This window comes from Glycine soja, chromosome 10 (assembly GCF_004193775.1).
Source record: "Glycine soja cultivar W05 chromosome 10, ASM419377v2, whole genome shotgun sequence".
Lineage (NCBI taxonomy): Eukaryota > Viridiplantae > Streptophyta > Magnoliopsida > Fabales > Fabaceae > Glycine > Glycine soja.
Window position 1 is genome coordinate 40,235,804 of NC_041011.1, and position 72,089 is coordinate 40,307,892.

A 72,089-nucleotide genomic window follows, 5' to 3' on the forward strand; every position below is an offset into this window, starting at 1 on the left:
TCATTCTCTTTCATAATGTTAAAATTTATTTATTTTATTGTATTTTTTCAAAGATGATCAACATAATGCTATATATGTTATGAATAACTGATATATATATATATATATATATATATATATATAAAATAAAAATATTATATATTTATCTATTATATAATATAAAAACATTATTTTATTTGTGAATTCTTAATTTCTGCTTCATCCATCTTTTAATTTGAGTCCTAAGTGAAACAATTAAGAATGAAAAAAAAAACATGTATTGAAATTTATTATGAATTAAAATAGATACTTTAATAAATATTTTGTAAGGGTAAAATAAATCAATTTTTAAGCTTACGGGTACCTGCAACTTGGCATTATTTAAATAACTTTAATTATATATAAATTAGGTTGCTCTAATATAATTTTAGTGTAAACATAACAATTCAAAAATATTTATTTTTAGTGTAAACACATGTTTTAAAAGTATGCTTTTAGTATATTAATAATATGCTTCAAATTTATTTGTTTTTAATTTAATTTAATTTATTTTTTGTTTTAATTTTTTAACAACTATCTATAAATATATTTGCGAGCATCAACACACTCATGCACACATACCATATATACGTACACAAACAAATAGACATATATATATATATTACTGTAAAATACTTCATGGGAGGGAAAACTTAAGATGTGAGTTTTTATTTTAAACTATTATTTTAATTTTAATTTTATCATTAACATGATTGTATTGTACAGTTAAATATCTTTTTCATATGATGAAATTTTTAATAATTTTTTTAAAATATAAAAATGTATTTTACACTTAAAATTTATAATAATGAAATGTTTTTAACATCATTTATATTTTGAATTTATTATATATAATATATATATTATTAAAAAAATAAACATTTACATAATAATAAAAGAAAAAAAAATTTAAATAGTTGATAAATATATATTTTTTACTAGCTGTGAAAATAATATATAAAATGCATCTTTCAAAGAAAGTGTAAATTGAAAGTAGGAAAAGAGTGAGATCTCACTTTTCATGTTGTGAATTCTAATTTATAATATAGAAGTAAATATAAAAGCTTTTTATACAAATTGTTATTTTAAAAATAATAATTTTAATAAATTGTTATTTCATCTGTTTAAAACTTTATATTTTAAATCCTATAACGAACATAAAAACCTCACATTCCGTACTTTACTATAACACGAATGACTTTCCAAACTTCAACACATTCTAGGAGTGAAAAGAAGGAACAACAAAATGAAGAAGACTTATCCAAATTTTGCAAGTTCTTTGGAGAATTGCAGAACTTAAAAGAATGTTCCCCTTCCCTCTCCTTTCCCTATCTCTCTATCACAATACCTCCACTTCTTTTTAATGAACCAAACATTCTCAGTTATGGCTATATAATCGCCAAGTCTCGGGACAGGGACCCTAGAATCAAATTCCTAACTCCGTTCTTTCTCCGAACGTCAAAGTTTAACTAATATTATAAGATATTGTCTAATCCTATTCCGATAACTACGAACTGACAAAAAATGCTAGCAAATGTATGAAGCAACTAGCACTATAAGTAATCCATTCCAACACAAAAAAATATATTCACTCTGCCACAGGCATGTTATGGTGTTAACATTTCAATGTAGTGTTTTATTTTAAGAATGAATAGAGTACAGTACAAGTCCAATTGCAAATTTTGCTATAATCATATCAGGTATGACTAGCTAGTACTAGGATCCCTCGGTATATATAAAGAATTCATCATGGTACTTTGGTTGCGTTCTACTTATTGTCCAAAATTTCTTTTGAAGCCTTTGCTCCTGCATTACGATCATAATATTCTACTAGTGCAGCTCCGGCTAATGCTCCCAGCGTAAGAGCCTGTGCATGCAACCTGAAATAAAATAGCTCAGAAACATTAGCAAGAAGAATAAGCTTGGGAAATTATGGAGGGTGTCCCAAAGTAGGTTCAAAATTATTCATAAAAAAAAAACTCAATACACACATTGTGCAGTGAATTTTGCAACAAGGGGGGAAATGTAGGAATTAAACCCAACATATCACATAGAACAATCCCAATCTAGTTATTCATATTTCCAGATATGCAGACATCTGTATATTACTTGAAATAAGACACCAGATCAACCCATATCCTCTGGGAATTCAAATATGGTGTCATCTTTTCATGTCCCTCTAATTGAGGGATGACAATTCAAACAATAACAACAACAGTCAAATCACTAAGTAGCTTCTGTTGTCATCTTTTCAGCTTTTGTTTATTCCTTTACTTCGGTACACTTTCAACCTTGGAGAAGATAAACAACTTCTGTCGTAGAATTTTCTGACAAATCCAAATCAATTCTCTGCAATCCTAGTCTCATCTCTTAATCTATGCAATCACTTTTCCAATAGTTTCATAGTACATCTTATAAGTGTTATTCATCTATAATTTACACAATTTTAAATATCTTTCATGCTTTTATGTATAAGAACCAAAGTGATTCTCCTCTACGTATGTGGCGTCTTCTTAAATCTCATTAAATACTTTAGTGAGCCAAAAGATATATTGTCCTCCTACACATATCCAAACTTCAATAGGAATACCATCACGACCAACAATTTTACCATTATCCATCCTCTCCAACTCAAATTTTGCAGCAGTATCTACGTTGAAGGTTTTTTTATGCTGAATTGTTAAACATTATTTAATTGAAGAGACAAACATGAGAGACAGTAGAGTAATTGCAAATGAAAAAGCTCATCTTTATACCACAAAAACCATGAGAAAAAGAAAACAAAAACCAAAGCCCATTATACCAACAAACATTACAGTATTGTTCATCAAAACTCCAATAAATTATTGTTGTAAATGCCAACCAATAATTAACTTTTCCAATTGCCATATAGAGGTCGAAATAAATGGATCTGCATTTCAATTTCCTAGGTGATTGCCAATATTAACTTCGTGGAGAAGTGAAATTGGGATCACATCACAATGAAAGGCCTCGATGAAACAAACCGTAGTAGCAAATCATAAACAAAACATCAAAGCAACAGGGATTGCAGAAATCCAGATAATTAAATTAGGTCAAAAACAGTATTCGAAAAGATAAGAAATTATAAGAAACAAACCTTGCGTGAATGATCTTAACACTAGTTTTCATGTTGGGTCGAGACCAATTGTAAGCGATTGAACCCGAAATACCACTGAGCCACAGACACCCTGATCCAAATAAAAATCGCAAAAACCGCAAAAAGATCGAAATTAACAAAATCAAACACCCATGAATGAGGAAACACAAAAGAACGAATGAAGTGGGGGATTGAGAAATTTTACCAACAGTACGGAGCTTGTGCTCGACGACCCACTTCCTTATGGATTCAATTTGGGTCTTAGCTTCCGACATTGTAGCGTTGGAGAGAGAAACGAAATTTCAGAACGAAGAGAAAAGAAACAATGAAAGGAATAGAAAGCGCACACACACACACACGATGGTGGTATATGACAGCCACAAGGCTTTGCTTTATATATGCTATTGGAAAAAATAAATAAGAGAAAGAAGAAGCGAATAAAAACTTGTAATTGTAAACCTACGACTGCGAATTCGAACACCCAGAATAGCGCGTTGAAAATAAAATGCTGACGCACGTGACCATCGCCCACTGTATTCACAATACCATCTTTTCTGGTTCAACGAACGGAGCCACAAAAAACATAGCATTACCTAAAATAAAAAAAAAGGTGACATCTTTGAAGAGGTTTCAACTTTCAACAGGTGATTTTTTTTTCTTTTTTGGAGATGACAATTCTGTTTTGTACAGGTTAAAATATATAAATTAATATTCATTATTTTTATTGATTAATGTATATTTGAACTGATTTTAAAAATTAGAATATTAAATTACTAATATTTGTTGAGATAAATATTATTTTTTTATCATTTACACTAAAAATAAAGTATTTATGTCTAAATTTTGAATTTAGTTTTAATTTTAAGAAGATAATGTATTAAGAATCAATCTTATTAATTGATGAAAAATTCAATCTGAATATAAAATTGAATGAAAAAAATTTATATGCGAGTGACACATGACCCTGGATGCCTCCGAAGTTTGACCAATGACCACAGGAGGGAGATAGTGATACATGACTGTGGTCAGAATTTTATATAGCAGTTTTAAAATATTAGTCTTTTGTGTTGGCTGAATGGAAACATTTTTTTTTGAAGGGGATAAAATACATTTTATTGATCTGTACATTTTGACATTAGTTGAGACATTATTTTTATTTTTTAGATTATGTGTATTTTTGCATGTGAGATAATTATGTTATAAGATTATTATAGATGATAAAGTGAATCATTTAAATATTTAACACACAAAAAATATCAACAACTATATATATATATATATATATATAAATTATGTTTAAATTAAATTACTTCACAAGTTTACGTCTTAGATCGTTTTTTGTGATTTAATTTTTTTAATAATGTTTTATACTTTTCAAAATTTGTAAAATAAGTCATTTTTATCTTAGCTAAGTTTTCAATAACATTTCTAATAACTATAAGACGAAATATATCAAATACAGAATAACTTGCATCTAACAATAAGCCTCGTCAAAGTTCAAACCTTGTTTGTTAAAAAATAAAAATCACAAGGTTTATTTAAAATTTCAGTAAAAAAATATAAAAAGATGCAATTATTTAGTATATGTCCAAAGTCCTATCCTGTACCAATCCAAGATAGAGAGTACTTTGATAAGGGAAATTTAAAATCTCTTCGAGTTTATTTGGATCGAGAATTTTAACTGAGTAAAGTAATTTATTAGAGAATTTAAATTTTTGTAATTTAAAATTTATTGTTTGGATGCTTTTTATGAAGAATTTAAAATTTTAGAATTTTAAAACAAAATTTTAAACAACTAAAATTTTGGAATTTCAAATTCCTTCTAAAAGGTGAGAAATTGAAAGTCTTCTTCAAGAAACAAGTCTGAACTCCTAAAATATCGATGGAGTGTGAGGATAGAGGAACACTATAACTAGCACACCAACCATATTTTCTCTTTTTTTTCATTCATCTTTTTCATCCTTATAATTTTAATTTTTTTTATTCAAACACAAAATTTTAAAAATAAAAAATTTCAATTGAAGTATTTAAAATTTTTAAAATTTAAAATTTTTCAAAATTTAAAATTTCTCTGTCTAAACACTTCAATATATGATTGAGTCATCGGAATAGTCACTTGATTGATTGAGTTCAGTAACATTAGACTAGCGTGTTTGTTTTATTCGTGTATTTTGAAGTTTGCTATTATTATTTTTTTCAGTCAAAAAAACTTAATTATTTTTTTAAAAGTAAATATTTATCTGACAATGAATGTTTGGAATATATATAATAGTACTTTTACCTTTTGACGATAAGTACTTGGTATTAAAATATTTGTTTTCTTTAGAAATTTTTATTCAAAATTTATGAAAAATTCCAGTGCTTGGAATAAATTGGTCAAAAGTGAATCTCTGTAATGTAATGACAAATTTGCAATGCAATAGTTTATTTGGATTAGACTTTTATGTTGCAGTTAAAAATATATATATTTAATTATTTTTAAAAAAAAAACACCATATAAACACTTGAATTCGGTAAATAACCTTGAAAACGCTGCACTTACTATTTCATGGCACCAGAATTAGTTATGGAGACGATTTTGTGCTTTTATAATTTTATTTCAGAATTTCGACCATATCCCCATACAAAATGGAGATTTTCATTAGCGAACATGCATCAATGAAAATAGACGAACTATTCTCCCATTTTTCTATAATTGTGAACCTGCTTTTGATCATGGGAAGTAGCTTCTCCATCTGCTACTGTACTCCCTGAATTTACTCGAGCCAAACTAGATTATGATGGGCTCCTTGGACTTTGGCTAGGACTCTGGTGAGGTCGAGGCTGCAATCCACAAACGATATCAAAGCACAAGATTATGCAAATGACAAGAAAAGCTAAATGCAACTGTTCTCCACTCCTCCCTTCTTAATAATGTTAAGCAATTCATCAAGTCAGATAACACTTACCAATGAATTTGGAGATCTGGATCTTGACTGGGATCTGCAAAAAAATTTAATAAACAAAACTCAATTCAATATCCACAATCCACCCAAAACGAAGAAATTAATCCACCACAAATCTTGAGCAGCATCCAAGTGGAAAAGCAATTGAACCCAGTATCACACGTCTAGTCTCAGTAAGTGCTACAAATTCTATTGTCAGCAGCACATGATATCTTGTACCAATATAGAACAATAAGAATTCCTATAGAGAAGGAATGGATCAAGTGATCAACCAGAACACAGCACAGGTTATGCTGTAGTTTATTGAATTGTAACACTGCTGATTGCAATGGTTGGTACCAATGGCATTTAGTTCACGGTGATCCAGCTTTTAGATTTCAAATCATCTATCTACTGTCATCCAGTCTACAACAATCGCAGACCATGTCTTTAATCAATATATCATTACCGTCATCATTAGTTACAACATTAAGGTGTTTCCCATGTGCTCATCAACAAAACATGCCATCAAGATCCTAACATGCAGTTCCCAGGTCGCTGCAAAAGGCCACATCTAAAAAAAAGAGTCAACCCTAATGAACATTCTATATTTAGTGGCCAAGCTGACGATCCACTTCAACATTGTACCCTCCACCTTTCTACATATGACGAGTTATGCTGATAAGTCTATGTTACAGCATTAGGCTTTATGAGGAGAACAAAGTGTAAGGCATACAATAAAAAGTTCAAACAGTCCCCTCCAACTTGTACAAAAAAGAAAAAAGAGAAGCTCAAAAAATTTGAGACAACTAGGAATATCATAATATTCTAGAAAAGCAAAACCAGAAAGTTCAATCCAAGCACAAAAGAAACTGAATGCAATATCATATGGATCCAGAAAATCACATGAAATCAAAATTTAAGGCCATTGTTAATTAAAAGTGAAATAAAGGGATGTCCATTATATACTTGTAACAACAGATGTTCCAATGAATTTTCATTTCATCAAGATATAACGTGATAAAAAACTTAACAAGCAGAAATCCTACTGAAACATGAGAATGGTGGAACGACAAGAGCAATTGCATAGAAGTCACCTATCACCTATATTCAGATGTGGAAGGAAGATATAAGCTATAAAAGTAGAGACTTGATTGAAGCTCAAAGAAAAAAAGGGGTGAAATAACTAAATATAAAATCATCCAATTGTTATCATAGTCACCAGCTCATCTCAGTAACTTCTACATCAACTGAGCCTCTATGGTGGGTAGTAATGAAGATGACAGAATTCACCCAAATAAATCGTATTATTCCTGCTGGTGCCAGCCTTCTTGCACCAGAATACATTCGTGTTTTTTTTTTCCTGTTGGTGCATGACAACTGCAGCTACATAATATCCCACCCACCCCCGTAATTTTTTGGATTTGTCTTGTTGGAATCATCAAGTTGAACCCAAATAATACCAGACAGGAAGGACAAAAGTTTTGCCCCTATGATTTTTACGCAGAATTATCAAGCGTTTAATTTTGATCCAAGCATTTAAAATGAACCACATGATACTACCTATTGGGAAAGGTGATAGAAATATATACTCCAAGAGAAACGCCCTAGCTACAGTAACGGAGTAATACACATACGCTAATGACATTAACCAAACTCTAGTTTTACCTATTATGAAGAAGCATAAAAACTAAACTTTTAAGATTTCAACATTCAAAGCACAAAACACAAAACTGCATATGTATCAGACTTGATAGAAACTGACCTTGAAAGAGATATAGAACGTCGGGAGTGTTTTGGTTTTGGAGACAAACTGCAAAAATTAACACTTAGCCAATTCTTCGAAGCTACCAAAAGTATATACTGAATCATACTTCACCAATGCAACCAAAGTGAACCTTCTGCTCCTGTCACTATAGCTATGACTTCTGCTGCGGCTGCAGCTGCGGCTTCGTGAGATATATGGACTGCAGCTGAGGCTTCTAGAATAGCTCCTCCTTGAATAACGACTAGGACTTCTAGAATAACCTCGATCATATTCCCTCACCTGGACCAATCAGAGATGTACATTAACAAAAATAATTAGAAAAAAATTGAAAGCAGAATGTAGCCAAATATAATATCCACCCACCCGTATCTATGCCCGAGAAAAGGCATTGCAGAATTCTGAGTCATCAAGTTTCCTGATCTGTAAGAGAATACAAAGCTAAGGAAGTAGAACAAATGTACTAGTTAAAAAGACACCAAGGCAAGTAAAACACAGAACCTATAACCATTACAATTTACAAGATACAACATATTTCATATCATCATAATTGGTATAATCAACTATCCTAGTCATGCCTGCATACAAATTATACCAAAGTTTAGAATTATGTTGTGAAACTTTTAACAAAAATTAGTTCAAAAATCCCATGAACACACGAAATTATAGGGAGCAGAAACAAAAATATATTTGTCATAATTTCCTAGACTTGTTGCTTCCAAAATAAGTCCTGCATCTGCATCAATAAGTCATATTTGGATTAGCTTATTTTGTGATTAAAAAAGAGCTTATCATTAAAATACTGCATAGAGAACATTTGGATATAAACTCTCTTAACTTTAATTTAAACTAAGCATGTGCTTTGTCTGAATGATAGATTCTTATCACTATAAAGCCCTTAGGAGTGCCCATCCATACATAAATTGCATCAACTTCCCGACGAACCCAATACTAAAGCGTTCTTATGTAAACCTTGGCTCTTAATGACCCAAGATCATAATAATAATGCAGAAACTGTATATGTACTTTTAAAAGTAAAGTATCCTAACCTAACTCTTACTTATAGATTTAACAACGATAATACTGAAGAAAGAAAAGTTTTCTTACTTATAGATTTAACAACGATAATACTGAAGAAAGAAAAGTTTTCCTGCTTGTAGAGTGTTAACATTTTGATAAGTGTATTAAATGTCTAAGTAGTAAAGACTTGGAAGTCTGTGTGTCGATTTTCACAGGAACTTTATTTTGTACTTATGTTGTTGGATAATTTCCAATTTATAAGAGAAAAGATGAGATAAGGTAAAAGAAAATATGAGTTTAAAAGAAACTGAAATATAAAAATAGACAAAAGATATAAAAGAAAATTCAATAGGATGAGAATGTTAGGACCTAATATGTCTAAAACGTATTATTTGTGATTTTTCCCATCAATTAGGTGAATTTATCCTACCCACTTCTATTAGAATACTTCTCCTAATGTCTCACGATGACAAGCCTATTTTACCTATCTATCTCTCAAATGTCTTTAAAAGAGTCAATAGATAAAATGCATGAAGTTCTAATTCTAGATGTTTGCTTTGATGCATGTGCATAATCCAATCACTCTATTTCTAGCAATGATTTTATTAAAATATCTGTATTGATAAATATGAAGTTTACAATACATCTTTTGGCTTTTTAGGCCTATCAGGCTCTAACAAAGGGTTTAACTTCTCACAGCCATAAGGAGTCTTAGACTTGAAAATGAGTTTAAAAGCTGATGGAAGAGAAAGGATGAAAAAAGGAAATAGAGAATGACGAGAGAGAAGAAAGAATTTCCTAAGGGAGAGTTCTCATCCCTTAGGTGTGTATTAGAGTGCTATGAGACTCGATGTCTTTTCTCTATGACTTGACTCCCTTTTTATAGCGGTTGGAATGAACTTGGGTTTGACTCTCTTTTTATAGTTGTTGGAGTGGACTTGAGCCTAAAGCAAAAAATCTTCTTTATTTATATTTTTGATATTTTTTAGATTTTTTTTGCTTTTAATCCCTCATTTTCATATAAAGCCATAAATAAGAAAAATATCAATTCCTAATATTTAAGCAAAAAATAACTATTAAATAAATATTTTTAATATATTTTTATTATAAAAAATAGTTCATACTTATCAAAATCCTCCAAATCAAAAACAAAAAATGAGAGCAAACTCCGAATGCTCCAACACTTTCAATAGTTGTAATTTTTCAAATTCCCTTAGCTAAACCTTCTTGTATTTGTCATGCCTCACTTTTCCTCACAAGGCTTTAGTGTTTCTCTCTGCGCACAAGTATCTTGGGTGAGTGTTTAAATTTCTACGACCTGCAATTCATGTTCCTAGTTTTGCACTTGGTGAATGTGGCCGGGCTAATCAAAGAAATTATGGTTTTTATGAGATTTCAAAAATTAGGATTATAAGAGAGCATTTATCCTAGAAAAACTTCCACTTATTCAACCTAGACTTACTTGTTTTTTAGCCTCAATTTTTTTCCAGCACTTATTTTGAAACTTTGGGCTTACAAGCTTTTTGAGGGTGCCTTATCGTATGTTGTTTTACCTTCCTGAGACAATTTCTTACCTTAATCCTCCCCCAAATTAGGGGCATATCATGACTAAAACCCCTATGCTCTCTTAAACCCTAAAACAAGGTGGTAGAAGATAATTAAAATAGGCTTAGGGGTTTTAAAAAAACATGATTATCATTTTTGGCTCAAATAAGGTGCAGGGATAAATTAAGTGTTTGAAAATAAAAAGAAACATGGTCTTGATCATTTTCACATAATGTAATTAATCCAATAGTCTAAGAATGATACAAAATTAGGAAATTAAAAACAGATGTGCTACTTCAAAGGACGGAAAGAAAACTAGTTTTGAACTGGGAGAAGTATCACTTCATAGTTCTGAACTGGACTGAAAGAAACACACACAACGCGCACACACTAGGAGTCATATCAACAACTAAGAATTCTATTGTTTCCTTTGTTACAGAATCACTAGGCAATCCCGACGAGAAATGAACATAATAAAATTAAAACCAAAACACATTAAGTACCTCGATCGATCCATGCTCGCATATGTTTCGAGAAGAATAAATGGAAGAACCTAACTTACCAGCAGGAATTATAAGAAAAGGTGAAAATTCAGAGGAAAAAACAAGCATGTGAGTGAAAAATCTTGCAACAACAAAACATGGAGAATACGTGAGTGAGATGAGAAAATACTAAAATAAGCCAATGGAAAATGGGAATGAGATTCTTCACTATCACCTCTAACTTCTAATATTTATATGAGCACCCCAACTCTAGTGCATATAACTCTTGTGGTGACAGTCCACGACCATAACTATAACTACCATCATCACATCTAAGCTGTCCAACTTTTCATTGGTCAATTTTTTTTTGGTTAAATTATAATTTCAGTCTTCTTTTTTTTTACTTTTTTATTTGTGATATTTTAATTCTTATATTTAAAAAAATATAATTTTAGTTTGATCTTCAATTTCATATATGTTTATTTATATTTTTTATTTTAATTAATTAAATTATTTATTGATAATATCTTAAATAAATGTATTTAATTTAGTATTTGATTTCTCTAATGAAATAGAAGCTTAATGAAATAAAATAGAACAAAAGTCATAAAAACAAACATCCATGATCCATTTAATCTCTCTCCCCATGAAAATCCTCACATAAATATCATTCTGTACATCTCACTTACAAGGTTTGTGTCGGAGAATAATAAGAGCTAAAACTAAGATCAAACCCATAAGGCATCACTAATTGCATGTGTTGGAACAATAAAGTTCTCACACGCACTCACACGCATTCACTGTCACTCTATGTTAGAGAATAAGAGAAGATGATGACGAAATTGATTGAGAGAAAATAGAGGGGACTTAGAATTGTAAAAAAAACTTCTGCATTCTCATGCACACTCTTGCACACTCTTCTTTTCATTGATGATCACTATTATTTTTATACACACTGCACATGTAGCTATTATAACAAACTTCATAGTTGTCAAACTAATTTCAAAATGAATCACTAACTAACTCCATCAACAATATGTAGTAATAAAAATGCATGGCGAACACTAACAACTTAACACATGCCGAATGAGAAGTTGATTTGCCTTGTTGCATCATCTTGATTTGCCACCCCTAACGACTTTAATTGGAATATAAGATAAAATAAAATTAAACTATCTTTCAATCATACATTTCTATGTAATTAAAAATTAGAGTTTTACCATAATTATTTTAAAAGTTATGTCTAAAGCTATTTTTAATAAGTTAATATTGTAAGCATCTTTAGAAATGTGTCAAACTAGGCAATGTTATATCATACAAAAAGAAAGTTATGAATTCATGGCTCCATTATAATAATTTGCACGGTAAATAAACTAAATAAACTGTAGAAGCACATTAGGATTAGTCTAATGGTAAAAAAATTGGATAATTTACACAAAGTTAGAGTTAAAAAGTATTTTTGTAAACTGACTTTTAATATATATATATATATATATATATATATATATATATAATATTATATTGTTCACACATGTATTTTTATTTTTATTCAAAGTCAATTATATCCAAAACATAATTAGACACTAAATATGAACATCTTTTTCAAATAAAATTTAAAACATTGATTTATCTTGCTACAAGAAATTACTTCCACTAGATCCAACTATGGTTGGTATATAATGCATTTAATTTTGATAAACTATTCACATAAAGTTTATTTATACTGTTAATCAATAAAAAATTATGTTAACTACAAAACTCAATAATCTTATTATATATGTAAGTCACAATTGAATGACTATAAAAAAAATATTTACATTATATATATATATATATATATATATATATATATTAAATTGATGTATAACATATGACAAATACATGCTCCTTATTCATTTGTTTCACCAATTCACCATACTTTATCACTTGTTATTCACTTGTTGAAATATATGATGAGAATCTTATTATATCAGCTAAAAGAAGTTTCTTATTATAAACAACTAAGTCGATGTTTGTAAATCAGGTGGAAAAAAAATTGAGATAAAAATGTTTTGTAAAAGAATCAGAACTCTTAATTTTATTTTACTTTTGCATTGAAAAACCAAACATGTACCAACTTTCATCAACCGCAAACTGAACATGACGTAAATATAAGAATAATTGGGTTTTTAGTATTCTAAAATTTTAAATTTATGTTTTACATCTTTATAAAAAAAATTATTTAATCCCTCATTTATTTTTATTCATTGCTACTAATCCCTAAGAGGCTAAAACAGGCCAAAACTAATTCTTGAAAAGGATTAATATTGAAGAATAAAATAAAAGAGACTAAAAATGTTATAAAAAAATTATAGTGATTAAAAACAAAAGTCTAAAATTTCAGAGGGATTAGAAACATAATTATCATCTTTAAAAAAATCACTTGATTCAATTTTTTAAATCAGAAAATAATCCGTCATAATTATAAATATTAAAAGTTTAATCCTTTCATTCATTTATCATTTTAAAAAAATTCAGTCAAGATATTTTTCAAATAATCAAATCAAGTCAATCAAACTAATATACAATTCACTCAATTTTTTAAGGATCCATTTATGTATTGAAATTGAAAATTAATGAAAAATGACTAAAATAAATATCATACGATTAAAATCTTACGAGATTTGATATATTTTCCAAGGATTAAATTAAGTCAGGTAAGTTTCGGATAACAATAGTTATAAACACATAAAACATTGAAATTAAAAATATTTGACCCCAATAGAAAACATTATGACAGGACATATGTATAATTCCTTCCCAAGAAACATAACCATCAGCATTCAGCACACTTCCCTCGGGGCCTTTGTAGTAAGGTGCCACAACGTGCATCACCTGAGTGGCCGACGCAAGAACTAAACATTTTAAAAAAACATTTTCCTAAGGAAACAAAAAAAATTTATGCACGTCACCCTACATTACACCACTAGTAGAAGTGATAATGAAAAAACAAAATAAAAAAACTTGTTTTTAGTAATTGGTTTTGAAATAATATTTTATAAGAAAACCAGTTATACGATTGTTTTAAAACCAGCCTTTGAACTCCTATTATTCCGAGGTATGGTAGTTCTCATGCGAGTTCCATTACCATATACCTTGGCTCAATTCTTGCACAACAGTTTACAAATCACTCTTGCCATGGAGTAGAAGTAAAATTGTATTCTCAATACACAGCATTTGCATGAGCGTTGTTATCAAACATAAATAGTTGACCCACTACAAATCCAGCCACAGCTGCTTTCGTCCACTTGATTCACCACTTGAAATCACAACGTCCCAGCATTTCTTCCAAAACCTGATTTCCCCAACTAGATATACCATCTTATTTTATGCCCACCGGGGCAAATAAACTAGAGGAAGCAAATGTCCATCACACCGGTGGCTATGGAAAAATCAATTCCAAGGCCAGCCAGAGTATATAGTCTGTCATAACAGGACAGACCCAAAGGCCGAAGTGCCAAAGCAATATGTAACATTTTTCAAAGCATACATAACTTTCCATAGTAATGGTAGTTTGCTTCACAGTGAACAGGATACAAGTGTATTACCGATTTTGTGAAGGCATTCTATCTGATCCGTGCCTTAAACGAAAGCTGCTGGACCTGGTAGCTGGGTCTGACCGGCTGGTAGCCTGGTGGTATGCTCTCCAACCTGAATCTCTATCAACATGGTTCAATGATAATGAAGGCAAGTGGTCTCTTTCCCAAGCATGGAAGTGATTTGGTAGATGATGATTTTCTTCTTGAAAATTGCGTCCTGATGAACTTGATGGGATAAGAAAGAAGCCACCACCTTGGTCTGGCGATGTGGCCATTGGAGCTAATTGAGCTGGTCCATTATGACTACTGGATCTTCGGGTGCCAGAAGCGATAGGTGTCCGCATTGTGGTTGAATTAGGAGGTTGCTGTGGTTGATAGTATGCCTGAAGAGCCTGGACTCTATCACGGGCACGAGCATTGCTACCAGGATAAGGAGGGATCATTGAGGAAGCAACCGAGCTCCCCGCTCTGGCAGCAGAACTGCAGAAATTAATGCATTGAAAGTTGTACAACTGCAGAAATTAATCCATTGAAAGTTGTAACCCCAAAATGTGCATGGAATATCAATCATATGACCTGAGCATATTTCACTAGCCAGTGACGATTCTGAGATCCATCACTTTTCATCTTTTATAACCAAAAGTCATAGTGCATTTAATGTGATAAGCAGAGTATATATAATGGTTTAGCTCACTCATCAAATTAAACTTGAACAAGTATTACTTACACTCATGCAAAAAAAAAAAGAGAATAAAATTACTATGGTATGTCAACTCTAAAGTGGTACCTGTGACCAACAAGGAAGGGATGCATAAAAGATCCTGATCTTGGTACATCCGAACCACCCCTGGCTGGCCTTTGACTACCAGGGGATACTGATGGCTGATCTGCAGCAACTAGACGACTACTTGCTGTAGAGAAAGGAGGGGAGTGGTGTTCCCAACTGCGATAATGAAGATCAACAGCAGGAAATGTGTAGGAAGTTGGCATGTCACTGGGCACAGATGAGCCATTCCAATGGTTGAAGTTTGAAGCTTCTGATACAGTTCCACCAGAATTGGAGGAGGATGGATGTATTGGTCCAAAGTAAGCAATATACGGGCAAGGATGACTGGCAGATGACACAGCTGTATGTTCAGCAAATATGGCATGTTGTCCCAATACATCATGATCTGCATCTCATCATTCCAGTTAATTAATAGTTTCAGTGCAATGTAAACATCAACTTAAAGAAAATGGAGAAGCTGATTAGCTAGAAAAGGGATCTCTTACACGCAGATGATGAAAATTCCCCTTCCCTGGAAAAATCAGGAACATAAATATTAGATGAATAAAAATCCTACCATTTCAGTGTGTGTGTGTGTGTGGGGGGGGGGGGGGATTGAAAGGTAAAATATAATTATTCTTCAACAAAAAAATGCACAGTTAACTCATCCTAACCATCTTCAACCTGCATGTTGAGAAGGCAATATGATGGGTGGAAGGGGGTCTTTTTGAGGGTTGGTGAGGAAAGAGGTGAGTCACTATGGTGGAATGATTTGAAAAAGGTGTGTGGTGGGGGAGGGAGCCTTAATTGGTTTGATGAAGGGATGAGTTGGGAGATTGGTGAGGGAGATCAATGTCGGTTTTGGAAAGATGAGTCGCTTGGTGGGAAGTGTTTGGCAGACCTTTTTCCCCGGTTGTATCTCATTTGACTACAGCAAGAGGAGGTTATAGGTGGGGTGGGTAGTTGGAATGATGAGAGATATGGTGTTGGGATTTAAAATGGAGAACTTTTGAATGGGAAAATAATCTCATCCTTGATTTACATAAATTGTGAAATGTTCAGGTAAAGAGGAACATCATGGATTTTAGGAGATGGAGGCATGATAATACGGGATTTTACTCTACTAATTTGCCATACAAGTTGCTAATTTCTGCCGGGGTTGAGGAGCAAGTCGACACCTTTCCTTTATTGTGGAAGTTGAAGATACCAACTAAAGTGGCATTCATGGTGTGGAGGGCTCTCAGCAATCGTTTACCATCGAAGGACAATTTGAAGAAACCCAATGTGATCAATGAGGAGGCCAAGCTGATGTGTGGTACATGTCAACATGATTTTGAATCAACTCAACATTTGTTTTTATCGTGCAAAAGTGGCAACGCAAATATGGCTAAAATGTTATGCTTGGACATCCCCAACATTTTCCACTGTCCAACATGGAGATTTAGTGGGCCATCTCAAGCAATTTGCAGGTGTGGTTTCATGTAAGAAAGAAAGCGAGATGTGGCAAACTTTATGGTGTGCACTAATTTTCTGCATACGGAGGGCGAGAAATAACAAGATTTTCAACAATATTGAAGTGGACATTCTGAAATTGATGGAGGATATAAAATTTCAATCCTGGTCATGGCTATATCATCAACAACCGGGATCTAATCATTCAATTGTGCTTTGGAGTGGCAATCCTGTGGCATCTATTGGAGGTGGGAAAGTGAAGCTGTGATGGTGAGTGTGGGTGGGTTCTCGGGTTAGCTACAGGGGCATATGTCATGTTGGTTGAATGTATATTCACGGGTAGTTCTAGAATATGTTGTAGGGATCTTTTTTATGGTCAGCTTTTGGAAGTTGAAGGTTATCTGGTATTTTAGTCATGTGTTGATTGAAATACAATATAACCTTTATGGAAACTCTTTTTGTACTTGGTACTTCTGGTAACTCTCACTTATCATTTTGCTGATAAAAAAAAATCTTGGCAGCATTCAACACAGTACAAAATATATAGCATTATTCTATTCCCCCTTTAACATGGCAAGCCACAAGGAAAGCCAACCTCACGAGTGAATCCCATTTTTACAGATCTAATTAGAGCACATTCATAGAGATAGGAAAACTATTTTGTGGTTCAACAAAATATGATGCAACAACCAAGACAGCAATATTAAATTCAATAACAAGTATGCAACAGGCCTTCATTTTGGCAAGAAACAAAGTGAAATATTGCCAAGAATATAAGAAATATGAACCAAACTTGAAAGAATAACAGGGCTTTCTGTTGGGGTTGGAAAAAACTATTCATACTAAATTAGCCAATCACATTACTAAAGAAGAAGAAAAAGAAGAAAGGAAGGGGGTACTTCAAAGTTTAGCATTCCAAAAGATTAGGGTGGTAGCAAGGCTGCCAGGGCATAGGACAAGGTGAAAAAACTGGACTAGAAAATAAGGTATAAGTATAACTATAATTTTTATTACTAAAGAGAATCAATCTCTGCCCAGGTATCAATGATAAAGAACAGATATGTTGTACAAGGAATTCTCACCCTTACCCAGTCATTTGAGATCTGGATTCTCCCACTTAATTTCCTTCTCACAATTCTCAACTGACTCTAGCTAACTCCCCTTTTATTACCAAACAGAAGTAGATATTTTGTTAACAGAAATGGAGAAGTAGTTATTCTGTTAACAGAAATGGGTTCTAATACCCTACAATCATCTTATTCTTCCTGACCTAGACCCTAACCAAAGCCCCATCTTGTATCCATCCTTGATTTAAATTAAAATGCAATATGATCTTAAACCATCAAAATTTACAAGGGTGAATATACACCTTCACTTGCTCACTGTAGAATCAATCTCATTTTAGAAGAGCTATTTCTCAAAGCACACAAGACAGGCTCCTCTTTTTCTTTTTTGGGTTATACAGTAAGCACAGATGACAGACTCCATTACAAGTTAAAACTCAAATGCTGATTATGCTGTTTCACTAAACTTAAGACATTTCTACCAAAATTGGACAGATCCATTATGATTATTAAGACTCCCAAGTCTGGTATAGCTACTAGACCAAAAGTTATATTCTGTATTTAAACAACTGGAAATAAAGAAGTTCCATGTAAACAAACACTTAAAGGAGCAACTAAGTATGTGTTTGTATATGCATCTATTATCCACATTTCATATCAAATTCCCTAAAAAATGCAAAAGCTAGTATTAGTTGCTTCAATTTTAATTTTCAATTCACAACCAAACACTTGGTAAGAAGCTAACTCTTAAATTTTTACTGATGCTACTGTCTTCAAAATTGTGAGGCTCCTCAAGATTTCCACTATTCTTTCTAACAGTTTTCTCTTATGTATCAAAATGGTGGTTTTAAATAGCCAGGACTTCAGAGTTCAGATTTACTAATACCATCCATAGCTTTAACCACATTTGACTTTAATCAACCTAATTAGGTTCCATATTAAAATTAAAACATTTTACTTCAATGTATTTGTTGGAAAGTGAGCTTAATTACACTCACCCTAGCCCACCTTAGTTGCAGCCTTTTTGGGGGTTGCCTTAATTGCAAGCCTCAAGGGTGGTGGATTAGTCCAAAGTCGACTAAAGAAATGGCTTAAATAGAGCTTATAAAGTTTGGGCATTCTTCACCTTACAAGCCAATTTTTAGACCAAATTTTAAGATGGTATCAAAGTTTATCTTAGAACTATTGTTGGGTTACCTACATTGCCACGCTACAGGCTGGTAGCCCTAGACATGTGGGGGGAGTGTTGGAAAGCTGCCTTAATTGCGGTCAGACCTAGCTCACTTTAGTTGCAGCCACTTTGGGGGCTTTCTTAATGGTGGGTTAGTCCCGCATCGGCTAGAGATATGACTTCAATATAAAGCTTGGGCAGCCCTCGCCTTACAAGCCAGTTTTATGGGATTGATTTAGGCCCTAACACCAAATTCTACGAGTAATGCTTTTCATTGCAACAGCCATTTATAATATATGGTTAATGTGATATGTGAAAAGATATATAATTAAAAAAAGTCAAATAATGAATGGTTAAAGTCACACACACAACTCAAAGTGTCTTCAAATCAGTATTCCCAAAAATCCAATACATGTTATCTTTTAATGCACAAAAACGAAGTCTAGACACTATAAAGAACAAAAGAATACAGCAAATGACAAGTCCAAGTCTATGAATTAAAATAGATATTAATTTTTATGCAATTAGGCTTACTCGAAGGATGATGGAAGTCGTGCCAGGTTGCCAAAAGGGCACCAATGAACTCCAAAGGACTGCAGAAACCATGTAGTTAAAAAAATTAGTCAAAATGGTGGGCAAAATATTATTTATCCACATAACAAAAAGGAACAATAAATAACTTCAATTGAAACAGGCAATACCAACCTTGAAAGTCAAAGTCCAACTACTAATAAATAGGAAAACGAATTTCATCTAGATTTATCAACTTATAAATGCAATGGAGGGAAACAATGAACCAGCAGATATTAGTGGTACGGTAAGAGTTGAAGACTGAAAGAAGAAAAGTAGAGGAATGGAAGGCATAAGGCAGAAGGAGCTAAAATTCAGATCAGGTCAAAGGTTATTGTGACATAATATTGAGTAGTATCCCCTTTTTCTTAAATCTAGATGATAACTTTACTTTTGCTCCTGTTCTATAATTCATACAATTTTATGTAGCACATAGCTAAATGCCTTCCCAGTAAAACATTTCAGGAAAAAACCTTATTGATAAAACCAAGCAAAGAACAAGTTTGCAATTTCTCTCTCTCTATAACACATACACACATAAACACCTAATCAATAAAGGAATTATTTATCAAGGCTGTGTTCAGAGGCAAGCATAAAATAAAACATAAACAAACCATAAGTTAACTGGACTATTACCATCTCAGAGTAGCTAAGATCATAAAGATCCTCATCGTGAGTCCACTCATCCATGCTAAATTCAGGATATGAGCGACAACCATTAGCATATAGCCATTGACCTTTCTCAATCTTCCGACAATTAGGGCACTGCATTGCTCCTTTTATGTTGAATGCTGAACCAATGCAATCTAAATATTGTAAAGTAATAATAAGCATAAGAATGCTAATATTCCATATATTGTTACCAACAAGAAATCAGTGTATGCAGAAATTCATGACATCACTATTGCTTCTATATTCCACTTAACTGGATTATTACTGAACCGTGTACGGAAAACGAGAGAGAATTTGTTTAAAAAGTTTACATGTCAAGAGTGAATTTGTTTGATCATAGAAACACTTGCAGTCTTTTACTTGTCTTATGACAATGAGAACAAAATTGAAAATGTTAGGTCTTGAATTTTATTTTTAACTTTTGAGAAATCTTTAAACAGTAAGCACCTCCTTCAATCCAGATGTGCACCAACAATGACAACAAAAGTGATTTTATTTCTAAAATTTTAATGGTGACCTCAAGGTTGTTAAAATAGAGATTTTACCTAGGATCAGAAGGGGTTGAAAATTCATAACTCAGATCGTAAATCGGATTATAAGATCTTACATTCCAACCTAGAATATTTATATTTATATATAATACATATGCATAAAAAGTAACATAAATAAAACAATCTCTAAATTACTACAAAACATTAAAAATTCATAACCATCACATAAATCCAAATAATTAAGTACACACTAATAGGGAAAAAACACATTTTTTATCAAAAAAAATCCATACAGGCTGATTAAAAGAGCTTATTTACAGTATTGAGAGAGCATGACTCTATCGGTCATAAAAGATTAAATGCCTTAATAACCACAAGTTTAACACATCTTTTCAAAAAGAAAGACAATAACCTTTACGGTAGCACAGCACATTTAACACACCTTTTCAAAAACTTCTCCTAATTTCAAAAAGAAAAGGATAGAACAGAATAGAGAGAGATGAGTGACTGAGTGAGAGAGACCCAAGTCCCAATTCTAAATAAGCATCCATTTAAGGACCAATTGAAAATTCTCCACTAGCAAAAAGCATTATATTTTTATATTTAATACGAAAGGGTAATTCATTAATGTTGCTACATAACTGTCAGGGTGTGTCCATTACTATTTGGACATTATCATAGACTTGTTTCATATAAACAATGGAGCCTATTCCCCTAAGTTCAATAAAATTGGATTTTCAGTACAATTGTCAAACTGCTTTTTCACATAGATCCTGAATAATAAACCAAGTGTTATCCATCCATTGGTTCTCTAATCTCTATTTTGTTGATCATATATTTGCAAAGACAAAATCCTTATTCTTAGTTTCCGAGGGGGAATATTCATAAATTCATATCATATACAACATTCTATCGGCTGTTCAACTTAAAATTTATTATACCTCATAATTATAACCTTACTTGGTTTCAATGAAAAACAATGAAACCACACACTCTGGAGTTCCTCACTGTTGACAAGACCTATTAAAAGCACCAATACATACTGCTAAACATGAGCAAATACATATAATATTCAGAAATTCCACCAACAACAAGGAAAGGTAGTCAAAACGTCACATTTTTTTGTCGTTAAGCAATTCAACAAGACCAAGACAATGAAATCACAAACTCTGTAGTTCCTAACCGTTGACAAGACCTATTAAAAGCAGCCAATACATACTGCTAAACATGAGCAACTACATATATTATTCAGAAATCCCATCAACTATATGGAAAGTTAGTCAAAACGGCACAGTTTTTGTCGTTAAGCAATTCAACAAGACCAAGACAATGAAACCACACAATCTGCAGTTCCTAACCGTTGGCAAGACCTATTAAAAGCAGCCAATACATACTGCTAAACATGAACAACTACATATATTATTCAGAAATTTCACCAACTATACGGAAAGTTAGTCAAAATGTGAAATTTTTGTCGTTAAGCAATTCAACAAGACCAAGACAATGAAATGACACACTCTGGAGTTCCTAACTGTTGGCAAGACCTATTAAAAGCAGCCAATACATACTGCTAAACATGAGCAACTACAAATATTATGTAGAAATTCCAACAAATTTATGAAAAGTAGGTCAAAATGTCACAATTTTTGTCATTAAGCAATTCAACAAGACCAAGACAATGAAATCACACACTCTGGAGTTCCTAACCGTTGACAAGACCCATTAAAAGCAATCAATACATACCGTTAAACATGAGCAAACTACATATATTATGCAGAAATTCCACCAAATTTATGGAAAGTTAGTCACAATTATTGTCGTTAAGTAATTCATCGAGACCGAGACAGTGTAAAACTTCTGCATACATAAGCATGATTTCCTACCAACTGCAAATATTGAAAACTGATCTAGATTTCCACAATTCAATCATAAAAGCTAATTTGTCAGTACGTGCAACAACGGTAAGCCTAATCACCCTCATCATTAACTAACAAACACAACAAATCAAAATTGCAAAATCAGTTTGAATCTGATAGTTTCCAAAAGAAAAACAATATTATATCCAATCATCCACAATAATTGCCCCTTGTGGCTAGGTCACATTCACTAAATACAATTCAATTCTCCATTCAAAACAAACAATCAATCAAACGGGATCCCGTAGCCTACAAAATTCTCTAGGCTTCAGAACCCCAACAAACACCAATGACCATATATAATCGAGAATAAGAATAATCATGCACAGTTGATATTCTATTATTCTTCTATCTGCATCAACCGATGGCAAAAATAATTGCGAAACAAAAACTAAATTCCAGATCTCAATCGCTGCAGTTAAAACCGATTGAGGCATCGGCGTTCGAATACACAAGCTGTACTGTTCTAATTCCAGGATTATCTATTCAATTGTATAATTTGCAAGCAGTGTGTGTGAGATAGAGAGAGAAATTAAAGTTACCGAGATGAAATTGATGACCGCATTGAAGCTTAGACCAGGATCTATCCCCATTATCGGCAACAACCTCGAGGCAAATGGAACACGACACTGAACCGAAAGACTTTCCTCCTCCAACATCTCCGTCATCCACAACCTTATCATTGTTATTGTTATCCTCTTCTTCGTCGTTACCGAGACCCATTACAAAAACCCTAAAATGGGAACAAGAGAGAGAGATGGTGTTGTCTGAGAAAAGACAGGAATGAGAAAACAAAGGAAGAAAGGGTGTAATCTGAGATCTCAAGTCTTTGGTTTGGGGATGAAGAAGATTGAATTTCTTTGGGATTTTTTTATTTCCGTTTAATCCATTCGCGATCGTTGGATTCTTCCTCAGACTCCTCATAACTCTTGTTCAATCAACTTCACCGACGGTTGCGATTCATTGCCGGTGCCTTCACCTTCCTTTGACTTTAAATTATTTTTCCCACGTATTTTATTTTAACTCTAATTGCTTGTCTTGCTGTATCTACTGTCCTTTCTTGTCCTATTATGATTAAAGATAATGTGATATTTTATTTTTTATGTCAAAGTGTGTTATCTGTCATTTGTATGTAAAAGATCGAGTATATATAAATAAATTGTTTATTTATAAAAAAAATTGTTTATAGTTTTATTGTTAAAATTTATTTTATAATTAGATTTTTATATTTTTTTAGTTGAAATTTGATTTCATTGTGTGATAAAATACATATAATTTAAAAATTATAATGATGTATTAACATATTAACATTATTTTAAATTAATACAAAACAATGTTTTAAATATTATTATATTAAAAAAAAATTATTATGATAGGTTTTTTTTCTACGATGTTATTACTATAAAATATTTATCGGTTTTGTCAATAATTATGATAAATTATTTTATAATAAAAAATTTAGGATCCGTTTATGTGATAAATTCTATGATAAACTAAAATATGATATAACAACATACGATTTAGTTCACACTTTTTTATTTGTTAGAAAAATAAAGAAACTAAAGCCTAGCAAACTAATAAAGAAAAAAAGATTTTTAAGTTTACATGTGCTTAATTTTCTTCTAGTAATAGATCATATGTCTAGTTTTATTCATAAAATTAATAATAAATATTTTGTTAACCTTATTATTTATTAAATTAACTTAATAATTTTTATTTATATATAACTGTTCTGACTGTATGAAATTGTAACTTATTCATATTAATACTAATAATAAGAATTAATGAAAATCATTTAGTTGGAAATTGAGTAAGAGAGAAAGTTTACCCATACTATTCTTTAATTATATTACCAATCAGATTGTTTCCCTTCTAAAAAATTTTAATTTTAAAAATTAAATTAAATTTTGAGACAAGTAATAATATATAAATTTGTGGGGAAATTTAATATTTTAAAATCAATTATGTAACAGTTTAATATTTTAAATTATTTTCTACAACAATTTAATATTATATAAGTATATATAAGTATACATTACAATATATATATATATATATATATATATATATATATATATATATATATTAAAGTATATCATGTATTACATTAAATTTTTTTAATCTTTTTAAAAAAAAAAAAAAGCAAAATGAGATTTTATTGACATTATTTAGTTTCAGGCTTTTAGCATAGGTTTTGCTAAAAAACTATTTTATCTTATATTATTTTATTTTAACAACAAATTATACCAATGATTAAAATAATCTATCCGTGGATGACAATGATTAAAGCAAATTCACTCCCCTAAAAAATAATTTTACTCATTTTTTGTTATCTCAAATTAACCGTGCAAACCATACAAAAATGAATTAAATCATTTTTTTAAAAAGAAAATCAAAAGTAAGTGCGTAGACATCATCATAATGAAGGAGGTCATATCCAAAATAACACCCCAATAATAAACAATTTTTTGAAATAGAACATGTGTATATAAAAATATATTCAAATATTTATTAACATATATTTATTAAAATTTGAACTAAATTAAAAATTCAAAATAATATAAAAATCTTACTCCCGTGAATTATTAAATATGAATTTAATATTTATTCAAAGCACATGATACCAAGCTAGTTTATTTAATAAAAGAAATACAACCATTTTTTTAGGTTAATTAAATCAAACAATATTTTTTTTTTATCATTTTACTTGTGATTTGTTCTCCTTTTTTATTTTTTAGTTTTAATTATTTTCCAACAAAAAATTATTTAGAAAGAAATTGACGGAATTATATAAACAATTAAGAAGATTAACATGAGTGTATATTTGGTTTAATTAAATGGTCAAATCTTATATGATTTTTTATTTTATATAATACCTTAATTAATTTATTATTTTTTGGAATGGTTTTTATAATTAAAATAATCAATTATCATGTGATTCAAATAATAAATAAAATCTTTTATTTATTAATTGTGATATATTTAAAGTATTGAAACTACGCAATTAACTATAAGTGTAAAATATTAAAATATGTGTGGAAATCATAATAAATGTATTTAATTAATATGACACGAAATCATAATAATTCATAATTTCACTTAATTTTTGTTATCCCAAAATCAAACATGCAAAAAAATTGAATTAAATCAACGTTTTAAAAGAAAAATAAAAGAAAGCATGCAAGGCAATACTAAATTGAAGAATATCTTATCTAAAATAACACTCTCAATAATAATATTTTTTTAAACATATACATGTATACAAATATATTTAAATATATTGACACATCTACTATCATAACTTATCAAGATTTAAATTAAATAAGTAATAATACAAAAATTTATTCTTATAAATTATAAAATATGAATTTAAAATTCGTACATTATACATTAGACTAATATTTAAATATTTTTAATGTTAAAAAGTACGAATATGCCATTAATCAACGGATAGTGAAAATACTCTTAGTACCTTCAAGTAGCAGTTAAAGATATTCATTTAAGTGTGGCAGATTTTATCCACAAGGGGTGCAATTTATTTATTTTTCTCTAACCCGAGCCATAGTAAAGCGTCTTCTCTGGTTTCAAACTTGCCCCTCGAGGGTTTGAAGTTTGGACTTTTTAGTTGGCATCGAGTTTTGGTAAATTCAATAATTGATTAGTCAATATTTTGGTCTCACCTTTATTCTTTATTCTTACCCCACACATCTTGTCACATGGGAAAATAGGAAAGAATATGTCTCACAAGAGATGGATATTCCGTGCCACAAACATTCTAAAATAGTTAATTATCCGCTAATAATCTATTGGGATTAGTCATATATGCTAGAACACACACATATACTTATAGATAAATTTTATATTATTATATCTTATAGAATTATTTCAGCATTAACAATTTTATATGATAATATAATTTTATTGATTTAACTGTTAAATAGTTGCACGTCACTTTAATTTCGTTTATGTCAATCTTGATAAACATTGAACAATAAAAGGGAAATTATTTGATTCATATTTTATGTGTATTTTTAAAAAAAATTATAATACTAATTTTAATATATATGAATAAAATATCAAATAATTTCACATTAACATTTTTTAAATATAATCTAGGTGAAAGAAACTTTAATCTAATAATAAATTTTAATATAAATTTATCTATCCAAATATAATTACTATCAACATAATAGATTAAAATTTAATAATAATTATTTGTTTCAAGGTATGATTAATGTAGTAAAAAATATATTAAAACTAAAATAGATAAGAGATAAAGAAATTTCAAAAAGATAAAATATAAAAAAATTAAATTAGTATGTAAAATAAAAAAGATAAAGATAATTAAGAGAGATAAAATAATTTATCTCCAATAAATTAGAGAAATTTCTTATGAAATCGGAGATCAAAGAAACAAATTAATTAAAATCAGAAAAAGAATGAAGAAATCATGGAAGAGATGAATGAATTCAAATTAGAGATAAGGTAGATGTGTACACAAGTTAATTAAAATGGTCCTTTCATGTAAAAGATAAGAGCGAGAAAAATAAATATTAATGATTAAATTTTATCACAAATAATCAAAATTAAAACGCGTATACGCGACTTCCTTTAATAATTATGCTTGTTTCACATACAATCGTTATTAAGATAAAATGGAAAAAAACCAATGATGCTTGTTTCATTTCATAATCTTTTCTAAGTTTTTTTTTTCTGTAAAAAAAAAAAAATCCATACCTAAACTTTATCACAATTTTTCCATTATCTACTCAAGTGTTTTAAATATAATTTTCCGGATTTACATGGATGAGAATGCCTAACCTAACTTCAACAAAATATTCATTATCACATAAAATAAAGATACTAATTAGATTTAGATCAGGATTAGCGATTAGGTTTGGTTATCAATTAATAAATTTTGATTTTGCTTATCAAGAAAAGAAAAGATAAAGATAAAGGGCTAATGTTACATTCGCTCGTCCTATATCAATATCACCTTCAAAACTTATGAAGATTTCTAAATATATTGCGTTGGCAAACTTAATTGTCTTTCTCTATCTTAATTTGAAATGCATTATTATCCAACAATAAGATAACAAAAGTAGTAAATTTAGTAGCATCGTGGGATTAAGATTTAGGAGAAAAAATCAAGAACTATTATTGGCAATCTAAATACCAGGAACCCCACCTCATCCTATAAAAGCTCACTGCCTCTGTTCCTCTAAGCCTTCCAAACTCTTTAATCTCTCTTCTTTCTTGAATCAAACTAAATTCCTTTGTTCAGAGACAAAGAACAACAACAACAACTGTAACCATGCTTGTCTACCAAGATCTTCTTACAGGTATAATAGTTTTCATCTTCAGAACTTGTCCTTCTTTTGTGTAGTTTTGGATCTCGTAGGATTGATTGTTGTTTACTTATGAATGAATTTCGTGTTATGTTTTCATGCACATGTGTTAACTTTCATGTGACTACTCACTTTGGTTATAATTCCTCTTCTTTAGACTAATAATAGTATTTTGCAAGCAGATAAGCTATTTGTCCAGGTAAGATTTTTCTTGTTTCTGCTCTGCCACAAGAATGATTTAAAATAATGGAGTTTGGAGGTTTTTGATTGTCTGTTTCTCCAGGTTAAATGCTTCTAGTTCAGTGGTCTAACCTTAGCTTTGAAGTTTTATCCAAATTTAGAATAGAAGTTTTTTGGTTTTGCTTTGGAGAAATTATTTTGGTAGTAGTGAACCATCGTGTGTCCACGATCTACATGTATTTAAATTTTTAATTTACTAAAAAAAATAATACTAAATTATATTTATATGTTATATGGAGATTAGTGAGACCATCAGGTCCGAAACACTTAATAATTTCTCTAATTTGTGACAGAAGTGCATAAAATTTTCTGATTTTGTCAAGAATTGCTGCACTTAATGTATTCATCCCTAAGGATGACTGGCCTAAAGCCTAATGACTTTAACTTGGTTGTGATTTTCAGTTGGTGTGGTTTCTACTTAGGGATTAAGATTTTTGCTTGTGTTGCTAGAGGATTGATCTCATGGTAATTTTCAAATGCTTGAACAGCTGAACTTATAAACTTCGTTTTATTGATGATTTTTTAGGTGACGAGCTTCTCTCTGACTCATTCCCGTACAAGGAAACTGAGAATGGAATGCTGTGGGAAGTGGAAGGAAAGGTTGGTAATTATTTTTATAATTTGCAACCTATGTTTCTTTGCATGCTTCATTTTCATGTCCACAAAACTATTTTTATGTCATACGTGCCATGTCGCGCCTCAACTTTATTATGTGTAATGTGGCTTTTGGCAGTGGGTTGTTCAAGGAGCAGTCAATGTAGATATTGGTGCTAACCCTTCTGCAGAAGGTGGGGATGAGGACGAGGGAGTTGATGATCAAGCTGTCAAAGTAGTTGATATTGTTGACACTTTTAGGCTTCAGGTAAATGATGGAGGGTTTCTTATTTCTTGTTAACCATGAGTTGATTTCTTCTAAAGAACAAATAACTTTATTATTTATTTTTATTTTTCAGGAACAACCACCCTTTGATAAGAAACAATTTATTACTTATATGAAGAGATATATTAAGTTGCTGACGGCCAAATTAGAGGGTGAGCAGCAAGAGTTGTTCAAGAAGCACATCGAGGGAGCAACTAAGTCCCTCCTATCAAAGCTCAAAGACCTCCAATTGTATGTGCTTTATCTTCTTTGGATATACATTGTTTATTGTTTGGTCGTTTCCTTTATGCATAAATGATTTCTTATTGTGATCAATGTGACAGTTTTGTGGGGGAGAGTATGCACGATGATGGAAGCCTTGTCTTTGCTTACTACAAGGAAGGTGCTACTGATCCAACTTTTATCTACTTTGCCTATGGATTGAAGGAAATCAAGTGCTGAGCACATGCAATGCATGCCCCTTAGTTATCTTTTATCTGAGTTGAAAAACTGTCTTTAATTTTAGTTCTTGTGTTTTGGGTTTTGGTTATGTTATTAGGACTTAGGAGGTTGTTTCAAGAGTTTAATTTGTATGCGTTTTTATGTTGGTTGGTATGAGAGGAACATGTTATCGTATAATAGTAATTTAAAAGAGTATCATGTGTTTTAGTTATGGCTCTGTGTTCTATTTGCCAATATAATTATGCTCTGGGTGATGTTCAAATCATTAAAATATTTTCTCATATTTCATATCCACAAATCACTTGTGATATTCAAACTGTGACCAAAGTATGGGCTTTACTACCATTCTAAAGCAAAACACATACATTTTGGTTATTAAAGAAGACGAGCTTTAGCGTGCAAAACTGGCTTAACAGGTTAATGTTGAGTTATTTTAATTTAAAATAAATAAATCCACGTGTCACATATCTAGTCCCGGTGTAACACGCTATGCTCATGGCAGTACCCAAAATGCAGATCAACATATGCAAATGTTGTTATGAGGGCAGTGCCAACAAAGACACCTTGAAGAAGCCAAGAAGGAGTAATCTGCATTCCATTTGTTCCAACCACTCAATTGCATGTCTTAATTCTTAACACCAAGTTACCAACTTGGGCATGATAGATAAATTATGAAAGTTTATATTTTATTATTTGAACAAATTAGGAATGTTATGGGATTTACCTTCCTTTTACTCTCTTTCCTTTTTTTACGGGATTCTAATTCCATGTTTAAGGGATTTGTCTCCTATGTTCTCCTATTTAATTAAAATGGATTACTTATTATTTGAATCGATAAAGCAAATATTTTTACAATCTCCTTATTTTTGTTCATTTGCATGGAAATGCTTTCTTTGGCTATTATGCATGCCGTTAACAATGGTTAGTGGAATAGTAGCAACCAGTCAATGTATTTAGAGATTACCAAACGCATAAATCAACTAGCATGAGATTGTTTCAACATGATAAGAAGTTTAAGTTTGAATCCAAAGTATCCAATCACGTTAAATACTTGAAATGAGAACTTTATTGTTTATAATGATCTTATCTCACTTAAATAGAATGGTCTCGAATAAAAAATACATGTAATATAAACCAAAAAAGTCAATATATATAGAAATGGTCCCCTTATTTCCAATCTTTTTTGTTCCCTGATAATGTCCTTATTTTTACCAAAAATACTGGTAATAGGCAGGACTGGTCTCTAGTATCCTTGAAAATTTTAGAAAGGCTTCTGGTTTAAAAGTGAGCATAGCTAAATCTAGAGCTTTTTATTCTTCCGGGGCGCCCAGATTGAGAAGTGCACTAACTTTATTTCAATCCACCACACAAATTGCTCGAATAAATATTTTGGCTTCTCTATTATCAAGGGATGTGTGAAAAGATCAGACTTCAACTTCATTTTCATTGTTGAGAAGCTTCTCAAGAAATTAGCTTCATGGAACACATTGCTTTCCAAATAAACCCGGGAGGGTTGCAATTACAACATATTGCATCATTTGCATGCAAATCAGTACGGCAAGGAACTTTATTTGGAAATGTAAAACAGTGATCGAGGGATAAATCTGGGAGAAGGTCGCTACGCCTGAGTCTCAAGGTGGGATAGGAACTAGTTGAGCAAAAGAAGCGAACCCATCTACTATAATGGCAGCTAAAAATCGTCATTATTCCTAAATGAACACTGCCAAAAATATCAGCTTAACTTTGTTAGTTTCAATTTGACGAAAATGACCTAATTAATACATTTTAAAAAAAATTAGGAACCAAATTAAATCTTTAACTTAAGAATCAAATCAAATATAATTTGTTGACCAAATTCATAATTAAGTCATAAATTTATAATATAGTATAGTCGCAATCTACATAGCTGCGCTCTTGAGAACAACTTGAATCGATACATGTATAAAAAGTAAAATAGTCCACAGGTTAAAATAAAATTCTGATCACAGCCTTAACACGTCTTGTTTGTTTATCATAGAGATTCGCAGCCTGATCAACAAGATTTTAAATATAGCAAGCCGATCAAATTTCTATTACTACTACAAAGTTGACGATCAGATTGTGTTTTTTATATATAAAAAAAATATATCATGACTCTGGCAAGCTGAAGGTTATCACACGATTAAAGATTGCCAAAAAATAAGAAAAAGATAATAAATGTCAAGCATCCGCTTAGGTTCTCCATTGGCTTGAAATATCTCAATGGATCTTTGTAAACTGAAAAATAGCTTGTTCCACAATCCAGCCTATGCATAATAGTTCAGACTTGCTTTCTTCTTTGCTTGGACTTGAATAATACCTTCATTAAAATCCTCGTGGTTCACCTACGTTTGGAACAAAAACAGATTTCACGAACATTCCAACATCAGGTAAAATATATAAAACAAATTACAAGTTGGTCTGGAGTTTTGTTACTGAAAAGAAAAAGAAAGTGGCAATAAAATTCTTAATCGCTCCAATTATAAGCTATGCTTGGCGTATATGTCACGGGATTATGTTGGTATTTATAAGAAAGGATCCGAACAGAAATGCCAACCAGTGATATCTCTCCTGGATTCATCATGGTGTTAATTTTTTTTTAATAAATTGATATTTAAGTTGTTGCATATCTTGGAAGAAAACAAACCTCAGTTGCATCACGGCGTAGAGCCAACATGCCAGCCTCAACACAGACAGCCTTCAGTTGTGCGCCATTGAAATCATCTGTGGACCGGGCAAGTTCTTCAAAGTTGACATCTGGGTGAACATTCATCTTCCTTGAATGAATCTAAAATATCAAAGTGAGGGTAGTCAGTAAATGTTTTGATTGAACAATGTGTCAGCAGGTAAAGTTTGGAAGACAACAAACCTGTAGAATTCGAGCTCTTGCTTCTTCACTTGGGTGTGGAAACTCAATTTTACGATCCAAACGACCAGAACGCATCAGGGCAGGATCAAGAATATCTGCACGGTTAGTTGCTGCTATCACCTGCAATTTACAAGAAAAAAAATGAAAAAAATGGCACTTCAATAACCTATAGCCTAACTGAACAAAAATCCAGTTAATTTGGTGCCAACTTACAAATCTAGTCACTACTCAAGTTGTAATAAATAGAAGTTAAACTATTGGACCAGCCCCTAAACATAGGATTTAAAAATATATAAACTATTATGCTTTACCCAAAGAAAGCAAAATTCTCTGAAGCATACTTATATAATGTCAATCAGAAAAAACATATAGATAACAAGAATTAAAGACAAACCTTGATCCGGTCATCACTGCTAAAACCATCAAGCTGATTAAGCAATTCTAACATAGTTCGTTGTACCTCTCTGTCTCCACTTACTTCACTGCAATTAGCCACAAGATACATCAAACTTAGAACCGAGACAATTTAACTAAGTAACACTCTGATCTCTCTACCTCAAAAAAGAAAGAAAAAAGTCAATTGCAAATGTATATCTAAATTACTGCCAGCTAATACCTATCAAAACGCTTTGTACCAATTGCATCAATTTCATCTATAAAAATAATGCATGGTGACTTCTCTTTTGCTAGTTGAAAGGCATCACGAACAAGTTTTGCTCCATCTCCTATGAACATCTGTACAAAATTGCAGGTTAGATCATTATAATCCAAACCCAGTCAAGAGACGTGAATACAAACAAATAAGGTAGTAGTGTGCAAGTGAAATAGAGGAAACAAGTCTTGACTATTTTAGATGTGTCAGATGAATCACTTGCTATTTGCCTATTTCGATGCAAGTTTGTACTCAGAATATTAAAAAAAGTAACATGAGGAATAATCCTTGCACAAACAAGTGATGTTGACATACATCACTGGCAAATTTTAACCAACAGAAACTGAAGAAAAATTATCAATATGACCCTACTTAATGACTATTCACGACTATTAGGAAAAAAATATGGGGGAAAAAGGTACAAAAATGTAACGATGGTATAATTAGTTGGTACAAACATGTAACAATGGAATCATTAGTCATGCTTACAAATATATAATGGAGAAAAAGAAAAAAACTAGAAATAAATTGTCATACCTGGACCAGTTGAGGGCCTGCCAATTTCAGAAAAGTGGCATTTGTCTGTGCTGCACAGGCACGGGCCATCAATGTTTTCCCAGTCCCCGGAGGTCCATATAACAGCACTCCCTTGGGAGGACGAACTCCTAACTTTTGGAATCGCTCCTTGTGGGTCATGGGCAAAACAATAGCTTCAACTAATTCTTGAATCTGTTGAGGAAGACCAAGTTATTGAAATGACCTGAGAGATTGCATTAACTAACCCAAACAAGGGCTTCAATAAATTAAGGCAAGAACCAAAGCTCACCTGCTTCTCTAATCCACCAATGTCATTGTAGTCCTCGGTTGGCTTTTCATCAACTTCCATGGCCTTAACTCTAGAATCATACTCAGAAGGCAAGGTATCCAAGATTAAGTAACTATCCTTGTTAACACCAACCAGATCACCAGGTTTTAACTTGTCAGGGTCAACAAGCCCAACAACAGGTAGAAAGATTGTCTGCAGTCAAAAGAAAACATAATTAAGCTCAAGATTAAAGAAATATGTACTATTGTACTGAGAGCTTTTCCTCGCTAAAAGAATAAGATAATATGAAATCATCGTCCATGTCACCTGTCGAGTAGAAGTCTTTAGCACAACACACTTTCCCTTCCTTTGTGAGTCAAGATCAATATTGGCACCATCTTCTTCAGCTTCGTCTTCTGGGTTCATTTCCAATATCTAAATGCAAAAAGTTATCACGTCATAATCCAAGAACAATGAGAAAAAATCAAGAAACAACTTTTTTCCATCCATTCCACAAGATTCAGAATTCAAAGCCCAAAAATCCCAAATACAACATCCAAAACAGAGAAACAAACAATGTAGCTACCTCAACGATGTTCCCAACGAGGTAGGGCAACTGCTTATTGAGCTTAATCTTCTCCTGATTCTCCTTGATCTTGTCCTTGTACGATTCCAACTCCAAATTGGTCCTCTGCAACTCTTCCTTCAGCCACCAAAAACAATTCAATTAAAAATCAGAAACCCTAATGGCTAAGAAGACGGAAGCAGCAAAAAAGATAGTGTAATCGATAGGGTTAGGGTTACAGAAGCAGAAGAAAAAACAAAAAGATTGTACTTTGAGGATGCGAATCTCGTTGTCGAGAAGACGAGAAGCTCTGACGACGTCGTCGGTGGTCATATTGGCGAGCTGGTCATCTTCGAAGTTGGCGTCCTCAACCATCGCGCTCGCCATGTCAATCCAATCGATTCAATAGTAACACTCACAAATTGGGGAAAGAAAGAACCAACTCTGCGCAACTACAAGTGTTTTCAAAGAGAGACCAAGCCGTGTTTTTATTTCTGTTTCCAGATTTTTTTTATAGGGTTTTATGTATATACTGAAATCAAATTCGACCCACATATATAAGTAATTAATCAAAAATATTAAACTAGACTTAAAATGTTGTTATAGAATAAATAATATAAATTAGAATTAAAACGTTATTTATTATTTAAAAAATATTACTTTATTAAATTAAGCTGTGTTTTATATATTTTAAAATAAAAAATATAAAATATAAAATATAAAATATTATATTAATTAAAATTAAAATACACGATTATTAAAAATATAACGTATAGAATTAAATTTAAATGAATCAAAATATAAATTAAATCTATCCTTAAATTTTATCAAACCTAATTTCTAAAATTCGTTAAAATTAAATTCAACTTAACTCACTGACGTGTTGAGGTATGAATTTTTTTTAGGCAGTGTTTATACTACTAGACACTACCGGTGTGATTCACGGAACTTTATTAATTTTTTATATTTTTTAAAAAATAAATAAAATCAATTCACATGTTTATAATTTGTTCTCTACCAAAAACATGTTTATAATATAATGCTTATTTATTAATTAGAAATAAAAAAAGATAAATGAATGTGTTTTCAATACAACTACAAAATAAATTTTGGCAATATTACTTTTCCAAAATCAAAGAAATATGTTTAAACAAATGAAACTGCATAAAAAATCCCAATGAAAAATATAATAAAATTATTTTTTATATAAAAAACACAAATTATTCAATTATAATCACTTTTATGGAGATCATTAATTTAATCTTCTAAAAAATAATAAAAACAAAATTAAATGAATGAATGAAAAGATATAAATTTCATAACATGTATTTTTTACGTAATTAATAACACGTACAATAATACTTAATAGATGTCTTGTGCATTATGTGTAAGTTAATAATAAATAAATGTAATTTAAAAAAAAATTGATAACTTAAAAAGACTAATAATAAACAAATATCATTTTATAAAAGTTAATTTGACATTACATCTTTTAGTTTTGTTTCTCATATTCAATTAACCTCTAACCCGTGCATTATATGGGGTAATACTTTTTATTATTTAAAATAATCAATTTAATAATAAATATAATTATATTAAAGTTAATTTGACATTACAATATTATAATTTAGCCTCTTGTGTTCAATTAATCTCTAAGTACATTTTTTCTTCAAACAAGACAAAGCATGATGAGGCTAATTGCCTCCTTTGGGCACTTTTAAAAACTTTTTTTCCAGATGGGTCATTTACAAACATTTTTCGTCGGGGGCTATTTTACATGTAAATTGCATGCAAGTCCCAAGCAAATTGCAAGCCAAACTGGCAGTTTTAATTTAAATTTAATTTATTTGTGTAATATATGTAATTTAATTTAAATTTTATTAATCGGGAAAAAAATTGGTAATTTATTTAAATTTCTGTATGTATTTAAATTTTTAATTTTGTTATTTGTATAGTATTTTAGTTAGTATTTTATGTTTTTTATGTAATATAATTTATAATTTAGTAAGAAAGTTAATATTATTTAGTTTACTTATTTTTTTTATTGGAATATATGATACGTTGTTAATTATATATATATATATATATATTTTGTTTAAATTTTTGTTTCTATAGAATTTTTTGTATTTATTTTAATTTATTTGTGTAATATATGTAATTTAATTTAAATTTTATTAACCGAAAAAAAAATTGGTAATTTATTTAAATTTCTATATGTATTTAAATTTTTAATTTTGTTATTTGTATATTATTTTAGTTAGTATTTTATGTTTTTTATGTAATATAATTTATAATTTTGTTAGAATGTTAATATTATTTAGTTTACTTATTTTTAATTTTTATTGGAATATATGATACGTTGTTAAATATATATATATATATATATATATATATATATATATTGTTTAAATTTTTTGTTTTCATAGTATTTTTTGGATTTATTTTAATTTATTTGTGTAATATATGTGATTTAATTTAAATTTTATTAATCGAAAAAAATTGGTAATTTATTTAAATTTATGTATGTATTTAAATTTTTAATTTTATTATTTGTATAGTATTTTAGTTAGTATTTTATGTTTTTATGTAATTTAATTTATAATTTTGTTATTTGTATAGTATTTTGTTGTTCAGATTTATGTATTTCGTTATTTATTGAGATTTTAATTAATTTGTTGTAAGTGAAATTAATTTTTTTTAGGTTAAATTTTTGTTCTCAATTTTTTGTATTATATTTTATTTTACAGTATCAATGACATCTTCATCAAGTGTACAAATTAAGTTTGGTCCAATAGATGGAGACGTTTTATGGATGCAACCTAAACATGTTTCAGAACATGTTTGGAATGGGGAACCAGACAAAAAATTGCACATCCGACGAGCTGTCCCGATTTATCAAGGTCAAGAAGAAATAACAGAGAAAATTATTCCTCTGCTTTGACAATCTGAGTTTTATTGGATAATGAAGATGGGCTACCTCAAAATAAATTCGTCATTAATTACTGCCTTGATTGAGAGATGGAGGCCCGAAACTCATACATTTCACATGAGATGCAGAGAGTGTACGATTACTCTTCAAGACGTCTCTGGATTATTAGATTTGCGTGTTGATGAGGCACCATTAATTGGTCAAACTAATCTTGATTGGGCTGAAGTGTGTGAAGAATTGTTGGGCGTCAGACCACAGGAAGGTGAACTTCAAGGCAGTGTGGTCAAATTAAGTTGGCTGGCGCAACATTTTTCACAAATAAATATTCATGACGGTAACGTAGAACATCTACAAAGGTTTATCCGTGCGTGGATTCTCAGATTCATAGGAGGTGCTCTCTAAACCACAAATGTCCATGCCAACATATAATTCTTGGCTAACATTAAAACTGGATGGTATCTCCAAACCACAAATATCCTCCTCATCAGGATGACTCCAGTTGATATTATTATAATGCAAAGCATCATTCCAAAATGGATTTTGAATTCCTTGTACACTTAATAGTCCAAAAAAAATTCAAATCATACTTATTTACCATTAAATACAATTGTCGTCAAATAATAAATGTATTGACGTATTTTTTAAGAGGAAATTATACCTTCTGCTGGGTGAACAATTCTTACTGGTTGAATCATATCAGTGACTTTATCGTCTGTATCATATATACCGTCAACACTGTCATCTTCGTCTAAAGACTCTTCAATGTATGAGTTAGACACAAGATAATCATCATCATCATCTTCGTTAACATGTAAATTGCTCATATTTGTTGGCGATTGTGTCTCATCATTGGATAAATAATTTCCACATGATGTAAGCGAATTTCCAGAATGAAACATTGAACCACCAGCCATATCCTTTTCTATGTACAATCCTAGAACTAACATTTGTTCTTGTTGTTTAAAACTTTCCAGCATCGTTTCAACATCTTCCTCATCACAAATTTGCAAGGCAATATATTTTCATGACATTAAAAATCTACAACTAATAGCATAAATAATTTTATTATTTTGTAACTTTACCTTATCTCCAATTTTTTTCTTCAAAGCATTGAAACTAATTCCACGTTTAATTTGAATCGCTTTTTTACTGCCTTCAAATATTACACCATCATTATCTTCATATACCCTTCCATTGAAATACAACACTGTTATAATCGAATTCATCGTGTACCTACAAAAATAATATTTTAATTAATTAATCATAATAAATTCAAAATAGTAAAATGTAATCACAAAAAGTCTCTTTAACACAATTTGACATTAAAACTTTATTCTATAAAAAAATTATTAACTTTAAATATTTTTTATGGTAAACACTTAAAAAAATAAACGATTCCAAGGTAGTAATTTTAAAGTCCAAATAAAACATAAACAAAGTTAGTATTATTTATAAATAATTCATTTTCACAATAATAACTTTAACATAGTACTTCAAATAAATATAATGGAAAAAAATTAATTTTAAATACTATTCAAGTTGAATGCTCATAAAATAAATTTACTATAACTTTATATTAAAATAAATTTCCACACTCAAAATACTTACTTCAAATAATTATGATGTTACAAATTTTTTTACTTTTAGATACTTTTGACAATACACGCTTGATCAATTTTTAACACACTAACAAAGTATCAACACCAACCTAATCTAATTAAAAATATACTAAAAATTTCATATTTACCAAATTTTTTCGGGACTCAAATATTTTCTTTAAATAAATATCATGACAAATTTCTTCTATTTTATACACACAAACAAGCATATAAAATATAAAACTAATTTAATTAAAAAATTATTAAAAACTATACATTCAAACTGCTCTAAAAAATTATTTTAAAAATATTTTATAATACAAATTATTTGACTGAAAATTACGAACCTGATTCAGCAATTTAAGTCTCAAGAAACAAATTTCAAACCTTATGCGCACAAATTTAAATCTCAAGAAACGCTCACAGTTTTTGAAAACTAAAATGTAGTTTTAAATACACAGCAACACTGAAGTATTGAGAACTAAAATATAGTTTTGAACACACAGCAACACTGAAGTAATTTTCGAGTATATAAAGGCCCTAAATCGCCATCTTCAATGGTCATTCCCTTCGCCCTAAATCACCAATGGCAGTTACAACTTGCCCTTAACTCGCCAATAGCGGTTGCAACTTGCCTTTTGGCCTGCCATCTGAAAAAGCAAGCCTGCCACCTGAAAAAGCAAGTGCCACAGGCCTACGACTATTGCAACACACAACAATTGGAACTCGCCAGTTTGACTGGCGGTTCCCACAACAACGTATATCACCATTAGCACTGATGATTTCTTCACAAACATAAACTCGCCCATTTCACTGGCGGTTTGCGTGTTGTATGCTTGCGTTTTACGTAGAAAAGATCCCCCTCGCAGAAATAGTTTAAAAACAACCCCATCTAAAAAATTAGTTTATAAAAGGACCCTAAATAGGAAAATTTGCCGCATGATCATTCTTAAAGGACAACGACCACTTTACAAATAGTTCGCCACAAATGAGAAATTTTATTCTATTATAACTAAATTTTATGCATCTAACTGTTGTTTAAAAAATAAGTATATAATACCGGTGCGATGCAGATGAAAAATCTTAATTTTATCAGAATAATAATACTTAGTACGTGTATATGAGCATTACCTGCGAGATAATACTTTTTATTATTTTAAAAAATTTAATTGGAAACTTAAAAAGAATAATAAATTAATTTGACATTACAATATTTTAGTTTTGTCTCTCATATTCAATTAACCTCTAACTCGTACATTATGTGTGGAGGTAATACTTTTTATTATTTAAAAAATTTAATTTAATGGTAAATAAATATAAATATAAATGTATTAAAATTAATTTGACATTACAACATTTTAGTTTAGCCTCTCATGTTCAATTAACTTGTAAGTAAATTTTTTCTTCAAACAAAAAAAAAAGCATCATCATTCTTGAAAGACAATAACCACTTTACAAGTAGTTCGCGGCACATGAGAAATCTTGATTCTATTATAACTAAATTCAAGAATTTGAAATGCATATTAAAGAATAATAAATAAATAATTTTTAATTCATAAAATGCATGATTAAATTAATTAAAATAATTATAATCATTGAAAAATTATAAACTAAACACCAGGACTTGGTATTAGACCACATGGCAACTCCTTATTTATTATTTTCTTTATTGAATACAATTAATTTTATTTGTATTTACCCATAAGTAAACATAAGAAGATGAGTGCATTGAATAAATAGTGCATGAATGATCGAAGAGGAGGAATATATATTGATTGTAATTACCCTAATTAAATTGAAACTATATGATTAATTTAATTTATTTACTTTAAAATATTGTTAATTACTTTAATTAACACGTTAATCATAATTATCTCAATTATGATTTCTTTAATATCAATTCAAGAGAATTTAGACAATCAACCACACGTTTCATAATATGAATTTGGTTCATCAAATAATATTAGAATTTAATATGGGTTTTAGGTCATATATTTTTTATAACATTTTGTTTGAAAATGTCAAAAAAGGATATCATACTTTTTTTAACAATATAATTTTATTTGAGAATATTAAAATGAAAAAATACTGCTAAGATATTATCTTTTAAAATATTAATGAATTAATTTGTTGTATAATATTAACTTGTTATATTTTTAAAGTTCTTTAGCAACTTATTAGAATGTTAGTATGATATGTTAAAAATAATATATATATATATATATATATATATATATATATATATATATTGATTAAATGTCAATATTGTTTGGTTGATAGATATGAATTGAAAATATTCTTTTTTTTTTTATCTAAATGTTAAACTTTGCAAAAAGAAATGTAACCTATTTTAATCAATGTTTGATGTGTGTGCTGATAAACACAATCAGAACGTGTTTTATATAATATAGGTCGAATTATAATTTTAATTTTATAATTTTGGTCCCCTGTTTGTAATTCAAGATATTTAGTTTTTCTATTTTTTCAACATAAAGCCCTTTGATCATTAGCATTATTTTTTATATATAGTTAGTCCAGAGTTATTAATTTTTTTTTATCAAAATTTATTCATAGACAAAATCATAAAACACCAAGACACTTGTTTTTTTAGTTAGTCACATTAACCTTATTTTTTTATGTATCATTAATCAAGAATTATTAATATTTTTCAAAGTATCAAAATTTATAAATTAAAAAATATTTAATATATAAATCTTTTTAATATCATTTTATATATTTTTATTTTGAATAGTTTACATTTATTTTATTTTATCAATTTACAATTAAATTTCATAAATTAATATTGTAAATTATTTACATAATTTTTTAAATTTATATAAAATAAAATTAAAAGGTTTTTATATTAAATATTTTTTAATTTATAATTTTAGTAAATTGAAAAAATAATAACCCTTGACCAATGATATATAAAAAATAATGTTAATATATTTAACTAAACAAAATAAATATATTAGTGATTTATTTATTATTTAATTAAATGTCTTGATGCAGAAATATGAAGACTAAAATCATGAATTTAACATTATAGTAGACTAAAATTATAATTTAACCTATTGATTGATTGACCTGAGTTAAAAATATTCTTGATCATTTTTCATAGTAATTTTAAATTTTCAAAAAGTGGAACCTATTGACCTATTTTAACCAATATTTAACACGTTTACTGATGGATACATAGTTAGTAACTTTCTTTTATATAATATATTGATTTGGATATCCAAAAATTTTATTATAAGAAAAATTTGGATAAAATCAGTGAAGAAATGGTGAAAATTATGTATTATTCTGAATCCATTATATAATATAAAAGATTAATGGTGTACACAAAAATCCGTTGTTGTCCAGCGGTTAGGATATAATATAAAAGAAATACTGAAACTTTTTGTATAATTATAAATCTATTAAATAATATAAAAGATTAAAGATATGCACAAAATTCCCAGCGGTTAGGATATCTTTATTCTTTACTCTCGCACACATTAAATAATTTTTCAAAATTTTGTCTTAAAAAAATGACGCCTTGTTTATCTCTATTTAAAGAAATCAAATATTGTTGGAAGCGATATCTTAATTTCATTTTGATTACTTCAAACAGAGTAAAGTGATAATACATTGAAAGCTGATCAAACTTTATTTGCAATGACATTTTATTTATTTTCTTCATGTTTGATCAAATACTAAAGAACATACTATAAAATTTGCAGTGAGAAAAAATATCAAACTTTGCATGTATTGAATTGATTAAACGACACCACATCACATGTACTGTGTGCTTAAGCTATCAACTCTGTTATATTAGATAGATACTATTAATAAATGAGAAATTCTGGATTTAAAGCCTGTTCCAAGAAGTAGTGAATAGTTACGTAGTAATAAAGCCTAAACTAGATAAATTGCTAAATTTTGGTGTTGTTTACCAATTTCCAAGTCATGCGTTTGGTTTGGCTAGCAGTTTAACAAGATTGTTCCTGTATATGATCACCTGCGGACAACAAAAAAAAACTGAACAGAAATAGATGTTTCTAATTCAAAGGTGTAAATAAAATTGTTTACTCCTGGAAAAAGAGCTTAAGAGAAAGGCATTCAAATTGATATTAGGAGCTAATAATAGAAATTCAGTATGGAAAGAGAGAAAGTAAAATAACAGAATACTTCCAAATGTTTATGAGAAATCTGACTAAGGAATTCCATCAAGTGTTTGTATTCAAATGTGAGTGAAATGAAGTATGAGACTCTCCAACTCTAATTACAATGACAAGAAAAGTTTAAACACAAAAAAGAAAATCATAAAATGTTGTCAATAAATAAGTTAGTCCTAGAAAAATAGCAAATTAACATGGGAAAAGAAAACAACAGCTAAGATTGTCATTCTAAATGATGTAAAAATGCAACAAAGAAAAAACAAATTTGACTAACCTCCTTTGCATTTTGCAGGAATAAGAACATCACTGGCAGGCATCAGCCCAGATGATGGAACACGAGGCTGCTGAATCATGGCTGCAACAGTTATCAACAGGATACTTTCACATCTGTTAAGGATTCAAGGACAAAAAAAACCCATACTGTACCCTTCACATCTGCTTATGAAGCTAAATCCAAAGACTTGAGATATATTCAGATATATGTGAAGAAGAGAATGGGCAAAACTTGGCAAGGACTCAAGATTCAGGATTTGAAACGATTCTGAGAAGGAAAAACTTATTATCCACTTGGCCTTATTTGAATACAACTTATTCAGATAAAGGCAACTTATTCGGATAAAGGCTAAGTTATATTTATGGTTATCAAACTCTCGAGTTTACGAGTCCACTTATCCTATGTAAGTTACTCTTGAGTAAATTTTTTTTAGTAGACTTTAACTAAACTTTATAAATTCTAAGTAAACTCAGTAGACTCTCTCGAGTTTACCACCGAGTCAACAAGTTAAAAAAATTAGACAAAAATATAAGTCATTTTGTGTTGTTTTTTGTGTGTTTAGTGTTCAACATACTTTCATTTAGTGTGTTATTTTCAAATACAAAATCTCTCACATTTCATAATATTAAATCTTTATTCTCTAATAACATCAAACTCTCAATTAGAATGATTTACCACTACTATAACATCTGCAAGTTATTATCTAGTAATGATGTATTATTAGACTTGGTTATTTAACTATTGTGAAATTTATGATTTATTATTTTGTTTTATTATATTGTTCAAATATTTAATTGGTATGTTATTTATAAATATTTTATTATTATTTTTATATAAAGTGGATTCTTACAAATCTATGAATCAAATCTATGAAATTCTCACGAACCTACATAAACTCTCGAGTTTCATATGCTTATATCCCAACATGATAGGTGATGTGCGAATAAAACGTGAATTCTGCTTCATTACGTACATAAGTGAATGAAGCTACAAGACCAAGGTTAGGTATATATATGTCACTGTTGCTGCTGGAATCTTACAATTACCGTCGTCACACTCACATCCTTATTCTTCACATTTTCTTTGTTCCCATGAAACAAAATACAGTCATGTGATGTTTAATTTTATCGAAAAGGAAAACCTCATTTTTTAACTGCATCATAAATGGCAAAACCTTCAGTATCCATTCCTACCAGAATGCAAAAATTTAAAATGCATAAGGTAAAGAGAGGGGGAAAAGAAGGAGGCAAGCACTAGAAGGAGGAAAATAAGGTAGTATTAAAGAATAGACACATCTAAAAGACACCAAGAGCATGATCATATACCAAATAATAAACATATCACATGAACTCCAAGCTGGAAGGGATTCAAAGCTTAGATTAATTCAGGAAAGACAGAACACGAGAGCATGCGCCGATGGAATTAATGTGTTGCATGTAACTAAATTAAGGATGCCTTGCATGATAAGGATACAATTGATTTATTTTTATATGTAGAAATCAAAAACAGATATGAAAGATTCATAACAACTCAATGTACTTTGTTAAATCAACTGAACTAGATCTCTCATATTTATAAATTATGCTAACTTGATTTGTTAACTTTTGAGATTGCTGTTTTTTTTTTTCTTTCTAGATTCTTTTGTTGTTTTGCCACTGGTCAGCAGGTGCTTATATATTGGTTGCACTTCTTCGCCAATGCCTCTTATATTTAATATTGTGATATATTTCTTTTACTTATAAAAAATATTCGTTATATATTAAATTTATTGCATGTGTTTTTGTTAGAAGAAATTTATTGCATATGTTATGCATGTGACTTTAAAATTTCTTTACTAAATCATTTTTTTTTGCTCCATTAAGTCAAAATTTTGTCACCCCTTCATATGGTCAAAGTAATTTTGATTTATAAATTCATGGAGAGCTTGATTTAAGGTACAGGAGTAAAGAGAAGTAATAAACTAGAAATTTAACAGTTTTTTAGTTTTTAGGGTATATTAGAAAAATCCTCTAAAAAAAGGGTATTTTAGAAAAATAAATATAAAAGTAGTTAAAGAGAAGTGACAATAGGCATTTCCTGTATATCTGTTTGAACTCATTGCTAGAGCCTAGAGACGAGCAAAAGATTTTCAGATATTGACAATATAAGTACCAGGAGAGGAATCAGAAAAATAGCACCCACGTCTATGAGTAAGCAACTAGGATTTGATTCCCTTGAAGAGCAAAGATTGGTACAAAAATAAAACAAACTGTTCACTACAACTAAGCCTCTACCTAACATATCAAGCAAACGAATCCCAGAAAGTGAATTACACAGCTAATTCCAAAATGTGTCAATATTATATGAATATATGATGACCCAAGGCCAATGATTTGGTAAGGCAAGTAATAAAAATTATCGAATTATTAGCCCGCCATATTAACAATTTCAGAGCTTTAGCCTGGTCCCCCATTTCCATGACCGATAGAATCTCACCTCTTAGATGATTTTCCGAAAGCAAATAAATAAAAAGCCAATCGAAACCTTACTACCTGCTTGGCATTTTTGAAAAAGATACCTTAATAATTTGTGGGGCCTTAATGTAAATCTAAACCTATGGTTGGGCAAGGTGGGCACTCTTACCTTTATATTTTGGTCTGCATTAGAATTTGTGATATGATGGAACCCGTCCTTACCAAGTAACCAACAGCTAAGTATGGAAAAGGCGGGGATGTAACGATTTTAATTACCAAATGAAAGAAGGGAAAAACTTAAATCAACTTATATACCCTTTTTATCCCACCAAGAAAATAAAATCTATCTATTCTTCTGCATTTATTTTTACCAATGACTATATCTATCTGTATACATACTCTTCCAGCTTCTTTTCTTTACTCTGATTTTTATTCTGTTCAGTCCTATCTTCTCCATTTGATTGGTATCATTGGTTACTACTTGCTAGACTAAACCTGATGGCCTGTAGCTGTAATTCAGTTTTATTTAGTGTGTGTTTGGTTTTTCCTTAATAGACCTTTGGGTCAACGTAACTAATTTTTCCTTTCCCGGTTTCTTCTTCTTAATGTGTGTAATGACTTTTCATTGAATAATACCCAAACATACCCTTAATCAGTCCTTTAGAAAACAGAAGAAGCGAAGGAACACCACATAGGCAAATACGACGAAATAGAAAAACGAAATTCTATCCAAGAGTTACTGAACTTTCCTGGAAAAGCAAACTCGCAAAACCTTGTTTTTGTCATGCGATACAAAGAATTGAAATAAATTACCGAAAACTAAATATGTTCAGTCCGAATGCTCAACCCAAATAGGCCTAACAAACTTAACAATCCCTCATAACATAGTGTAACACATTTCACGGTGTTAAAAAATATTACTCACTCGTACATTTTTCATATTTAACTTGTCGGTTCGTTTTTCACTTCACTATTTTCACTTCCACCTTTAATTTTGAAATAAAAGTTACCTCAAACCAAAAAAATCACAAATCCTGGTGACATTCAAAGTTCAAACCCAGCAAGCACCACTTTATTTTAGCATGCAAAACAAAGCACGAAGCTTTAGCTCCCCGCAGCAAAGCATTAACAAAAAGCAACAGGAAACTAATTTAATTTATCAAATCCCGGAATCTCCCAATCCCAATTTCCCACTTGGTTTGAATAGAAAAAGTGAAAAACCCAAATTCTTTTGATTAATAAAGCTACCCAAAAAAATGTGGCGGAATTAAAAAAAGAAAAGAAAAGAAATTCACATCATATGAGGGACTGAAATTTCTAGAATCGAAGACGAGAACATTAATGAGTCACTGATACCATTCACCAATACACGGACACAGCCTCTGTCTTTTCCTCAACCACTCAGATTCAGAATCTGACTACCACAGAGCTTCACAGAATGGCCAAAACCAAAGTAGTAGTAAAAAGGGAAGCGAAAAAAAAACACTTTTTTTTTCTTCTTGTTACAGAAACATTCAAATCCAAAGAAACAACAGCAACCCGAAATGGATTACCACAAATGTTCGTGAATAATAATAGTAACAAATTTATATAACAACAACAACAAAACACATTCCAATTCACATCCGAAAAAAAATAAATTAAATTAAAAAATTCAGCTTCTGCACCTCGTAATGGCGCTGCAACCGCGGCTGTAAGGGTTGGCCTGGGCCCCGGGTCTGCAATTGTAGTAGGAAGCGCCGCGGCGAGAGCAGGGGACAGTGTTCCTCTGCAGCGCACCGTAGCTGATGTACTTGTTGGTGGCTAAGATGCGCCGGTTGATCTCCGAGTCCAATTCGTACTCTTCCCCTCCCAGGCACTCAGCAATGGATCCTTTGCACGTGGAAGCCCATCCCATTCCCAAGTGGTGGTCCCTGCCACCGCCCACGGCTGTCGGCCACCGACTCATCGCCACCAATACGGTGGCGGCGGAGATCAACATCATAGCTAAGGAACACGACTTCGCCATTGCTCAGACCTCAATTCGGAAATGTGTTGTTGTTGTTTTTCTTTTTTTTCTATTTTCCAAATGAAATGAATTCAGCTCAAGGATGAATGGCTGCAGCTAGCTGCGAGTTTAAAACTTGAAGCCTCTCTCTGCTTTTTGATAAAAGGACACTCTATTATGATTTATTTACGTTTCTGCCATTCGGATTTAATATTTATTTAGTGGACCAAAGAGGAAATACAGGAGGGTGAAGACGAGAGAGACGTGTGGAGCATCAACAAGTGTGTGTGTGCGTCTTATTTGTATTTTTCTTTTCAAAGGAGAGGGTGTGATTCATTAAGGCATAATCCCTATGTTTATTTCTTTCTTGTTTTTTATAAAATTGAGAAAAGGTTAATTATATTCTGCCAAGTTTACTATTTCTATGCCTGGGCTAGTTAGTAGTTTCCACTTTACATTTTACAATAGTAGCTAGCAGAACACTAGAAAATCGCTAGCTATTAGTATTAGTATATCATAGGACTCTTCTATACATTATATATATCAAACTTTCAACTTAACTTTTATCGGTTACATTTATCCTTTTTGAGAGAGTTGACTCTTTAGAGTAAATCTTTTAGTAAATTATATAAACTCTAAGTAAATTTGATAAATTTTCTTTAAATTATCATCAAAACGAATTAACAAGTTAAAAAAATTAAATTAAAATATAAGTTATTTTGAATTATTTTATATTTATTTAAAATAGACTTTTATAAATCCCAATCAAGTTTAATAACATATTACATCCACCTACTACTGGCTTAAATTTTCCATTGTCTGTCTTCATAGATTGTGTGTGTGACTTCCCAACACGTCGAAGAAGTATTTTAATGAGTGTGATCAAGGCGAGGTCATTGACAAGGAAGCGTGAGAAACAGCTTACATTGTAATTGTATGGTGGATAACAACTATATTTCCATATATTAAGGATTTAAATAATAATAAAAAAAAACAAAAGAAAAAAAAATACGGAGAGAGAGTAACTATTAGTACTTGATGAAATACGGGGCAAGTTTGAAAGGCGGATGATAAAACACAAAGTCAAGTGAAGGAAAATGAATTAAACTATTTTTTTTTAGATTAGGTCATTTAGGTGTACAACATATAAATTTGCATGTTCCTTGTACAAGACTATTAATTTAAAATTTAAGTTGTTCTATTACACCTGCATAAATGTTGGCAAAGATGAAAGATAACAAATTTATAAGAAATTATTTTGAAAAAAATTCTCATTTATAAGAATCTTTTATAATGATTGATTGCATTAATTATTTTCTAACTAAAATATATTTAATAATAAGATTGATTGTATTAATTATTTTTTAACCAAAATATTTTTAATAATAATACTACTAAATCCTATGAATTGTTTGTTTCTCTCTTTTACGAAGATTGGAAAATGGATCGGTTTAAATTTAAAAATTAAATTTTACTATTATTATTTTCTTTCGATGCATTAATTATTTAAGGGTAAATTAGGGTTATAATTATAAATAAATTTAATGCTAATTTGTTAAGTTAATCAATTTCCTTAATAATCATAAATGAAACATCTTATAAAAAAGTATGAAGAGAATATATATATAAAAAATATTGCGCTAAAAAAATCATACAATTTGAACAACCCAAAAAAATTGTTTAGTGCAAATATAAAAAAGTAATAACTCCTAATGAAAATTATTTGAAAGACAGTTCAATGAAGAATGTAGTGACATTTTTATGTTATTAGTGTATTCTACTTAAATTTTCATAACATGGGCAATTTTTTTCTTGTAAAGTGATATAAATAAATTTTTCAGCCATGTTTTTTCCACAAAATTTCCTGGAAGTAAAAGATCAAAGAAAAATGTAGTGAAGTGGACATTGAAAATTGGGTCTTCCTAACCTCAAATGACTACATGGATTAAGAGGGTGGACACATTATTTTATAACATAATTATGCTTACAGATTGCCAATCCGTATGCGACAATTTATATTAAGCTTACAGATTCATATTCATAATTTATATCAGTTTTATGGAAGGATAATATTGGAATAATTCATCTTGTGTTGGGTGTACCAACAATTTGCCAGCTGCACAAAATAATGCTCGGAACAATAACTTGGATTAAGACTTAAGAGGAGACTCAAGACAAAAAGCCCTATTTTGAAATGAGCTACTTCTGGACTCAAAAATATAAAATAAAATAGAGCTACTCAAGCAAGGCTATTACTTCCTGCATATACCAATTGCTTTCTGCACTTCCTCTTTGTTTTTCAGAATGACCAATTCAAAATGTAAAATTATATTGTAGAATGTACTCCCTTTTCTAATTTCCGAAATGACTAATCCAAAAAGGTAAAAAAAAAAATATTTCAAAGAGTGTAAGAAGCTATAATTTTCTTCTTTGAGTCTTGCTAACTAGTACCTAAGAATACAAATTAAGTAACCAAAAAGAAAAAAATATTTACCGTGTAAAATATTGAAAAATGTAAAAAAAAACTTCTGGAAAAAACAATTTAGCAAATTTCAAAAAAATCTTTTTCATTTTAATTTTTTAACCAATATTTTAAGAATACACGTTAGCATTTGCCTTCTTCCTTCCTTGGTGTCCAAACTGAAACAATGGACTACTCAATTTTCAACTAAGGAGGCTTTTCCAAGGACCGAAACCTCTTCTAATGAATAATGATAAGGGAAAAGAAAAAACTTCAAATGCCTCTGTTTAAAAGTTGTGTAAGCTGACATTTACACTTGAAATCTAACATTATCTTCTAATAAGGTTTCAATGTGTGAACGGTCTTGTGAGGCTTATATAAGAAGGGAGATTTAATCTTGAATAAAAGGAATCAGATTCCTCTATGGAAAAATGATATGACGAGAGAGAATATGCAAATTGGCCAGCATAAATAAAATCAGGAGCCTGATTGACTAACCGCTATCTTTAAAATATTTGTTACTAAGCTTTCTCGTCATTGTTATTCGATTATTCCATAAGGTTTCCCAGAGTATTCCATTCAGACATTTTTTTAAAAAAGGACCAGATGTGACTGTGATTAACTTATTTTTACGTATATAAATTTACTAATTAAAATGCTTCAGAGGTTTGAGCCAATTAAGAAGTGATTTTTATAACCAAATAAGTTTGGCAGAGACCCAGTTTCTCAATATCTCCCGTAAAGTAAAGGATATGATGCTATGCTACCCGTTCAGCCTGAAAGAATGACGAATTTTTTGAATAGTTAATTGATTTCTTAAACACTAAAACACGTGATCTTATTGTGGCAGCAAATTAAAATTCAAAAAAGAGGAAATGCTATTTCATCTATTGGACAACCGATGTGCAATTTAATATCTTTCATCACAATAATTTGAAATAGTTAAACAAATTTTAAATTGTTTCTCGCCGACCTTATAAATCTGAATTCTTGCATATACATGGTTTCCTCTCACGAAAGAATAAGAATAGATTGGTGAAAATTCTCTTCAGTTAAAAATAATCTCCGAATGTCCAATAAGCCTCTCAAGTTGACGACAGAATCAAAGCCAGAAAAAGCTAATTTCCAGAGAGTTGTGGAAGACATCAATGGTTTGAGTGATTTCAATTGATATGTGAAAAAAATAATATTCCTGATAAAAGTTATATCCACAAATACACCTCCAAAAAAAGGTGGTGTTCGTCCCCATGCCAACACGCCAGAGAATACGGGGATAATAATAATCACATCTAAACTGAAAAATATGCGTATAAATTGATGAATTAAATAATGATTATTGTTATTATTATTATTTTGCTGATCAATTCTGATTTTTGTGACAACCTTTTAATTTAACTTTTCATGATCAAGCCGACAAGGAAAAGATAAAACCTTGATTTGCCCAAACTAAGCGCAAAGTGTAACTACACCCAAATACCTCAAAGGAAAAGAAGTCTTTCTCTTAGAAAGAGTTGCTTTAAATATCAACGTGGAGTCTAGCTGCCCCACAAGCCTAACAAGATGAGTTGACAACAAATAGAGTTAATGAATAATCACCCAATAAATAAATTTATTTATTTTTTTTCCTTTAAAGATGTTGATATGTCTTCACAAACCACAAGGAGGTTTGCTTTCAAAGAAAGTCTACACAAGCCTTAATCAGTCACTCTCAAGAGACAGCTGAAAATTGCTAACTAGATATAGCATATGGGTAGCAAAGAAAGGCAAAATGCATTATGCAAAGCAACTACTAAAGTACCAATTAATTGTATTCAAAAAGAAACCTGTCCAACAAAGCTCATGTGTATATTTAACAAACATTTAAAGCAGAGACTCAAGAGTCTTTCCTGGAAGAGACAACAAAGCAAGACAGTTGTTTTCATTCTCCCATGAAAGATGTAAATTCCACATCACAACACACTAAGCCTTTTTCCGGAGTTTGGTTTTAAGGCCCCCTCCAAATCCATACACTCAACCAAAATTCATATGTAAATATAAAAAAAAAAACACAATTTTTTTTTGTCTCAAATATATAAAAAAATCAACTAATTTTATCTTATTTAATAATATTATTTTAAAAATATTCTTCATTTAATTAAGACATTAATTTCTGAGACTCTTTCTCTTTTTTATCTTTGATATCAAATTCTAATAAAAAATAAATTAAAAAAATATTTTTAATTAAAATTAATATAATTAAATATATTTAATTAACTTTTTAATTAGTGTGCCACTCTTTCTTTCTCATATTTAAGACTAAAAAGAAGTATCTACTAAAACATTAATTATGGAAAAAGAAATGTTTACATAATTCGTTAAAATTTATTAAAAATCATTAATTTTGTTTCTTTCTTTTTATTTAAAAAAAATCTATCAAAATTAATACTTTTTAATCATCCATAAAAGAAAAAAATAGGAAAGAAAGCATCTTAACATTTGTCATTGTGGGAATACATGAAATTAACTTTTTTTAAAAACATTTAAAGCATTTGAACAGCTGATTGTTTAAGACATGTCACGTCTCTTTTTGAGAAAGTTGTTCCGTTTGGCCCACATCACGCCACCTATAAAGGCTATAAACCAATAACCTTCTACCACTCGATGCCTAAGAAGCATATGATCCCTGCATAACAGTAAAGTGATACATATCCGAAGGCCAATAATGTTTCAATTCAACGTATTATTCTGTAGTTCTAGTGTGGTAAAAAGCAAGAACAACCACTGAACAAAAACCGGAGGCTCAGAAGTCAGACCCCATTAAAAAAAAAAAGAAATAGTTTTCTTTTTTCATAAAAATAATAAAAAAAAAAGAAGCCTGTGATAATAATATTCTTGTATATCTCCAACTCTACAAGCATTACAAAATTACTCCATGCTCGTACAAGTCGTATGTGGTAAAGCAGTTCAAAGAAATAATTGCGCGTAATGATGCATCACACACACTTACATTTACATGACCGAGCACGCATTTGGATTTTCATCGCTGAAGAGCTCGAAGGAATCCGACGGCTGCGATGAAGCATACGATTCCCTTTCGTACGTGTACGGTGGTGGAGGCTCCATTTCGTTCCCTGGACGCACCACGTGGGCGTACGAATACGGTTGCGGAGAGGTGTAATACGCTGTACCGTAGCTGCTGCTAGGATGCGCCGTGTGATAACTCATGACCGTATGAACAGCAGGGGTAGTAGGAGGAGGAGGAGGAGGAGGAGGAGCATAGTAATGCGGTGGGTACTGACGGTAAATGTTATGATGACGTGGTGGACTCTCATTGGCTGGGCTTGAAAATGGAAGCCATGGCCCATGAACATGTACATGACCTTGACCATGTGACTGGTTACCGGAAGAAGGTCCGGAACCATCGTTTGCTTTAGCGTGTTCAACAGTAACAGTAGCAGCACCAGCACCTTCGTTGGCGTTGTTATTAGTACTCCCTTTCACGCTCGCCTTCTTTTTCTTCTTTTTCCCTGCACCACCGCCACCGGTACCGCCGGTTATATTCTCATTCCCGGTTGCTTCATTGTCGTTAGGAACTTGAACTGCGATGCTGACCTTCTCAGTTACCGGACCGGCCGGTGGTAGTACCACGGTCTGCCTGATCACCTCCGGCTTCGGCTCTTGAATCTGAACACCGGCTTTACCGGTCGCGCATCCTTCGCCGGGTTTGCTAACGTTAGCGTTAGTGCCTTGAGCAACAACGTTAACAGCTTGTTTATCGGTTTGGTTAATTCCTTGGCTGCTTTCTGGTTTGGGTTGCTTTTTCTTTTTGGAATCTGCTTTTAATTGAGGCCATAACTCAGCATGCTTCCCTGCCTTAGTCAATTTCCAAATCAACGTCTCGCTGTTAACGTTCCCCGTTACTACCACTTTGTGCTGCCTCAAATCAATGTCTATAGTGTGAACACCTGGATCATAGAAGAAAAGTTTTAAGCACATAAAAATGAAACCAAATGCGAAAAACAAAACGCTTTTAGGTTTTGGAGATGGTTACGTTACCGTGAACGGCTTGAAGAATTTTCTGGACTTTCCTTTTGCAGCCTTGGCAGTGGATGGAGACTCTCAACACGACGGTCTGGGAGAGAGACAGAAGCGTATAACAAGTTCAGAACCTGTTGGAGAATACTCACTACTCGAGAGTTTTTAAGCAAATAAATAAAATGTTTTTTACCTTGTATGAGAGAGGTTCTGCTTCTACGTATACGTGGTGTTGTTGATGTTGTTGTTCTTCGGCTTCGTGAGGTTCCGCTGTTATTGTTTCTGTTGCAGCCATCTAAAATTCAAAGACAGAAGCTATGGCAGAGGAAAACAGAAGAAGAGAAGAGAAAGGAGGAAGGCTTAAAAAGCAGAGAGTTTTGAAGGCTTTGAGGCATAAGAGAATAATTTATAATTTAAAAGAAAAAAAGTGAAGGCTTTCATAAAAAGAAGAACCTGTATCGGGAAAAAAGAATCTCAAAACATATCGTGGCTCTATGTATACGTAATTGAATATCAGTCGTTCAATTTTTATTTTTTTTATACAGAATTTTCATTTTTGTAGTGGACGTATTTGATGCCGTTTCTGCTTTCTTTCTTTTTTTTTTTTTTCGTCTTTTGCCAATCCTTTTGAACGGATTTTTTTCCTTCCTTCCTTAGCCTTCCTTTTCCATTGCATCATATATTCATAAAACAACTGCATGCATTTTGTTTTGTTTAATAAAATAAACTACTGTTTGACATGTTTTATTTTCAAGAATTTCGAGGATATATTCTTATAAGTTATGATAATGGTAAGGTTTAACTGTATTTTTGCTATCAAACCTTTATTTAAGTGTCATTCTTGTTTTCTTAATTTTTAGTATTCATAGTTTTTAAGTATTGGAATTTTATTCAACAAAAATAGAAAGAATCGAAATTAAAATTTTCACCTAAATTTAATTGAATGCAATTAAAGTGTGACTTATTGTTCCATTCCATTATATAAATCGATGAAAATGTAAATAAAAAAAGTTGAATTAAGCAAAAAATATGTTTAAAATGTAAAGAAAGTCTAATTTGGCTTTATTATCATCAATATTATTATTAAAATATTTACGTGTTATATAATTTTAAATCTAATTATATGTTTTATTCCTTTAGTTTAAATTCATGTAATTTAAGTCTCTTATTTTTTTTCAAACCAATTAAGTACCTCTATTATCAATATTAAGCAAATTTAATCTTAATTTTTTTACTTAAAACTTTCAAATTCTCCTTTTCTCACTATTAAATCAATTAAATTGTATTATACTCAAAACCCACCAACCAAAACTTCAAAATTAATCCAAATTAAATATAGAAATCTGAAATTTTCTATTCTTTAAATTCTTATCTTACATCTTAAAAACTTTCAGATTTTATCACGTTCTTACTAAATCTTTTGTACTTCTGAACTTTTAACATACTTCCATATCTCATATTTACCAATTATAATAATCTTTGTTAGCAGTTTGGATTCTATATTACTCCCTCGTATAATAATATTATCACAACCTAAAAAGACTCTCAAGATTAAGTTTGTAAAAAAACTCTTTCATTTATTTTTAAATCAAATTAATTGATCTATTATCACTCCTAGAATTATTTAATTTAAACTCTTTAGTATTAATTTAAATGATATATATTTTTTAGAAGAAAAAGAGAAACAATATTAAATTTAAATGATAATTAATGATAAATCAATACTGAAAATGAGATGTGTAAAAGTGAAAAGCCTATATATAAGACTCTGTGGTTTATATTCATATAGGAAATTAGATTGATAAAGCAGATGTGGTCATCAAAGAAGCTTCACCATTAGCCTGATATAACCATCTGCATCTGCTTTCACTGCCTTTGGTTATTAATATCTATCTCCACCGCCTGCCAAAGATAGAAAGAGGAATCACGTCTTTAATAGTAAACCAATGAATACTTGAAATATGCATTTCATAAAATCCAGTATCAAGTAGTTTTAATTTTGTTCTCCAATCGAAAAAGACTTCAAGAATTTTATGATTCGCATTTTAATTTTTTTCCTAGATTAAATATTATAGTTGTCCTCTAACTCACTAATCTCGTTAGTAACCTGTATTATAGGTGTCCTCCAACTCACCAATCTCCCTATTAATGCATGATTGTCCTTAATCCAAATTCTTTTTTACTCAGAAAGAATTAAACACAAATTCTCCAAAAAAGACTATATTTGGATTTCCAGTGGCATATCCAACCTCAGCCCGGAGAAAACACCATCTTGCTTGCTTCTGTCTTGAATCGTGTGCTACAATAAATTCATCGAAAATTCAAAAAATTAAATAGATAGTTCTTTGTATGTGAACGCACTAAAACTATTATACCAACTCTAAGGTTTATTCGGATTCACATTTGAGACAACAGTAGCGTTTCTAGTTTCTACGTCAGAATAATTTAGCATGCATATCTCATGATTAGATAGATTTTTCATATGAAACCAATTACCCAGTATAGCATATTGATATTTACATAACAAAAATAAAATTTATAAGTTTCTTCAAAATTTGGATAAAATATGTTAAACTAATTTGTTGAGATAAAATTTATTAAAAATATAAAAATTAAAGGTAAAAAATGTAATCAAGTTTTTTAGAGAAAAAAAATACTATATATACAGGACCATCCAATGATACATAATTAGAAGGGATTGAACAATACCGGGGTATTTCCCCTCATTTAAAAAAAAAAATATTTTGACAATAATATGTTGTTTTTTTCATTAACTATGACAATAAGTTGTTATTTACTAGTAAGTTTTAAGTTTTAATATTTTTAACTTATTTTCAGAACCCATTTATTTTTAATTTCCTTTGAGTTAGGATGAAACTACAAAGATAAATTGTCAGTGCGCGAGTATGATGTGCTCAATCCTTCCCTTATTATTATTATTTTTATTTTCGTATAAATTTGTTGTAAAGTTTACTATCATTTTCCTCTTAAAATAGTTAATTACAAAATAAATCTTATTTAAAATAAGAGATATTATATTATATCTACCACTCCAACTTTCAATATCATAAAGTATCTTTGAGTTGTCTAGTGGGATCTCTATCACACCTTTTTATTTAATATTCTAAAATTTAAACAATAAGAAATATATATATAAAAAAATTACACTGTAAAAAGCACTTTTTTTATTTGCTTCGTGACAAGGGAAAATTTGAAATGCCAACTAATGAAAAGAAGAATATTTATTTCTTATAAAATGTTAAGTCTCAAAATAACAATAAGCGTTTCCACCTTTTTTTCTATCCCTCTTTTTATTGCATCTTTTACTTTGTATTTGCTTTTTTCCTTTTTATATATATCTCTTATATTTATATATTAAGGTTTAAATCACTCATTTTCTGCCCAAAAAAGAAAGAAAGATGAGAGAAAAGAAGATTTTTCAATACATATTGTACTGACCAACCAAGATATAATGGATACCAACCATTCACGTAAATACATAAGTATACTGTAGATAATTCGTCTTCTAATTACACATTATTTTGATCATTCATATTAACTTGAGCATTGAACAGGAGAACACTTCAATCCGGTATATATGAAGACATATAAAAATATGTATAAAATAAAATAAAATAACAAATAAAACTATAAAAGGAGCAAAAGGCAACACTGTACTTGAAGGTGACTATTTATATATATAAATAAAAAAGAACACAATTTATTTCTTTTACTTTTTTACACCACTTTAATTTATATATATGGGAGTTTAAACTCTTTTCTTAATAGAATATGTATAAACTCAATAAATTTTATACAAATTTGGTAGACTCTCGAATTTATTATTGAATCAATAAATTAAAAAAATTAGACTAAAATGTTGGTTGCTTTGGGTTGTTTTTTGTGCGATTAGGAGTTAACATATCTCCATTAAGCATGTTGTTCTTGAATTGAAGAATCTTCACCTTTAACAACATCAAATTCTTGTTTCTCAACATCAAACCTTCAATGGAATGCTCTATTACCACTACTACCTTTGCAAGTTATCATTTAATAATGATGCATTACTATCCTTGATTATTTAAGTATTGTAAAATTTATAATTTTATATTGTTAAAATATTTTATTGGTATGTTATATATAGGTATTTTATTATTATTATTTTTATAAAAGTAAATCTTATGAGTTTAAGTCAAACTTATAAATTTCTTGTGAGTCTATCTAGATTCTTGAGAGTTTGATAAGCTTGCTTATGAGTGAACAAAATTAAACGATCGGTTTACAATAGTACTGGCATTTATAATGAGTTAATATTCATCGGTTGTTTTGCACGAGCAGCTTATTTTATACTCCATCTCATTCGAAACATTTTGCTAACCATACAGGAGTAAACACTATTGCAAGGCCGATTTGTTGGTACTGATTAATCAAAGCTCATTTAATTTGTCAGAAATTATAAATGTAACATGTAAAATGAGAGTTGTAGGCAGTGCAGATCAATCCATTGATCCGAAAAATAAATTAAATATATAGTAAATTTAATCTTTAAAGATAATTGAGTAATTTAGATATAATTTTATTTTCAACTAATGATAAACAAAGTATCAAATTAGCTGGGACCCGTTTAAGTAAATATGTATATAAGTTGTTTGTGGGTACCTGCGTACTTCAAAAACAAGTACTATTATTTACTGTTATTAATTAAACTACGAAGTTTGATATTTTACAAATCAATTACAATAATCATTTGAACTGATGATAGTATGAAAGCGTACAACATCACGATTTCACATTACTTGAAAGGGACTACAATTTTTTGATACATGTAAGTTCCATGTATCAAATGCAGCTAGCTATATACCACCCACTACAACAAAAAATGATCCAACTATATATAACTACAGTTGCCAAAAATAATAATAAATAAACTGAGAAAAGAATCTAAAAATTTTCTTTGTGAAAATCAAACTTGGTGCTGGTTTTCCTGGAAAAGTCTAAAGAAAGCTTTTTCAGTTCCCCAACCAATCCATGCGCCCCACAGTAGAAAACACCTGAAAATAGTACAGCAGATTAAAGATTAGATGAGTAATTAATTTCTGTGTGTAAATTTCACCAATATAAAATTGAGAGCAAAATCAATCAATATATACTTACCAACTCTTTGGTCAGGGTGTTTGATGGCTGCATGTTTAAAGACATTGCGCCAGTTGGGTCTTGCAAAATGAGTCTTCACCCTTGTCCCTGAAACTATATCCACACCATTTTTGGCATGGTGAAGAGACTGAAGCATTGTGATCAAAGCTGACCTAGCATCTCCTTCTTCGTACACACTTGTGCAATAGTTGTGAAGTTCAATAACTCCTTCCTTGTCATTCTCTTCCACCTCATTCATCACCCCTTTAAACCATTCAAAGGAACCTTCCTCACGGGTAACCCAGTAGAAATAAGCTCGCTTAGTGGCAAAAGGTTTTCTCTTGTCCTTTTCCACCTCTCCTTCTTCTACATCTTTATGTTGCTTGATGTTGTTTAGCACGTCTTTGAGTATGCTTATCAAAGGGGTGGCACCAATTCCTAGCCCCACCAGAAGGATTACATCATAATTTTTGTAGTCCTGTGCTGGAGCTCCATAAGGTCCATCGATTAATAGCCTTGGCATTCTGCAATTTATTTTAATTTCACAAGAATTAGAAATTGGTCATTTTGCCAATTTTAGTATCATACAATTAGAATTACATACCTTGGTTTGTTGTTGCCTTGTAGCATATCAGCTCGTAGAAGACCACTTTGGCCTTCACTTGCTGGTTGACATGCCTGCATCAATCGTATTGATATACTAATTAATAAAACAACAATTTGAATTCTCCAAATAAAAAGAACAAAGTGTTCTCTCATGCGAAATTCACCTTGGCGAAAACACCCTTCAGTTGTGATGTCCAGTCACCCAAAGTTCGAATGTGAACACTTAAGTAATCATCTCCCGGAGCTGATGTAATAGAAAAGGGATGCCTACAAAATAGATATCAATACCACACAATTAAATTAACTTTGTTCATGATTACTGTCCTCATATGAATTGTGCCTAATTATATAGGAACAAAAAAATTGAACTTAAATTAGGTGCATACCATTCAAATGGGGAGACATCTGAACAGTTAACGTATATATACTGGCCACTAGAGTACTTAAATCCTTGTGGTTTAGACACATGCAATGCTAGCACATTTCCTGGGTACACAGCAACCTGAACGAAACATTTATGATTAAAATTTCATTTAGTGACACAACAATTGATGATAAAACAGAGGAGTGAAATTGTTTAGAATGTATGTACCTTGAGAATCCTCACTGATTTGTAGCCAGACCTAAACGCACGGAGTAGCCTTTCGCATCCGTATAGTATCATGGGAACGGCGAGATACATCCATGTCTGTTGTGTAACAAATTAAATTCATCAATAAACAAGTTTCTTTTACAAGAAAAAGGAACAGAGAATAAATTAAGGTGTATGCTTGGTTTGAGAGAGACCATGCACGTACCGTTTTCTTGTACCATTTCTTGCTGAGGTATAGGAAGTAACCGTGAATGATGAAAAGCACATAGACGATGACAAAAAGGTGGTGGGAGTACCAAAAGGCATTGAAACCGGTGAGCTTCTTGAGGGTTTTGGGGAGTTTCAGCCTGTTCCTTCGGAACCATGGTTGAGCCAAAATGAAGGCTATAGCCATAAGAACCACCATCACCACCCCGGTCCATCCCTCAGTCCCTTTCACGAACCACCAATAATTGTTGGGCCTCTCATCCCCAAAAAATTGTTTCATGGGCTCGTATTCTTCGTCCGTCGCATGTAACAACCTTGGGAAGTCACACGTCAGATGTGAAATCGCATGCAATCCAACCCCAATTGCAATGCCAAAGGCTACCACCTACTCAAATGTTCAAGTTAGTAATAGTAGCTCAATTTAATAAAAAAAAAAATCGTAATAATAGCATACTCTCTAACACACTTTCTTTAACAGATTCTTTTCACTATCAGTTGAGATTTATTGAAAATCAGGTTATTTTGTGAGTCTGATAACCTCATATTTAACAAGTTTCACTCATGATTAGTTTTCAATAAATTTTAACTCTACTCTAGTTATACCTTGTGAAAGTTGATGTTGTCGTCAAAGGGAATGATGGCTCCTAGTTTGGTCCTGCTCCTGAGCCAAGTAATGGTGTTTCTGCAGACAGGCAACAAGATCAAGGCCATGTTGAACTTGGTTGTTTCAGCACCGCCCTTGGCTACTGTGACACAGTATCCCATGACATCGAACACAGCACGGTGCTTGTATTGGATGAACTTCCAAGTGAAAAGACCAGCGCAAATGGAAAGCCACAGGGCTATGACCCAGAGGCGTTTCCAATTGTCCTGCACGAAGTATGCCAGTGCCCGAAAGCCTCGCTTGATGGGGTTGTACTCTTTTGTAGGGACTAGTTTCTGGCTTAGCATTTGGCTCAGTACCCTGCTATCTGTGGTTATGTGGGTTGATTGTGCTGGGGCTTGCAGAAGAAGCATTTCCAAGTTGTATAACTGCATGAGACCATGCATTTACGTTAGGAAACATGTTTCATAATAATTGAGCTTTTCATTCAAAGGACATAAACTTAAGTAGTTGACACAAGTTTTTACTAAAAACTAAATATTTTAGTTTAGCTAGGTAAGTAGGTAACTACTAACTTATCAAAACTATATCCAGTCAAAAAATTAAATATAAGTACAAAACTAAATTCGTGATATATATTTACTATCTCAAAATATGAGGCTGTTAAGTAACGTGGGGTCATGGTATGAATATTAAGTAATTACTCTCAGTTATTTGAACATAGTAATAGTAATTAGTGTTGATTAATTATTATTCCGACAAAATAAAAGTCTTGAAGCGTCAAAAAATTGATAATGAAAAGATTATGGTAAATTTATTGATTTTTAAAATAATTATTTTAAAATAATTTAAATAATAATCTATAATTGAATGATAATATAAAGTTATTTTAAGTTATCAGTATATAAAAATTCATCTCTTATTCTTAAGAATAAAACCATAATCTCATCAAGATAGAGGATAAAGTACTCTAGCTCCTGTCATTCAATTTAACAGTACTTATCATATTATCATAGTTGGTGTGAACCAAAATATAAAGAATAGTTATAGGTTAAAGTATTGTTAATAATTTCTTCATATATCCGAAATATTTATTTATTAATAAAAAGTTGCAGCCTTTTTCACTTAGGCTGGTCCAGTTTTAATGAGGCCTTAGCCTGTTAGGAATTGGACGATGAAATGGGCTGCACCCAGCGAAGGTGCTAAATGGCCGACCGTAAACACATGTCCCCAATTGGGTGCAAAAGAAAAGCCACCCGAATTGACCAGAAACAATGAAAGCAAAAGAAAAAGCACCGAATGTTAATGGCCAATGATGCAGCATACCTACCAAGCATATAAGAATATAAAAACAATGACAAAAGTTAATCATATAAACACCACCACCAAACCACTTATGAGGGCATTTTTTCTAACTGATTATCTTAATTTGTTTTGACTTTATCCATGTGTAAAATACAAACCTCAATGTATCCAAGGTTGTCCGGATCCAGTTCCTCCATGATAAGGGCAGCATATTCCTCTGCACGATTTTTTAATTTTGACAGCTTATTGGCTGAAGCGCTTAAGGTGATAATCTGCAAAATGAATCATACAGCAATGTTCACGCCTCCATAAGTCTCCAATTAATAAAATAAGCACTCTAATAACACATTGAAAATTAGAATTTTAATTTGAAGACATTAGGCATTTATGGTCTAATGGTCGCTCAGGCAGTAATAATTGAGCTTTTTCCTTCTCTTTTAAGTTCAAGAATCAGGATTTGTGTATCACTGTACATCAAATAATAATAAAAGTAAATTTTAATTTGATGATAAACTCTTACCTCTTTTACTTCTTCTTCATTAATTCGTCCATCGGCATCTTTGTCCACCCTGACATGAGTTAGGTTTATAAGTAACCAAAAGTGCATGTATACCTAATCAAAGGTTATTTAAATGATGCTACGTAATTTGGCTAAAAGATGTGATTTTATTTTGGATAAGAAATGCATACGTAATTCCTCAAAATATAGCTGCTTTCCATTTATATTTTCTTGTAGTCAACCAACCTAACCATTGATCAGTTAATATATCACTGTTTATTTTAATTCCTTCATTTGTGGCTATATCACTCCTACTTTGACCATGAGAATTTTGAATAGTTGGTCAAATAATTCGAACAATTTTTTTTTATGGACGCTAATGATATAAATAAAAAAATTACATGAACTATATATATAACCTATTCATCCTATTGAACAAAAAAAAGTATTGAATTGTCACTTCAAATAATATGCATGCTTTTAATTTTCTAAAGGAAGATTAAAGAAAACAACTATGAGCAAATACAAAATTAACTTTTTATTTATAGTTTAATTAAATGCAAAACAGTTGCACGGGATCAGCATTCTTGTATCGCTATCCACTATACTCATCATAAGACTTTCTTGTCAAACCCTGCTACATTTTAATCAAATAATTAATAACAGTATTGTATATATACGACAAATGATTTCACATGCAGATTCCATGAAACGCGGTTTCGAAGTCTTATATAGAAAAATTTATAAACGGACTCCACACATTAATCCGTTACGATTTTCCATCATCATTTGAAAACTGAGCACCCTAGCTACTTAGACGTACAATAGATATTAGTCCAACTTAGAAATATTTCTATATCTACATGTTGTTGAAGCCAACAAAACAACCCGTCTCTTTCATGCTGCCTAATTAAATTAAACAAAGGATATAATCTCTTCTGGCATTCATATCCTGATTAAGTATTTTTTAAATACAAAACAATGAGCTGTATTGTATTATTTGTTAGATATTTTAATAACATGAGCTTCCTAATGAAAATGAGATTATAATTAAATAAATAAAAGAAGAAGATGCTGAAATTAATGAAGCTAGTCTTACATGTCAAAAAAGGTCTGAAGCCGTGAATCAAAACTCTGGTCTGTAATTTGCTCCCAAAATTCACGCAACTGATCCTTCGTTATGGAAGCTGATGTTATCCCTCGACGACGAGCTAATGCATCGAATAACTCACCGGCAAACTCCTTCGATTCGTTCATCCCTAGGTGCCACCAAAAATTAGTTCTAGCTAAGAAAAGTTAATTTCTTGATGTAAAAACAAAATTTACGAGTTTAGTATATACTCGGAGTACGTATATTCTCAAACAATTAAAAATCATTTTGATATACACTACCACACAGTGATATTTAATAATATTTTAGGCCTAACACTTAATAAAATATTGTTAAAAACTTTTAATAGCATGAAAAAAATGTCATTAAATATATATATAAGTATTATTAATATATTTTTATAATATTTAATCAAATACTGTATATAGTTGATCGCTCTCAATGTTTGATAATATTGAATTTAAGATGGTTTTTATATATACCTATGCACTGGCTAAAGCGAGTCTTGGGGAGCTTTGCATCAATGGCCAACTCATCGAAGCGCTTCTGAACCTGTGACCAACCTTCAGTGCCTGCTTTGGTCATGAACTTAAGACCACCAAGGGCGCGCGCAGCACCGGATTTGCTGCGGTCAACCCTATCGAAGGCCTTGTTTGATGTCATGCGCTTCAGTTCCCGCGACACCTGTCTCAGCCGATCGGAAAACGACGACGGCCTCATCTCGAGGCGGCTGGCGAGGAACGCCGTCTCGGAGTCGCCGCCGCGGATGTTCTGGACCGAAACGGCGTCGTCGCGGACGTCCAGCGTGATCTCCACCATCTCCTCGTCGTCCTTGAACCTCGCACTTTTGTTCTTGCTGCTGTTTCTTTTGTTAGAAGAAACCAAAGGCCCACTCAAAGGCCCGCTCAGTGGTCCGCTCAGAGGCCCGCTGAAGCCCACTCTCCTGCTCCGGCTTCCCGTGCTCTCCGTTTCCGACCATGACTCGTGTTGGTTTTCGTGAATCTCCATGTTGCTACAACCTATGTTATTTTTGTAATTAATTTATGATCGAGAAATTCTATGGTTTGAGGCTATGCTGAGAAATTGGAGTGAAGGGGAAAGTGTGTATGTGTATATATAATGCAAGGAGAGAGCGTGTGGTGCATACGTGGCTAGGTTGGTTAAGGATGAAAAATGGTATATAAAATGGGAGTAAATGAGAGGTGGGATATGTAAGTCAAATAATGGGGGAGGAGAATCAAGGGGCGCATATGGATATTGTTGTGCTGGTTTTGTAATTAGGGCGTCTTAGTTGACAAAGACACGGTGGAGGAGGGAGAGTTGTTGGGATTCAAAGGCCTTCTCCGTGTGTTCAAACTTCAAACTTCAAATCATATCGTATATACGGTACTTTTTTTTTTTACGTGTAGAAACAGCTAAGAAGGTGCATTCTGTCACTACAAACAGAAAGGAAGCACAAAAATTCCACTTTCAAGTGCCAAGATAGGCTCTCGCAACAAAATATTGCGGTAGGCCAGACGAGTGAAAGCTACACAATTATTGCCTCCTTCTGGGCTATCTAGAACACTAAGTGGTTACATTAAAAGTCAATGACATATGAGTCTAATTTTAATTTATTTCTAATTATTATATCATCTTCCGGATCCACGTGTGTAAGTTCTATTTAACGTTTTAATTAACTACATTACTCATCAGGAATTTTGTGCTAAGAAAACTACCGAGGAATCGAATTTCATATAACATGAGGATACATCAGATATCAGACATGTCTTAACATTCGAGTTTGTAGTTAAATACTGGGAGTAATTACTATTAACAACACTATTGCTGTGGATACATTTTTATACGGATGTTATAATGCTTTGGTGGGCTATATCTTGGTTATTTGCTATTTATTGCTCATCGATCTGTAATAAATTAATATTGCATAATCAAGATAATTCTAATGTAACTCTTGGTACCGTATATTAATATATATTTTTGTTTGCCTACTAAAAAAACATATGAATTGAATATCTACATATCACAAATATATCTCTTTAATGTAACACCCCAAAATAATCTAATAATTATTTAAATAAAGATATTTAAATATATCTTTTAATAAAGGAAAAATAGATTAAATTATTTTAATATATTAGATTTTTATTTTTATTTTGAAAAGATATTAATATAATAATATATTAGATTGATTAAAAATAATTATAATTAAAGATAATAAAAATATAGATAAAGAAATATCAGTTAAACAAATTTTAAATTACAAATAATTTTTACGTAAGGAAATAAATGATTTCTCTTGATATTAGTGAATTGTTTAAGGACTAAGAAAAAAAAAGTATGAAAATTTTTTTGATGCAATTGATAGAAGAGAAGAAGAATAACAAAGAACTCTAATATCTTGTTTTCAAGAAGTGAGTAAAATAAATTATTTTCAAAATTTTCATAGTATGACTCTTAAAAGAATGTATTTTGGTAATTCTTATATAAATTTGAGTATTTCAATAAATTTCAGAGAAATCGTTAGGCATAACTTCGACGTCTAAGTTATTTTAATTATACAAGGTAGTGGCTTTTAATTGACGGTACAATCGTAAATTGTGAGACGATGCTTATTGCTTTTTCTTGTTCACGAGTTGATAACCTGGGAGGAAAATATGGCGTTAAGTTTTGTCTCGATTCCTTTCGAGATTGGCTAAAAGGATTTTAATTGTAATTATAATTACATGCAGCAAAGTTCGTTTCCCCTGAAGTTGTTACACCGTATATATATATATATATATATCGGTGCATTGATTTATATTAGAACGTTTTTATATTCATAAGCAAAGTTACTTTAATTGGGTGACAGTGGTTAAATAAAATTTGGCATTTGAATGGAATGTGCATAAGCTACTAAAAAATTCCAATCCTTTACGTATGTATATATATAAATGTATAGGGATACCTTGAACTTGCTTTCCGAATTGTGTTTCAATGGGTCTGTGTCTTGCATTTAACTGATCATTTATTATACTTATATGTTTACTTAATTATAAACAGGTGTGATGCATTGCTAACCGAATTGTGTTTCAATGGGTCTGTGTCTTGCATTTAACTAATCATTTATGTATACTTATATGTTTACTTAATTATACACAGGTGTAATGCGACTTGCGGTCCTTGAGATTTCTTTTTAACCTTGTAAAATTCTTTACAAGCAAAGATTCACAAGGGATGTATCATCCCTTGTTCTCTTTGAACAACCTAGTGGATGTACCCTCCATTAGAACTGATCCATAAGAGATGTACCATTTCTTGTTCTCAGTCACAACAATCCAAGTAGATGTATCCTCTACTTGTACCACAAAGGATGTACCCTCCAATGTGTTAAGACAAAGTTCTCAGACGGTTAGTCCTTTAAAACTTTGTGAATGGGGAAACAAAAGAATTCTTAGGCGGTTCGTCCTTTGAAATCTTTTGTTTATGGGAAAGGGAAGAATCAAAAGAATTCTCAGACTGTGTCGTTTTGAATTCTCTGACAAGGGAGAAGGGAGACACAAAAGAATTCAGGCGGTTAGTCCTTCGTTCTTTTGGAAAAGGGAGAAGAGAGACACAAAAGAATTCAGGCGGTTAGTCCTTCGTTCTTTTGGAAAAGGGAGAAGAGAGACACAAAAAGAATTCAGGCGGTTAGTTCTTGGTGAATTCTTTTTGGCAAAGGGAGAAGAGAATGAAAAAGATGAATAACACACTTTTGTTTTCAAGGTTTAGAAAACCAGAAAACTTTAGAAAGCTTTTGGCAAAGGAAGAAGAAGAAGAAGAAATTCAAGAAGATGCTCAAAGAGATTCAAAGGTTGTAAATGATTGTAATAATCATTCTTAAAATGCAAGTTAAGGTCTTGCTTTTATAGACTCTTCATGTCTGGTCAAGAAAATCATTAGAAGAGTTATAACCTTTAGAAAAACTTAAAAATCATTGGAAGAGTTACATCTTTTGATTTTTATTCAAAACTTATCATTGGTAATCGATTACCAAATCATTGTAATCGATTACACAAAACATTTTTGTGAAAGGATGTGACTCTTCACAATTGAATTTGAATTTCAACGTTCAAACACACTCGTAATCAATTACCAAAATCTTGTAATCGATTACACCATTTTGAAATTAATTGGAACGTTGTAAATTCAGTTTGAAAGCTTTTGAAAACAAACTTTGCTACTGGTAATCGATTACAGTAAACTAGTAATTGATTATCAGAGAGTAAAAACTCTTTGGTAAAAGCTTTTGTGAAAACTTCATGTGCTACTCAATGTTTTGAAAAAAAAAAATTAGTACTTATCTTGATTGAGTCTTCTCTTGATTCTTGAATCTTGAGTCTTGAATCTTGAAACTTGATTCTTGAATCTTGAAATCAAATTTCTCTTGATTCTTGAATTGTTCTTGACTCAATCTTGAAATCATTCTCTTGGGAATTGTTTTTGACTTGAAATCATTCTCTTGGGCTTTTTGTCATCATCTTTGTTATCATCAAAACAACTTGAATAAATCTTGATTCATCATCATCATGAAACTTACTTCTACACTAAGTTGTCTTATTAATGGATGTTAATAATATTATAAGGTTTAGGGATAATATTTTCTAATTATGTCTGTTGATCATTATTTTTTGAAAAGGAATGATGATATATATTTTATTTTGAGAAATTGATGAGATATGTTCATTTGGGGTGAGAAAAAGGTTATGGACATCTTTATTTATGATGGGAAGACAATGAAATACTATAACATGAGCTGGTAGACTCTTTGGAGAATTTGAAATCTATATTAATTTTGAGAATAAAAAAATTGAGTCTTATGATTTTGAGAATCACTAAATTGTGTCCATTATATTTATTTAAATGTATAGAGGTTTTTTTATTTATTAAAATATTTTATTTATTCAAAATTTCATGAATTATGATAGTTTTTAATATGATTTTTATTAGTATGTAAATATATATATATATATATATATATATAAAATATTATTTTAACTTCATTACGGATATCATGATTGATTTTTTAGTTACCACATCCTTGAAATTATCATTTCATTATAAGTGTTATTTTCATAACACATAAAAAAATTGTTGAATTTGAGAAGACTTGAATTCGAGACCTTTTTAAGAAAAAAAAAATTATAACCACTTGAACCCATGACTTTTGATAAATTTTAATTCTCTTAAAAAAATAATTAGCATGAGATTGTAATAAATTAATTAAAGTTTATCATTTAGTACATGAATTTTTGGACTTTGACCGATGGAAACTGTTACTAGTTGGACTAGATATTACGTCTATTTAATTTATACTTGTATATATATAATATTTCAACGATTGAACGTCTACTTTTCCATGCGCAAGGCACCCTAAATTAAATTATTTTATTTACAGTTAATGTGTTTGACAGTTACATGCATTAATTAATATTCATGATTACTAATTTACTATGCTGTCTGTGAAAAAGTTTGGCGTACAACAACCTATTCAATATTTAGAGGGAATAAAAAAAGTAAATGCAAACATAATAGATAAATATGACATGATAGCATAATATATAGTATGTTGTGACAGTAGTGTTAGCAATTAATAATGAAAATATTTTGGTGAAAGAGGGATGGAGTACTAGTAATTAATAATGAAAATATTTTGATGAAAGAGGGATGGAGTTGGAGGTGAGTAATGATAATAGTAATGGTGACTGTGATAATAATAGTAGTTTCATAAAATTTATTTATTATTGGATTTTAATCTCCATGGTTTATTATTTTTAATTTTGATTAACAATTGTTATTGATTTGTTCTCATTTGAAATGATATAGCTTGCATTGTTGTTATGTGCATTGCACTCTCTTGCAAGATGACCATAGCAGTCACAAGTTGTAAAATTCAGTGTAACCCCATGTATTCGACTCAATATATTCTAATAGCCTTAAAGCAAAACCTTGCCTACCACAAGATTGTTAATGTCAATCTTATACACACCTTAACAAAGCTACCTAGCTCGTCGGATATCCAATGCGTTATTGTGAATCTTGATAAGTTACCCTACAATTGATGTTAAGGCTAATTGGATGTTGTCGTCATAATATATAAGATTCAACCCTAGGAAACAAATCCAAACCAATGCCTTGTCAATGTTAACTGCTAAGATAAATTCACGTGTCCATGTTTGCTCCATGAAAAAATGGTGGAAGATCATCCATGGGTCGTTGTCCATTACCATCCCCTGATCATCTTCATTATCAAATTTTACCATAAAGAAATAATTTCTTATGCCCATGATCACAAAATCGCAATCATATTTTGATTACCATTCTCGTATGGTATGCAAACAAATATTTTCCCCCAATTGTTTGACAAGTAGGGAATTATGTCAGAGTGTAAAGCCCCTGAAAATTTGAGTATGCACCATGCACCATTGATTTTATAGGATTGCCATCTTCTTACTCAATTATTCTTGGAAGATTTTCCTTTGATCTAGGAGATGTCATTAATTGTTTCTCCTAACCATATCTTTGAAGTAAACCCTTAATTGTATGCTAACGTTGTGGTTAGGTGGTTCGTTTTCGGAGTTAATTAGCACCACTCTTAGAGTATGTAGAGAAAACAAAATCCTAAAACATTGTAATGTCTTTAATTTATTTATATTTAATAAATCAAAATTAACAATAATGAAGACAATTACTATATCTTTAATTTACTTTATTGAAAACAATTATTTATATTTTAAAATGAGTTTAATGGTTATACATCTAATTACTGTTGATAACATTTTTAAAATAATTATTATAAAATTCAATAATTTTACCTTATATAATAGATTGTGATTAGATAAAAGTAAAACTTGTTTATAATTTTTTCTCTCTTTTAAACTATTATTACAGCTTATGAGAAACTTGCTATTAGAGTTTCTATTGTAAAAAACAGTTGAATTTTTGTGTGTGCACTTTTTTCTTAAAATATATGGCGCCGTTCTTAATTCCTCTTTTTAAGTTTTAAATTTAAATTATTTTAAATATGTTTTATATAAATTTTTGAATATTTTAGTTAAAATTTTAGATTTTCCTTAATTAACTATGAATGTTGCTCTCATAATTTTAAATGTTTTTATCTTTTATTTACCTTTTAATCTTTTTCCTGAATTTAAAGTATCCGTACCATAATACGTAAATAATTGTATCTAGCTAACATGGAAAAAAACTTTATTTCAGATCAGCCAAAGACAATAAAGACGACCAACATGGAATTAAAGTCAAAGATTGTATCTTATCCCCTCTCAAAATAAATCTGAATATTTACTCAATCCGCAAGACAATGAACACATAGTAAGAAATCACAAAATAACTTGTAATTAAACCATTCAAACAAGTAAAAAAACAACTAAAAGGGATAAATAAAAAAGAGAATAAGATGACTTAAAATAAGCTAAACATGATAAGAAATTAATATATACCTCGAATCTATTATTAAACACAAATGGCCAAAAACTAAACTCCTACCAAAATCTATTATATTAAACAGAAATGGCCAAAATTATAAAGCGAACAAGTCAATAGGAGCTGTTTATAAAAACCAAAAAACTTGACAGAAAGTAGTAGAGAAACGTAATCAAGATTTTAGAATAAAATAAATTATGATTTTGGTCAACAACGAATATGGGGAGTAAAAGACAGGTGGATTTAATGTAAAAAAAGAAGAAGTAACGTCAAGGAAAAAACGAAAAAGAGGTTGCTTAATCGAGTGTTCCATTCAATAGAA

General features: G+C 30.7%; 7 protein-coding genes and 1 long non-coding RNA gene across 9 annotated transcripts; 1 reads left to right on the forward strand and 7 right to left on the reverse strand.

Moving 5' to 3' along the window:
• Positions 1-1,572: 1,572 nt before the first annotated feature.
• On the reverse strand, positions 1,573-3,610 carry LOC114369574. Its single transcript, XM_028326808.1, has 3 exons — positions 3,342-3,610; positions 3,137-3,227; positions 1,573-1,898 (listed from the first exon to the last, which is right to left on the reverse strand). The coding sequence occupies exons 1-3, from the start codon at positions 3,409-3,411 to the stop codon at positions 1,787-1,789; spliced, it is 273 nt and encodes a 90-aa protein (XP_028182609.1). The 5' UTR covers positions 3,412-3,610; the 3' UTR covers positions 1,573-1,786.
• A 10,278-nt stretch (positions 3,611-13,888) lies between these two features.
• On the reverse strand, positions 13,889-23,522 carry LOC114369749 (E3 ubiquitin-protein ligase RFI2-like). Of its 2 annotated transcripts, none has more exons than XM_028326998.1 (6): positions 23,095-23,522; positions 20,110-20,279; positions 19,438-19,496; positions 15,723-15,748; positions 15,238-15,622; positions 13,889-14,918 (listed from the first exon to the last, which is right to left on the reverse strand). In XM_028326998.1, the coding sequence occupies exons 1-6, from the start codon at positions 23,474-23,476 to the stop codon at positions 14,456-14,458; spliced, it is 1,485 nt and encodes a 494-aa protein (XP_028182799.1). In that variant the 5' UTR covers positions 23,477-23,522; the 3' UTR covers positions 13,889-14,455. The 2 variants fall into 2 exon arrangements, with proteins under 2 accessions (XP_028182799.1, XP_028182798.1); XM_028326997.1 differs by having other exon boundaries at positions 13,889-14,930; positions 23,095-23,519.
• Positions 23,523-27,580: 4,058 nt separating this feature from the next.
• On the forward strand, positions 27,581-29,672 carry LOC114370110 (translationally-controlled tumor protein homolog). Its single transcript, XM_028327395.1, has 5 exons — positions 27,581-27,894; positions 28,667-28,740; positions 28,874-29,002; positions 29,094-29,251; positions 29,344-29,672. The coding sequence occupies exons 1-5, from the start codon at positions 27,867-27,869 to the stop codon at positions 29,459-29,461; spliced, it is 507 nt and encodes a 168-aa protein (XP_028183196.1). The 5' UTR covers positions 27,581-27,866; the 3' UTR covers positions 29,462-29,672.
• A 1,703-nt stretch (positions 29,673-31,375) lies between these two features.
• Positions 31,376-34,899, reverse strand: LOC114372184 (26S proteasome regulatory subunit 6A homolog). Its single transcript, XM_028329632.1, has 10 exons — positions 34,641-34,899; positions 34,392-34,508; positions 34,133-34,240; positions 33,827-34,018; positions 33,538-33,729; positions 32,965-33,083; positions 32,743-32,830; positions 32,349-32,468; positions 32,127-32,267; positions 31,376-31,824 (listed from the first exon to the last, which is right to left on the reverse strand). The coding sequence occupies exons 1-10, from the start codon at positions 34,755-34,757 to the stop codon at positions 31,747-31,749; spliced, it is 1,272 nt and encodes a 423-aa protein (XP_028185433.1). The 5' UTR covers positions 34,758-34,899; the 3' UTR covers positions 31,376-31,746.
• A 7,723-nt stretch (positions 34,900-42,622) lies between these two features.
• On the reverse strand, positions 42,623-43,602 carry LOC114370614. Its single transcript, XR_003657885.1, has 2 exons — positions 43,335-43,602; positions 42,623-42,900 (listed from the first exon to the last, which is right to left on the reverse strand). It is a non-coding gene; the product is annotated as an uncharacterized LOC114370614 (long non-coding RNA).
• A 3,639-nt stretch (positions 43,603-47,241) lies between these two features.
• On the reverse strand, positions 47,242-48,042 carry LOC114370197 (rapid alkalinization factor-like). Its single transcript, XM_028327483.1, has one exon. It carries the CDS (start codon positions 47,793-47,795, stop codon positions 47,442-47,444), a length of 354 nt encoding a protein of 117 aa, XP_028183284.1. The 5' UTR covers positions 47,796-48,042; the 3' UTR covers positions 47,242-47,441.
• Positions 48,043-52,934: 4,892 nt separating this feature from the next.
• LOC114369981 (heavy metal-associated isoprenylated plant protein 36-like) lies at positions 52,935-54,654 on the reverse strand. The gene is made up of 3 exons (XM_028327261.1): positions 54,443-54,654; positions 54,271-54,346; positions 52,935-54,179 (listed from the first exon to the last, which is right to left on the reverse strand). The coding sequence occupies exons 1-3, from the start codon at positions 54,542-54,544 to the stop codon at positions 53,224-53,226; spliced, it is 1,134 nt and encodes a 377-aa protein (XP_028183062.1). The 5' UTR covers positions 54,545-54,654; the 3' UTR covers positions 52,935-53,223.
• A 4,259-nt stretch (positions 54,655-58,913) lies between these two features.
• On the reverse strand, positions 58,914-65,758 carry LOC114371226 (respiratory burst oxidase homolog protein B-like). The gene is made up of 12 exons (XM_028328675.1): positions 64,789-65,758; positions 64,295-64,454; positions 63,217-63,265; positions 62,855-62,968; positions 61,391-61,819; positions 60,786-61,172; positions 60,581-60,676; positions 60,375-60,490; positions 60,153-60,255; positions 59,987-60,060; positions 59,404-59,906; positions 58,914-59,300 (listed from the first exon to the last, which is right to left on the reverse strand). Exons 1-12 carry the CDS (start codon positions 65,312-65,314, stop codon positions 59,191-59,193), a joined length of 2,667 nt encoding a protein of 888 aa, XP_028184476.1. The 5' UTR covers positions 65,315-65,758; the 3' UTR covers positions 58,914-59,190.
• Between the last annotated feature and the right edge of the window lie 6,331 nt (positions 65,759-72,089).

Coding starts and splice junctions, on each gene's coding strand:
- LOC114369981 (XM_028327261.1), bottom strand. CDS start 54,544: ATGGCTGCAACAGAAACAATAACAGCGGAACCTCACGAAGCCGAAGAA. Junction 54,347..54,442: donor CAGAACCTCTCTCATACAAG/GTAAAAAACATT, acceptor TCTCTCTCCCAG/ACCGTCGTGTTGAGAGTCTC. Junction 54,180..54,270: donor AATTCTTCAAGCCGTTCACG/GTAACGTAACCA, acceptor TCTATGATCCAG/GTGTTCACACTATAGACATT.
- LOC114370110 (XM_028327395.1), top strand. CDS start 27,867: ATGCTTGTCTACCAAGATCTTCTTACAG. Junction 28,741..28,873: donor TGTGGGAAGTGGAAGGAAAG/GTTGGTAATTAT, acceptor GGCTTTTGGCAG/TGGGTTGTTCAAGGAGCAGT. Junction 29,003..29,093: donor TTGACACTTTTAGGCTTCAG/GTAAATGATGGA, acceptor TTTATTTTTCAG/GAACAACCACCCTTTGATAA.
- LOC114369574 (XM_028326808.1), bottom strand. CDS start 3,411: ATGTCGGAAGCTAAGACCCAAATTGAATCCATAAGGAAGTGGGTCGTC. Junction 3,228..3,341: donor GCACAAGCTCCGTACTGTTG/GTAAAATTTCTC, acceptor TATTTGGATCAG/GGTGTCTGTGGCTCAGTGGT. Junction 1,899..3,136: donor GTTAAGATCATTCACGCAAG/GTTTGTTTCTTA, acceptor ATTTTATTTCAG/GTTGCATGCACAGGCTCTTA.
- LOC114372184 (XM_028329632.1), bottom strand. CDS start 34,757: ATGGCGAGCGCGATGGTTGAGGACGCCAACTTCGAAGATGACCAGCTC. Junction 34,019..34,132: donor TAAAGACTTCTACTCGACAG/GTGACATGGACG, acceptor TTTTGACTGCAG/ACAATCTTTCTACCTGTTGT. Junction 32,831..32,964: donor GGTACAAAGCGTTTTGATAG/GTATTAGCTGGC, acceptor GGCTAATTGCAG/TGAAGTAAGTGGAGACAGAG.
- LOC114371226 (XM_028328675.1), bottom strand. CDS start 65,314: ATGGAGATTCACGAAAACCAACACGAGTCATGGTCGGAAACGGAGAGC. Junction 60,256..60,374: donor GATGTCTCCCCATTTGAATG/GTATGCACCTAA, acceptor TCTATTTTGTAG/GCATCCCTTTTCTATTACAT. Junction 60,061..60,152: donor TGAAGGGTGTTTTCGCCAAG/GTGAATTTCGCA, acceptor CGATTGATGCAG/GCATGTCAACCAGCAAGTGA.
- LOC114369749 (XM_028326997.1), bottom strand. CDS start 23,476: ATGAGGAGTCTGAGGAAGAATCCAACGATCGCGAATGGATTAAACGGA. Junction 19,497..20,109: donor ATCTTAGCTACTCTGAGATG/GTAATAGTCCAG, acceptor TGGTTTCTGCAG/TCCTTTGGAGTTCATTGGTG. Junction 14,931..15,237: donor CCCTTCCTTGTTGGTCACAG/GTACCACTTTAG, acceptor TAATTTCTGCAG/TTCTGCTGCCAGAGCGGGGA.
- LOC114370197 (XM_028327483.1), bottom strand. CDS start 47,795: ATGGCGAAGTCGTGTTCCTTAGCTATGATGTTGATCTCCGCCGCCACC.